The sequence below is a fragment of the Heteronotia binoei genome, chromosome 15, assembly GCF_032191835.1.
Source record: "Heteronotia binoei isolate CCM8104 ecotype False Entrance Well chromosome 15, APGP_CSIRO_Hbin_v1, whole genome shotgun sequence".
Classification (NCBI taxonomy): domain Eukaryota; kingdom Metazoa; phylum Chordata; class Lepidosauria; order Squamata; family Gekkonidae; genus Heteronotia; species Heteronotia binoei.
The window spans coordinates 8,475,451-8,546,356 of record NC_083237.1 but is presented as its reverse complement, the minus strand read 5'-3'; the positions used below and the strand labels follow the sequence as shown (position 1 = coordinate 8,546,356).

Here is a 70,906-nt window from a genome sequence, read left to right as displayed (position 1 = left end):
TAAATTTTTAAAAAATGCAAACCGTTTATGGTTGTTTCCACTGATCCATTGCTATTCCAGTAAAATAATGCCGATGTGCTCTATGTTGCTGCAGCCCAGCCGCTATCACTTGCACAAACTGACTAAATAGAAAGGTCTGGTTAACTTTGGCAAAAGCACACAAAACAGGCACAGTCTGTAACCCAGAAGATGTTCATAACCCAAGCCAAATTCCAATGTATCCTGGTAAAGTGAACCCATGTTTACTCTTGCAGCAGTGTGAGTTTTGCAATAGCCAAACAGCTAGAGTTTGGAAGTGCATGTTCACAAGACATATGGAGTTTTAGTTTTAAATATGCTGTTGGCGTTTTAGGTTATTTTACCACCCCGGAAATGTTTCTAAATATGGTGAGCCATGTGCTCTCTGGTGAAAACATACCAGCGAGTATCACTATTCACCTCAGTGCTCCCGCCGAACAATTTCCTTTGCACAAAAATGACAGGACATTTTACACTCCAATACAATATCTTTCCAATAATGAAATCAATAGTTTTGGGGGGTTTGGTTTGTGTCACAGGCAGTGTTCCCTGTAAGCTGCAGAGTCTGATGAGCAAAAATTCTACTTTGTGAGCTACTGGCATTAAAGTTGTGAGCGACTGCATCAATTATTGTGCTCTGGGGTCAATTTTACTGAGCTAAGACAAAAATGTGTGAGCTGGAGGCTAAAAATCTGTGAGCTAGCTCACGCTAACCCAGCTTAGAGGGAACACTTGTGACAGGTGCTTTGCTAGTTTACAGATCTGGATGACATTTTCACCAATATGCATGGCAATGTCCTAAGAAGACAACATTTTGTACCATTACTGATCTAGGAATTCTACCCCTAATATTTACAATGATCCCTTTCAATATGTTACCAAGTAAAATATTTGTCTACAGCATCAATGGCTGAGATTCCTGGCTGAGGTCTATGTGATGTTCATGTACGTGCATGGATTTAGAATTTATTCGAGAAGCAAATGCACCCCCTCAACTGAACTTCTAGATAACCTGGGGGTGGGATGACAAAGCTGTGGTTTAATTATTTCACTCAGAATGTAACTTTTGTTGGGGGAAAAAGTTTCTCTTAACCTAATTGTCTTGTTACTTTAAATAGATACGTTTGCAGGCATTATTTGGTTTGTTTCCTCCTCTTTCCGACAGTCAACTAGGGTTGCCAAAAGCCTGTTAAAAACATCCTGTTCCTCTAACAGAGGTTTAATAGGACGTGGTTTGCCAGGTGACGTGATTGACCTGCATGTAATGGAAAACTTAGCCATCACCACAGAATAAGCCTCTATGGGAATGTCACAGCATTTTTTTTCGCCCCCAAAGTCGGAATGAAGAGACTGACACGTTATTTTGGTAAAACGGGCTGCTTTATTAAACATAACAACTTGTACGGCAAGGGCACCTAGACTGGACAAGCCCCGGGGTCATAACATGACCCTTCCTTGTCCAGGCATGGGCGAGCCACCCTGCCCCCGGCATGAGCCACCGATTTGGCTCATGTCAGGCCGGGCAGGCCAGGTCATGCTACCCCACCTTGGCATCATCACCCAGGAAGAGCCAATCCAGTGGGGAGGCAAGACACGATCGGCATTATGCAACATTGAGCCGTGGAGCCCATCTGCCGCTCCTGCCGATTGCCTGCACTCAACTGGTGCTGTGCCCCGGGTGCTCACCTGTGCTTCTACAACCCCTTGCCCATTCTGCCAACAGCTAAACAAATAATACCCTCTATTCCCTTGCTATCAAACAGTACCAGGTAGGTGAAAAACGCCTCACCACAAGCCAATCAGGTGAGAGTGAAAAAATTCCTACCTGGCCCCTAATAAGGCGACCTGTCAAGCCTGTACTGCTACAGGGTGGGAGGGTGGGCCGAGAGCTAAAATGCATTGCGCAATGCAGGGACGGGGTCAGGACTCTTATAGTCCCGACTCTCCACCCCCAGCCAAGTCCTGGATGCCCGGGAAACGAGCGCAGCCTCCTGCGACAACGAGGCGGCAAACGTGGCCCCCCAGCCTATGGCCGCTATTGCGGCGCGGCCGGGGATGGGCTGAATTCTCTCTGTCTGTTGGCAGCCCGATACCTAGATTTTTGTCTTGCTAGGAATCTTTGCTGTTAGATTGTTGTTTGCCTCTAGACTGAAATATCATATCTTGTAATCATTGTAATCTACTTACTGATGGGTTGAAAAGATTTTTTTTTAATCATACATGTAATCCACCTTGGGTTCCAATGAGAAGTCAGGCTATAAATGTAATTTTATCATTAATAACTCGCACTAAAGGTAAAAGGTAAAGGTAGTCCCCTGTGCAAGCACCAGTCGTTTTTGACTCTGAGGTGACGTTGCCACAGCAGACTTTTTACAGGGCGGTTTGCCATTGCCTTCCCCAGTCATCTACACTTTCCCCCCAGCAAGCTGGGTACTCATTTTACCGACCTCGGAAGGATGGAAGGCTGAGTCAACCTCGAGCCAACTACCTGAACCAGCTTTTGCTGGGATCGAACTCAGGTCGTGAGAAGAGGGCTCCAACTGCAGTACTGCAGCTTTACCACTCTGCGCCATGGGGTTCTTTAATAACTCACACTAGCAACATTTAAAACAAAAAATCTTCACCTAAGCCCACAACAGGAACAAATGAGGGCATATCCTTTCACTGAGATGACAAAATGAGTGCCAAAATTGACGGAAGTTCTGCTAAAATGACATAATTCTCCTATAGAAAGCATTTAACCGGGTTTTTTTTTAAAGTATGCTGCCAAAGCTCTATCAACATGTCCTGGCCTTGGTGTTTGCCATAAATGAGATCAATGAGAATCCCAAGATTCTGCCCAATGTCACTCTTGGGCTCCACATCTATGACAGCTACCATGATGTCCAAATGACCTGTCGCACCACTCTGGACCTGCTGTTTAAACTGCACAGATATATTCCAAACTATGAATGTGGCGCCCATAATAACCTAATGGCAGTCATTGGAGGACTTAGCTTTGATATCTCCTTCCAGGTGGGCCACATCTTGGCTCTCTACAAGATTCCACAGGTAGGATACGTGCACAGTGGTATGAGCAATTTCCCAAATGTACTATTTCTTTTTTTCTTTCTGGGAGTTACTTTGTGATTCAGAAGGGGAAATAACTATGGATGGAAAAAAATAAGTCTTGTGTGAGTCACAGCAGGGTCTCTGTTATCTGACAGGGAGTGGTACCAGGGTAGACTCTACTCCTATTCTACCAACATGACTGAACATTCTTCCAGTCAAAATTGTGTTCCTCCTAATTAACTGGCTCTTTCTCTAATTCGTCACTTCTGTTTGCAGAAGGCTTCTTATGGGGGAGGGGGCTTCTTGGAGGAAGATCGAATCCACCCCAGGATAGCACACTGTGTATTTGGGCAGATTTCTTCCTCGAAACAGTTGGCCAGAAGAGATTTCCATAAGTTCAACAAGAAGCTTCTTTTACTTTAACATACAAAATGCACAAGAAAAAAAGCACGCTGAATGATAAAGCATATGCACACAGCCACTTTCCCAACTCATTTCTAAAATGCCTGCATATTTTGTCCCAGATTGCTTATGGATCATTTGCCCCAGAGGGGAGGGGTTCAACAGAATTCCTTCCCTTTTACTGTATGGTCCCCAATGAATCCCATCAGTATATGGGGATCATCCACTTACTGCAGCATTTCAGATGGACATGGGTTGGACTCTTTGCTACAGATGATGAGAGTGGAGAACATTTCTTACGGAATCTAGAGTCGTTGCTTCCCAAACATGGAATCTGTTTGGAATTTGCAGGAAGAATCCCAAACCAAGCACGTTGGAGTGATTTGAATGACATTAACAAACTAATCTTCAGTATATATCTACATTTTGCAGATGGCAAAGCCAGCGTGTATATTATCTATGGAGAATCCAGGACTATTTTAGCCCTGATCACTTTTATGTTTGTAATCAGTCCTGCATATGAGGAAGAGACTTCATTGAGAAAGGTGTGGATTATGACGGCCCAGATCGACTTTGCACTAACAGGACTTCAAAAGAGTTGGGGTTTCCAATTCTTTCATGGTGCCATTTCTTTCATGATTCACTCACAGGGGATTTCAGGCTTCCAAAATTTTCTTCAAGATATCAGACCTTATGGGGTTCATGGAGATGGTTTTATCAAGGTCTTCTGGGAACAAGCCTTTGATTGTTTGTATTCAGACCCCCAGGGTGAGGTAGAAGATGAGGAAATATGTACTGGGAATGAAAAGCTGGAGAGTCTTCCTGGGTCTCTTTTTGAAATGAACATGAGTGGCCACAGCTATAGCATCTACAATGCAGTCTATACCATTGCTCATGCTATTCATGCCATGGAGTCTCTCAAATCAAAACACAGAAAAATTATGAATAGTAAAAAAACAGAACTTCAAGATTTAAAGCCTTGGCAGGTAATGTTTCCACAATGCAATGACTTCATAAGCACAAACAAGTTATATACAGAGAAGTTGTTTAACTTTGCATTAACTGACCAAATTATGTTGTACATGTTATTAATTGGTAATCTATTGTAGATCTTATCATAAAGACTCTGATAATCATCTCTTCATTTTGTTTTTTCCTTTGTTCTTTCTAGCAGCTCCATACTTTCCTTCAAGGCATTTCTTTTAACAACTCAGCTGGAGAAACAGTGTCTTTGGATCGAAAGAGAAAAATGGGAGCAGGCTTTGACATTATAAACCTGATAACATTCCCAAACAAGTCTTTCGTTAGAGTGAAAATTGGAAGGGCGAATCCAAACATTATTGGAGAAAATGGGTTCAGCATTCAAGAGGATATGATTGTGTGGCAAATGACTTTCAATGAGGTATTCATTCTAAAGCATATCAGGCACAATTCCAGCAAACTATTGTTTTACAGAATGTTCTGTTGACTTCCATGTCAGTTATTCATTTTTCAAACTTGTACCTAGGGTTGCCAGCCTTCAGGTGAGGCCTGGAGATCCCCTGATTTTACAACTGATCTCCAGCAGGCAGAAATCAGCTTCCCTGGAGAAAATGATGGACTCTATGGCAAGGGTGGCCAATGGTAGCTCTCCAGATTTTTTTGCCTACAACTCCCTTCAGCCTCAGCCATTGGCCATGCTGGCTGGAGCTGATGGGAGTTGTAGGCAAAAAAACATCTGGAGAGGTTCCGTTGGCCACCCCTGCTCTATGGCATTGTACCATGCTGAGGTCCCTCCCATCCCCAAACTTTACCCTCTCCTGGATCCACCCCCAAAGTCTCCAGGTATTTTCCAATGCAGACCTGGCAACCCTACTCGTCCCTCAGCTGATGAACTATAAAATATCTAATTCCCCCCTTCTGAAGCTTATTTCATGTTTCTTGCTAGGGGCTGCCCCTTTCAATGTGCAATGATTACTGTCAGCCTGGTTATCAGAAGAAAAAGAGGGAAGGGGAAAAATTTTGCTGCTACAATTGTATTCCTTGCCCAAAAGAGAAGATTTCAGACCAGAAGGGTAGGTGGTTAACATTGCCAATCTAAACTGCGTTATACGCTTCTAAACATATTCACTTCAGTGGACATAGAAAAGGGTAACTTTGCTTATGATGGAACTGTTAGTGCAACACATTTCCCAGCATTCAGGGTACCTTCTGATGGCAATTTTTCGAATCCTTAAAGTAACTTAGGGCGTTTTCACACAGGGCTTACCCCGGAGCGACGTCCCTCTTCACCGCGCAGTGTCTGCACGGATTTCGCACCAACTGCTCCGCAGAACCCAGAAGAGCCGCGTAGTGCCGTGGCTTTTGCGTCGCAAATGTAAACCGCCAAAAACCAACTTTACATTTGCGACGCAAAAGCCGCAGCTCTTCACGGCTCTTCTGGGTTCTGCGGAGCAGTTGGTGCAAAATCCGCGCAGACGCTGCGCGGTGAAGAGGGACGTCGCTCCGGGGTAAGCCCTGTGCGAAAACGCCGTCAGTGTTCTCTGTTAGCCTTTCAAATGTTTAGAAGGATTTCTACACAGGCCCAGAAACTGAGGAAATTATTCCCTCAAACCAAATGCTTTCCATTCCAGTGTAATCAGCTATAGGTATCCAAGGGAAGTGATGGAAATTTAAGTGATGGAAAATCAATCATTGTTCAAGAAAATATGAACCAAATTTTTACTGACAATAGAGTAGAGCAGGGATGGCCAATGGTAGCTCTGCACATGTTTTTTGCCTACGACTCCCATCAGCCCCAGCAATTGACCATGCTGGCCGGGGCTGATGGGAGTTGTAGGCAAAAAACATCTGAAGAGCTACCGTTGGCCACCCCTGGAGTAGGGAAACAAAGAATTCTAAGACATCCGTGACTAAAAACACATGAAAACCTTAAGCTCTATTAGGCTGAATCACATCATTTATTATCATATGAAGAGCCTTCTGGATCAAAACAATGGTCTATATAGTCCAACAGCTTGTTTTACATAGCAGCCGAGCAGCATAGAGGACAAGGCCTTTCTCAGATGCTACATCTTAGCATTAATATTCAGCAGTTTGCTGCCTCTTAAAATGCAGGCTTCCTTTACTCATAATGGCTATTAGCCATTGATGGATCTCTCCTGGCAACCCTACCCACAGATCTGTCTAGGCCCCTTTAAAAGCTGTCCTTTCCATCTTCTACATGCCTTTGCCTCAGCACCCACCTGAGCAGAGAGAAATTAGGAGGACTAAAAAGAAGGAACTCTACTGTACACGGGGCCAGCCAAAGGCTGTCTGGTACCCTAGGAGAGACTAACTTCTGGTGCCCACCCCCATACTGATAACATCACCAAGTCACATAGGGGGCACCCAATTTGGTGCTCCCAGAAGTCCGGCACTCTAGGCGATCACCTAGTTTGCCTAACGGCAGGGCCAGCCCTGCTTGTACAGATTACAGTATGAGATACAGAAGAACACTTTCCCTATGAAGAAAGGTTAAAACGGGCTCTTTAGCTTGGAGAAACGTCAACTGCAGGGTGACATGATAGAGGTTTACAAAATAATGCATGGGACAGAGAAGGTAGAGAAAGAAGTCCTTTTCTCCCTTTCTCATACTACAAGAATTCGTGAGCATTCAATGAAATTGTGTTAAAATGGATAAAAGGAAGTACTTCTTCACCCAAAGGGTGATTAACATGTGGAATTCACTACCACAGGAGGTGGTGGCGGCTACAAGCATAAACAGCTTCAAGAGGGGGTTAGATAAAAATATGGAGCAGAGGTCCATCAGTGGCTATTAGCCACAGTGTGTATATATTTGTGTGTGCATGTATATATATATATAATTTTTTTGGCCACTGTGTGACACAGAGTGTTGGACTGGATGGGCCATTGGCCTGATCCAACATGGCTTCTCTTATGTTCTTATGTGACACAGAATGTTGGACTGGATGGCCCATTGGCCTGATCCAACATGGCTTCTCTTATGTTCTTATGTGACACAGAGTGTTGGACTGGATGGCCCATTGGCCTGATCCAACATGGCTTCTCTTATGTTCTTATTGACACAGAGTGTTGGACTGGATGGGCCTTTGGCCTGATCCAACATGGCTTCTCTTATATTCTTATGTGACACAGAGTGTTGGACTGGATGGGCCATTGGCCTGATCCAACATGGCTTCTCTTATGTTAACTGGTGGGCTGTAATGCTAATCTCAAAGGTGAGGTAAAACACAAAATTTCATATTCTGACTATGGCAAATAAGAACTTCAGTGGTATCACAACATCTTTAGCATCACAATATTTTTGGAGCTGTTCTAAGTCCCTTAAAGGCCAGGATTAGAATGATATGTATAAGCCAGCACATTTTTTTTATTATTCATTTATGGGAAGAAATCATCTTGTTGCCTTTCCAGAATTGCTCAGATAAGACAAATGTATTTGGATTGTTGTTATTTGTATCAATGTTTAATCTTTTGTTTTTATTTTATATACTCATGTCTTTAATAATCTGTTTTGCTGCTGTTTGTTCTGTGCCTCTGGTCATAAAGTAAACTGAAACTGTATTTGGAGTTAAAATGTTCTATACACGTACGGGAATTAATAATTATATGGAAATTTAATAATATCAAATGCCTTTTCTAATAACTTTCAAACACGTATTTATTTATTGTATGGCTGAGTTACATACAAGAAGAAAATAATAATATAAAATATGTAACCAAGTTGATATAATGGGTATGCAGACTGATTGGGCAATCCCCCTAAATACTAATATCTACTTCAAGCACATAAATAATAGTAGTTAAAAGTGGTCCTTTCCCACAGAGATCTCTTTTCAAATGTGAATATTTTAATCATCTTAAAATCTCACTTGAATTAGCACTGTGTTCTTTCGTTTTTGTTTCAGACTCGGATGACTGTATGAGTTGCCCAAAAGATCAGTATCCAAGCAATGACCAAGATCAATGTATCCTCAAGAAGATAAGTTATTTGTCCTATGAAGAGCCTTTAGGAGTTAGTTTAGGGTCCATTACGGTTTCTTATTCCCTGATCACAGTCTTGGTTCTGGGAATTTTTATTAAGCACAGAGATACCCCCATAGTGAAAGCGAACAACTGGGACATCACTTATGCCCTTCTTGTTTCCCTTCTACTCTGTTTCATCTGTTCTTTCTTATTTCTCGGATACCCTATGAAGATGACCTGCTTTCTTCGACAGTCCGCTTTTGGAATCATCTTTGTAGTGGCTGTTTCCTGTGTGTTGGCCAAAACAGTCACTGTGGTTGTAGCTTTCACGGCCACCAAACCTGGATGCAGGATGAGAAAGTGGGTAGGGAAAAGGCTGACCAATTCCATCATCCTTTCCTGTTCCCTTCTTCAAGGAGTCATTTGTATAGTGTGGCTAGGAACATCTCCACCTTTCCCACAGTTGGACATGCAGTCACTGAATGAAGAGATAGTGGCAGAATGCAATGAAGGTTCTGTCACCATGTTTTATATTACTTTGGGCTATATGGGATTTCTGTCTATCATCAGTTTAACAGTAGCTTTCCTAGCCAGGAATTTACCTGACAGTTTTAATGAGGCCAAGTTCATCACCTTCAGCATGGTGATATTTTGTAGTGTTTGGTTGTCTTTTGTTCCAACCTACCTGAGCACCAAAGGGAAGTATATGGTAGCTGTAGAGATCTTCTCTATCTTGGCTTCAAGTGCAGCATTACTGGGTTGTATTTTTTTCCCAAAATGTTATATTATTGTGCTGAGACCAGAGCTGAACAGAAAGGAGCAGCTAATAAAGAGAAAGAATTAAAGAGTCTCGCCACAGTACTACGTAACTTTAAATACATTATATATGATTAATTAAACATAAAAATGGAAGATAAAATATGTGATGAGGTAATCCCCCCAGCTATGTATTCTCCTAAATGTAGTTTGTAACGTTTAAAGGGCAATCCCAAATAGCTCTGATCAGAAGTAATGTTAATAAATGGGACTGATTCCTAGGAAAAGGTTTCTTGTATTGCAGATGAATTTATGCTTAATCCTTCATAATAACTGTACTCATTTAATCCAGGGATCATATTTTTGTCTACATTTCAGTATTTCTCTCTCATGTATTTCACATTTACTGATAACCTATAGGAATGAGGTTGAATCTGGTGCATTTGTTAAAGAGAATTATGGCTCTTAAAATATGCTTGTAATTGTCATGGAGGCATCATGAGTATTGCTTTGGACATTTTCCACAATATTACTGTGAATGCATTATGTTTTATCTATTTAAAATATTTTATGCCACCTTTCCACCCAGTTTAGGGCTTCCAAGGAGACAAACAATCAAAACATTTTAAAAATATTTAAAATTTGGAAAGAATTGTATATATAGAAATGTTAAGTAAAACACAAACACATAACCACATGGACAGACAACACAAGGACAAACATATGTCCTCCTTTACCACCAAATGGCTTCCAGTTCTGGGTTTGGCATCTTTAAAATAATTACTAATAAAACAGGAATAGGCTAAAAAGGTAAAGTTTGTCTCTTGTGCAAGCACCTGTTGATTCCGACTCTGGGGTGACGTCGCATCACAACATTTTAACAGAAGACTTTTTTACGGGGTGGTTTGCCATTGCCTTCCCCAGTCATCTACACTTCCCCCTCAGCAAGCTTGGTACTCATTTTACCGGCCTCAGAAGGATGGAAGGCTGAGTCAACCTTGAGCCAGCTAGAACCCAGCTTCCACCAGGATCGAACTCAGGTCATGAGCAGAGAGTTTGGACTGCAGTACTGCAACTTTACCACTCTGCACCACTGGGCTTCTGAGTTTAGTGAGGTTTCTGTCCCCTCTGACTCCTCCCCTTTTCATAGGAGTCTTTCACACAAGGATGAGATTTTGTAGGTTCAGTGTTGCTAGTTCAGCTGCACATTAAGCACAATAGTAACAGGGTTTCAACATGGCAGATTTTGCCAGAGTTTAACTGTATTAGTCCTTTTGAAATTGCTATACCCCCACCCCCAGCCATAGCTCTGGCAGAGGTTGTCCTTGAAAGGGCAGCTGCTGTGAGAGTCCTCTCAGCCCCATCCACCTCACAGGGTGTCTGTTGTGGGGGAGGGAGATAAAGGAGATTGTGAGCCGCTCTGAGACTCTTGACTGGGGGGGGGGATATAAATCCAATGTCTTCTTCTTCCCTAGGCCAAGAGCCCCGTGGCGCAGAGTGTTAAAGCTGTAGTACTGCAGTCCTAAGCTCTGCTAATGATCTGAGTTCGATCCCTGGCAGAAGCTGGGTTTTCAGGTAGCCGGCTAGAGGTTGACTCAGCCTTCCATCCTTCCGAGGTTGGTAAAATGAGTACTCAGCTTGCTGGGGGGGGGGGGGGGAGTGTAGATGACTGGGGAAGGCAATGGCAAACCACCCCATAAAAAGTCTGCCGTGAAAACGTTGTGAAAGCAACGTCACCCCAGAGTCAGAAACGACTGGTGCTTGAACAGGGGACCTTTCCTTTCCTCTCACTCCTAGGCCAACAGGGGTTTTGTATTTTTTTTTTTAAACTACAGCAATTGAGAAGCAGAGGTGATTAGTTATTGTGTTGGTGGACTCTCATCCGTGTACTCACCCTGCTTAGCTTCTGAGAGCTGATAACACTGAGCAATACCACAACACCTTGCCTCCCAATAATGTGTTTGCCTCTGTTTTTTGTGCACAGTTTTACTGGGACTAAGAGAAGCTCCTGTGCATTGTTCATGGTTTGCCTTTACCTGCCTGCATGGAATGACCCCAGAATTCCTTGGAGGTCTCTAATGCAAATGCTAGCCAATGCCCACCCTGAGTTTCCTGCCTTGATAACATCACTGGGTCACCACAAGTCAGTTGTGATTTGATAGCACTTTCCACCACTACCACCACCAAGACTCGCATGATCTCATCAGAGCTCAGAATCTACTCCGAATCAGCCCTGGTTAGTGTTTGGATGGGAGACCAGCAAAGGAGTCCCGGGTTGCTCACAGGGTTTTAAGGCAATAGCAAGCCAAATCTTGCCTTGAAAAATTATTATGTGGTCTCCATAATAGGACTGTGAGCTGATGGCAAGAAAGAGGGGAGTGGGGGGGGGGGGTAATGTTTTTGGAATGCCACAATATTGGGGGGGGGAATTGTTACGTCATGGATTTTGGAAGCAACTAAACTCCCTCACCTTCCCCATAATTAAAAACAATATAGGGCATGGTCTTCTTTTCAGCACTGACAAGTTGCTTTCAGTAACTGCGGACAGGTGGGATACAAGTGTTTAAATAAATAAACAAGGATATGTTCCTAAGTGTTGGAAGTGAAGGACTGTACAATGTCCCTGTGTACAGAACACTGGAGTAATTCATGGGGGCAGTAGACATAGCAAGGCTGTGTACTGCAAGAGAGCCAATATGGTGTGGTGGTTCAGGGAATAAATCCATAGAGCCCATACTCCAAAGCCGTCATTTGCTCCAAGGGAACAGATCTCTGTATCGCCCTTCCTCAGCACACAACCAGCCCCCCAACAGGTAAATACATTGCAGCCCAGTGCCTGTCTACCACTAAGAAGATGTGCAAGCAAGTTAGTTTAATGGAATTCAATTGGGTTGAAGAAACATGCTTAGAATTTGACTTCACATAAATCAATATAGTTAGAAATTGCTCACAATGGGCGTTTTCGCACTGACCTTCAAGTGGTGCGACCACCCTCCTCACGCCGGCGGATCTGCAGGGATTTCGCACCAGAAGCGCCGGCGCACCCAAAAGAGCCGGCGACTTCCGTCGCGAAACCAGCTCAAACGTTTTCCTGCTTCTTGGCGGTTTCCGTTTGAGCTGGTTTCACGACAGAAGTCGACGGCTCTTTTGGGTGCGCCGGCGCTTCTGGTGCAAAATCCCTGCAGATCCGCCGGCGTGAGGAGGGTGGTCGCACCACTTGAAGGTCAGTGCGAAAACGCCCAATGAAAACCTGAAAGTGACTTCTTGCTTCACATTCCACTAAGTTTAGAGAGATCTGGTCCCCCTTTTTGTGACTCGTTGGCTACTAACAGGTGGCCAGCTCAGGGTGGCATCAAGCCGACCCGGAAGGGAGACGACCAGAAAAGGAGTGCCTGGTAACATCCAGAGGACACATGGCCCATCCCCTGTGGAGGAGTGTCCACAGCACTTGTGCGCCCATCAGCCACTCCCTGGGCACTTCCCACCTGTCCAGAAGGCCAGGGCAGCACCTCAGAGCCGCCTCAGAATTTAGGTACCACTTTGGAAGTGCAAGCAAGTTAGTTTAATGGAATTCAATTGGGTTGAAGAAACATGCTTAGAATTTGACTTCACATAAATCAATATAGTTAGAAATTGCTCACAATGAAAACCTGAAAGTGACTTCTTGTTTCACATTCCACTGTGTAGAGAGATCTGCCACTTTCTGAGGCGGCTCCCATCCGGCCAAGGACAAGGTAGGTACGGGATGGGGATGGCAGCCAGATGTGTACGTGTAGACATGTTTTTTGAGATCTTCCTGCCTGCCGTCTCCAGGACAGCTTAAACCACCCATCAGTAAGCAGCCATTGGTATTTTTTAAAGAAATAGAATTACACAAGAGGCGTAATGTCACTTCTGGTGAATACCCAGAAGTGATGTCTCATTGCCATCATGATGACATGTATTGCACATATCCTAGAGGGTCACCATGACATCATACTAGCATTTTGATGTCAGTTCTGGTATTTGCCAGAAGCACGGTTATGCACTATGTCCTTCTGTTGCTATGCCCTCCCACCCCTGTTTGCCAGTGAGCAGCCTGCAAACCTAACTCAAGTAACAAGTGAGACTAGAGATCCACTCTGGGAAAAATCTTGCTTTCCAAACTCTACAGTGGCAATTATCTCCGTCCACAATTATTAAATCTCTGCAATTCGTTCCCTTGACTAAAAAAACTAATAAACAAGTCAGAAGATGGTAACAAAAACTTCCTTCATCACAAAGACTTTATGGAATAGAATAGGCAAGGGTTCTGTCAGTGCGAGCTGCCTTGTGATAGCAGACTTGAATTCAGAAAATTTGCAATTGCTGCTGTCATTCAAGATCTGCATTTGCATTGTATTGGTGATGTAGCTTAGACACTAAATTAAGAGGTGTGTTGACCGAGTAGAGGTAGCCTGATAAAATTAGGCTGAAGATGTAGACAGACACAGGAGATGTTAGATCCCTAGTCATGATGCTTGCAGAGGTTGGGCTGGTTGCAGTGCTGTTGCACTTACTCCCAACAGCATGTGAAACAGAAACTAGAAGTTGCCCCATGGTGGACTCTCTCCCTATTCTACATGAATGGCACCAGCCAGGGGATATCCTAATCGGTGGGATTGCTTCTCTGACCATTTCCCACATCCATGAAATAACTTTTGATTGTCATCCTTCACAGGAGTTGTTCAAGGTACCACAGTAAGGAATCACCATTTTTCTCTTGCTTCTTTTGAAACACAGTGGTCTTTTTAACATGCTTCAGGCTAGCCAAAGAATGTACAAGCTGTCTTTTGTTACAGATCTTACTTTCCTAAATCATGTCTCCTTTTCTGATTATGAGGGGGTTTTTTCCCCTGGGTTTGGAGAGTGGAGAGCATAAAGAGATATTTTCAGAGGAGAATATGTCACACCACATTGTTAAGAACATAAGAGAAGCCATGTTGGATCAGGCCAACGGCCTATCAAGTCCAACACTCTGTGTCACACAGTGGCAAAAAATTTTATATACACACATACACTGTGGCTAATAGCCACTGATGGACCTGTGCTCCATATTTTTATCTAAACCCTTCTTGAAGGTGGCTATACTTGTGGCCGCCACCACCTCCTTGTTATGTGGTTAGAAGCAGGCCGGAGCAGCAGGGGGCAGAAGGGGCAGCTACCCCGGGTGCCAGAGTAAGGGGGTGCCACAGCACCCCTTTCCCCTCCAAAAATAGGTAGGTTTTCATGGTGGGAGGGTAGCGGGGGGGGGTGAAATTTTTTAACTTTGCCCCCTCTCCAAAAATAGAGACATCCATCCCTGTGTGCAAATTCTATACAGAGCAAATGTATGAGGTTGTGAAAAACTGGACAAAAATGAAGGTAACAAAAACTTCAGATTCAAGCGCATGACAGATTGTGAAGCATGAGAAAATCTGTGAAAGACAATCTGTGGTAGTACCTCATGGTACATCCTAGGTAGCTACTTATGAAGTACTGATAATGTTAGAATAAGGTGTTTAAGTGTTGCTCTTATTGTAGCCTGCTATGAAGTTTTCAAGCTTGATCAATGGAGATTTTGTGGAATACTTCCTTTTAAAAGATCTTTACCCACGCATTTCCTGAGATAGGGCTTGAAATGCTGAATATTCTCAGCTGAAGGCCATGAAACTCAAAGTGGGAGCAAATCTTTATTCTGATATATAGCTGCCTCCATAGTGTAGCAAAGCAAGCAAAGAAGTTTGAACACTAATAAACACATTGCAGCTAAGTTTTTCAATGGCAAAAGCACAGTCCCCTAGACCCACAAAACAATTCTCCTGCTAAGGACATTGAACTCTCCTTTTAGAGTGCTGCCAAAGTTCTACCAACATGTTCTGGCCTTGGAGTTTGCAGTCAATGAGATCAATAAAAATTCCAAGATCTTGCCCAATGACACTCTTGGGTTCCACATCTGTGACAGCTGCTATGAGGCGAGGATGACTTATCGTACTACTCTGGATCTGTTGTTCAAATTGCATAGATACTTTCCAAACTATGAATGTGACATGCATAAAAATGTAATGGCCATCATCGGGGGACTTGACTCTGATATTTCCTTCTATATGGCAAACATCCTACGTCTTTACAAGGTACCACAGGTAGGTTCTGTGCATGGAAATTATTTCACAAGCTGTGCTCTTTTCCTTAGAATTAAGAACATAAGTCCTACACAAACAGACCAGTGGTCCAATTAGCTCAACATCCTGTTTCACACATGGGCCAGGCTGTTGCCCTGAAAGACCAACAAACTGGGCATAGTGTTATCCAAAGAGGCAGTCTCCTACTTAGTTGGGGGGATAGCTTTAAGGAGACAGACTGAGGGGGTAACTGGGATACTCCACCAATGTTTACAAGGATTTTTGCCTTAAGAGAACTGTCAAATAAACCAAACAGATGTTCAACTGGAAAGGGGTTTTTTTTATTGAAAAGGGAAAGAATAAAGCAAAATGCATACAATAAACACACACACAAGAGCTAACTAAGAGAAACACGGTGTGGGGGGGAGAGTGATTTTTAGAGAAGGGTGATAAATACAAATCTTGAAGAGGTCCACAGAAGCAGCAAAACAGTCAATGTTTCAAGAGTGAAGAGAGCTCATCAAAATGAGGGTATATTTGGAGAATTCACTGCTGGGAAGCAAGATGTTCCAGATATAGGGCAAAATGTACCCTCAGGAAGGTGAAGAGATATTGTCCAACAGTAAAAAGTGGTCCAGAATTCAGAGCAGGGATGATGAGAAAGACTCTTACACACCAGCAGCATGCAGAGGCCTGAGGACAGGAAAAGTGCAAAGGTGCCAACGGCCCTCTTCCGTAAAATGGATGCCCCTAGGTGTACGCCAGTATGGAGACAGAGGAAGGTGATCATTCCAGCTCCCTTCATGCCTCCTCATGTCTCTCCTGATGGGAATGTTAGTGAGCCGCAATCCCACAGCAGAGTTCCTCTGTGGAGGCAGGGGTTCTCAAGAAGGACTGAGTATTATAATGTACTTTTTTGAAGATTTTTCTATGACTTGTTCCCAGAAATTGCAGCATATTCCAATCATTTGGGAAAATTTGGTAAGACATTGGTAATATGAAGAAGGATAAAGTTTGAGTCCAGTGGCACCTTTAAGACCAGCAAAGTATTATTCAAAGCATGAGTTTTCATGTGCAAGCACACTCCTCAGATACACTGAAATGGAAGCTTACTGAAATACATATAGGTAGAGGGTGAGCAGCAAATTAGCATATAACACAATGAAGATGCTCCCCTTAAGCTGTAAGAATCTAAGGAAGGACTTGAATTTTACACCATCCTCTTATCTTTTGGACATTACTCAAGCAAGGCACATATGGGCTTTTTCAAGAGCCCTTTTTAACACCTTTCCTTTTGCCATTTTAAGTGGTAGATTTTCCAACTTGCCTATCCAACAGCACTGTTGCCTTTGTTTGAGTAATGCAGTTGAGACGGTCACAAATATACTTTTACATTGTAAACCTCTATCAGGATGAGAGATGTTAAATACTTATCCCATTACTTTCGAAATTCAAATCCTTGCAAGACTATATCGACCTCAGACCTGAAATATTACAGACATTCTTGTTAAGGGATAGTCAGAAACGGGTAATGTGTGATAGCAAAATTCTGTGTATTAGCTCTAAGAAAAAGGAATTGTGTGATTAAGGGAATGTAATTGATTTAGAACTTATTTTTAAATACTTTTAAAAACCTGCTTTCTACTTGCTTCAAACCGGCTGGTCCTTGGACCGTAATAAAGGATTGGTTGACTGACTGATATTTAAACAGATGCAAACAGGAATAATGAGCTACGTTTATATGATCAACAGGTGTTTGGATCAAATTAAAGGGAGGGGGGAAACAGTGACCAATTTCGCACTCAGCTTACCCCGTGGTCACGTTCCTCTTCTCTGCGCAGCGTCACATTTCCCACTATCGGCACCAAAGTTACAGGAAACGCCGCAGCTTTCGTGCAGCAAACAGAAACCACTAAAAATCAGTTTCCATCTGCTGCATCAAAGCCGCAACACTTCCTGTAACTCCAGCGCAGATAGTGGGAAATCCGACGGATGTTGCACAGAGAAGAGGAATGTGACCGTGGGGTAAACTGAGTGCGAAATTGGTCAGTGAAGCAAATAAACAAGTCAAAACTGGAGACTGACATGATGTGTAAATGTATCTCTCCCAATTGTGGAATGTTAAGAGTAATCAGCTGAGACCCTGTTGTTACGCTCCATCCATCCCTCTCAAGCTATCCCTTAACAAGAATGTCTGCAATAACATTCTTTGAGGCAGGGTGATTGCCCATACAGTGTCATGTCTCCTCCATCACCAGACCAGAAAATGGACGTTCATCTATTCTCATATCTTTATAAAATCTTTGTTTTTCTCTTTAGTTCCCATATGGCTCATTTGCACCCAAGGAGAAGGATGCGACGCTATTGACTTCCTTTTTTCATAGGGTTCCCAATGAATCCCATCAGTATATGGGGATTATCTGGTTGCTTCAGCATTTTGGATGGACGTGGGTTGGGGTCTTTGCTGCAGACGATGATCGTGGAGACCATTTTCTACGGGTCCTGGAGCCATTGCTCTCCAAGAATAGAATCTGTTTGGCCTTCACTCAAAACATCTTAGATCGGGAATATGCAAATTCTTTTGATGTTTTCTTCGATATACTATCAAATTTATATGTACCTTTTATTGATAGCAAAATCAATGCATTTATCCTGTATGGAGAATCTTTGACTAGTACGGCACTTAACACATTTCTGTTGGTAGGTGATCTTAGATATAAGGAAAACATCTCGTTTAGGAAGGTGTGGATCATGACAGCCCAGGGTGATTTTGTTTTGTCAGGCATTCAAAAGCAATGGGATTTTGAATTCTTCCATGGTGCCATTGTCTTCAAAATTCCCTCAAATGAGCTTCCAGGATTCTCCAAAGTTCTTCAGGATATAAAACCTTCTGGAGAACATAAAGATGGGTTCCTCAAGGATTTCTGGGAGCAAGCATTTGACTGCACATTTTCAAATGCCTCGGAGTCCATGGATGTTCATGATGCATGTACTGGACAAGAGAGGTTGGAGAGCCTACCGGGGCCTCTTTTTGAAATGCACATGACCAGCCAAAGCTACACTATCTATAATGCTGTCTATGCCATAGGGCATTCTTTGCAACAGATATACTCATCCAGATCCAGCCAGAGATTAAGCAAGGATTTTAAACATGTCCAGCCATGGCAGGTAATGCTTCCACTGACTGATTCTTTCCCTGTCCTGTTAGGATGAAGGTGGGGTTGTTATGCACATGTATCCCAATAGGATCACATTCCATTGCTTCTTTGACTGAACAGCTCTTTTGAGTTCATTTCTGTGCATGTGGGAGAGAAGAAGTTACTCAGCCAGTTTGGCGCAGTGGTTAAGTGCACAGACTCAAATCTGGGAGAACTGGGTTTGATTCCCCATTCACCCACATGCAGCCACTGGAGTAACCTTGGGTCAGTCTGAGTTTTGAAAGTTTTGAGAACTCTCAACAGCAGTTCTTGAAAGAGCTCTCTTAGCCCCACCGTCCTCACAAGGCGTTTGTTCTGGGGAGAGGAAGGGAAAGGAGATTGTAAACTGCTCCAAGACTCCAAGTGAAGGGCTGGGTATAAATCCAATTTCCTCCTCCTCCTTCCTCCTCCTCCTCCTGTCAGGACAAGCGTCCTCACTTTTCTGCTCCACCTTTCCCTCCTCTTTGGTTTACTGCCACTTCTACATCCATACCTTTTACTGCTTCATGTTTCTTCCTAGCAGTTCGGCAAATGGTCCCTGCATCTCAGGCATGTGGGAATGTTCGTAAATGTCAAAAATTGATTTTACAACCCCAGCAGCCACAAGGTTGTAAAGGAACCAAATAATAAAATAAGCCAAAGGAAGGAAAGCACCCACATTTATGGTGATAGATAAAGCAATGGCTAAAAAGGTAAAGGTAGTCCCCTGTGCAAGCACCAGTCATTTCCGACTCTGGAGTGACATCACATCACCATGTTTTCACAGCAGACTTGTTACGGGGTAGTTTGCCATTGCCTTCCCCAATCATCTACACTTTCCCCCCAGCAAGCTGGGCACTCATTTTACCGACCTCGGAAGGATGGAAGACTGAGTCAACCTTGAGCCAGCTACCTGAACCAGCTTCCGCTGGGATTGAACTCAGGTCATGAGCAGAGAGCTCAGACCCCAGTACTGCGGTACTGCCACACTGCAAATAAGGGGAAAGATGGATTATTTTTAATGTCCTGACCCGGGAGGGGGGGAGAGGAATCAAAGGCAGGGGAGCACCAGAGACCTCATTGATAAGATGCCAGTTGGTGGGGACCATGGAGATTTTACATCCATTTCAGGATAGATTTTTAAAAAGAACCCTCCCAGCTGGGATGGTGGAAGAGTTGAAAGATTCAGCTCATTCACTGCAAGCTGAGAAAGTCTGAGGAATCAACAACTAACAGGAGAGCTGAGTGAGGTCAGCAAGGATCATTCTCTATTTTTAATGACAAGTTCAAATCTATTTAATTCTTGTTGTGGGTTCTTTTCTTAGCTTCTCTAACATTTCTTTCTTTCTTCCAGTGTGTATTCCCATGCCTTTTTGAGTTTTTGGGTGTTTTCTTGTTAATTAAAGATAACCTTCCTTCTTTTGGGGGGGAAAATATATTTTATGTTATAATTATGTACGCAGTTATAGATATGAAATAAAAGGGAAAACCTTACCAGGTTGATTCCATGCCTTTTGCCATATTTTGTGAAATTGCAAATAGTGAAATCTTAATTCTTTTGCAGAGTAGATAATTTGTTATTTAAATGAAAGGCTTTAAACTTTGTCAGTGAACAATTTCCTGCTAGGAATTATTTTCACCTTCCATACCTTAGTCTGGCAGCAGTTATTATATATAAAGTAAGCACCTTTATCTCTTTTTAGTTGTTGTTTTTTGTTACTGGAAAAAAAAAATCCAAAGATGGAATTATTGCAAAATAAAGACCTTTTGGCAATATAATTTCATATCTGTGTCTCTTCTCTCCATCAACTAGGTCCACCCATTCCTTCAAGGAGTTTCATTTAATAACTCAGCAGGTGAAACAATATCCTTTAATAATGATAGAGGAATGGAAGCGAGATTGGACATAATGAACTTGGTCACTTTCCCAAATAAATCCTTCCGGATGGTGAACATTGGAAGAGTGAATCTCAATGCTGTTGAAGAGGAAAAATTTATTATTTACGATGACAGAATTGATTGGCCAAGACGTTTTAAAAGGGTAAGGAGAATTATGAGGTACAAGTCAGGAAAACTTGTGAACAATATGAAATCATCTCCATGCCTTCATTAAAATGTGGAGGCTTCGTGAGAAATCCAGCAAACGTTTGGACTATGGAGTGAGGGCTGTGTAATACATTTCATTTCCTTGTTTACAGCATTTTCCTCACAAAATAGAGATGCTGCAGAAATAATGTTGTCAAACATATAGTAGCAGGTCACTGAACCTTGACCGTTTTCTGAAATTCCAATCCAACTGCTGTCTTTGAACTCTTCATCTTTTTGGATAGGGGCTACCCCTGTCTCGGTGTAATGATCACTGTAAGCCTGGCTACCGGAAGGAAAAGAAGAAAGGGGAGAAGTTTTGCTGTTACAATTGTACTCTATGCCCAGAAGGGAAGATCACAAACCAAAAGGGTAGGTGATGTGTGGCCAGCTTCTGTGCATTAGACTCTGATGATCCAGTTAACTTTTTCATTGTTCTAGCATTCCCCAAGAGATGGGCTAAACTTGGCTTTGTTATGAAATCAAATAGCTGATTTGCACCCCTCAAACTGTCTGCTCAAATGAGCTGCCTGCATTTGTACAATGCCACTGTGGCTTCTAGCCTGGCCACCACTAACTTGGCCTTGTTCATCCAAAACTACATATTGTGACTGGAAATCACTTCCTCCCACAACACGCCACTGAAGAAGCTTAAGGTGCTTAATGCTGAAATCACTTCCTCCCACAACACGCCACTGAAGAAGCTTAAGGTGCTTAATACTGGCCACCCAGAATTATGGAAAGGGAAAGAAACTCTATCTGATCCAACTAGGGTTGCCAGGTCCAACTCAGGAAAATACCTGGGAATGCTGGGGTTGGAGACTGGAGCCTTTTCCATTCCCTAAAAATAAATAATTAATAATAGAGCAGTGCAGTTCCCCTGAATATAGTCTTCATTTCCTCATCCTCTTTTTTGTCTTCAAAGGGTTCCCCAGCAGGCTTTATTAAGGGCTATACAAACAGACTTACAAAACAGTAAAAATAAACACAGTTTGCAAGCCCACACTTTTGTCAGCTTGCTGGGACAATGCTATCAATTGCTTTACTCCAAGGAGTTGCTGAATGTAACTATCTGCTGTATATCAACCAATTTCTTCAGACTAACACAGGAAAATAGAGTTTCTTTCTCGCCCTCCCTTTGCTGAATCAAGTCAAGATGCCCTATGCCTCATTTGAAATGAAAGGGCTCACACAATGGCATCCCAGATTTAATAAGCAATCATAACATTCTTTATAACATTGTTCTAAATCATGTTTATTAATGATGAAAAGAAGCAGGAAATAGATTATATAAAATGTCTTATTGATCTTATAGCAAAGATGATAATGATAGTTGGACTTTAGTCACATGTGAATTGAACCTGAAATAGAACACATATCCTCTTGTCTCCTCAGATATGGAAGACTGTATCAAGTGCTCAGAGGATCAGTATCCAAGCACAGAACGTGATCGGTGTATACCCAAGAGTTTAAACTTTCTGTCTTATCAAGAACCTTTAGGAATCAGTTTGACTGCCATTGCTCTTTCTTTTTTACTGACCACATCTTTGATTCTAGCAATTTTTATTAAGCACAAAGATACCCCCTTAGTTAAGGCCAACAACCGTGATATCACCTACTATCTCCTCATTTCCCTCTTGCTTTGCTTCCTCTGTTCTTTGCTCTTTATTGGACATCCCAGGAAGATGACCTGTTTCATCCAACAATCCGCCTTCAGTATCATTTTCTCAGTGGCTGTTTCTTGTGTATTGGCCAAAACTATCACGGTGGTTGTAGCTTTCATGACTGCCATCCCAGGATCCAACATGAGGAAGTGGGTGGGGAAAAGACTGGCCAACACTATTGTCCTCTCCTGTTTCCATATAGAAGCAGCCATTTGTCTAGTGTGGCTAGTAACCTCCCCTCCATTCCCAGATATTGACACACAATCCCTGACTAGGGAGATCATAGTCCAGTGCAATGAAGGATCCATCATTCTATTTTATATTTCCTTGGGCTATATGGGAATTCTGTCCATCATAAGCTTGACTGTGGCTTTCCTAGCCAGAAATTTGCCAGACAGCTTCAATGAAGCCAAGTTCATCACCTTCAGTATGTTGGTGTTCTGCAGTGTTTGGTTGTCATTCATTCCAACCTATCTGAGCACCAAAGGGAAATACATGGTAGCTGTGGAAGTCTTCTCGATCTTGGCATCCAGTGCTGGGTTATTGACTTGTATCTTTTTCCCAAAATGCCATATTATTCTTCTGAGACCTGAGCTGAATAACAAGCATCAGATAATCAGGAGGAATATTTAATAAAACCATTCTATGTTTTATGTATGCTTATATACAAAAAATATCAATAAACCTAATTAAAGAGCCATCTTGGACTATCAGAGGTGTCAGTGCCGTCTATTCTTCTCACACATATTAGAGAAACATAACCACTATATGCAGGGGGGGTTGGTAGAAAAAGCCCAGCAGAACTCATCTGCATATTAGGCCACACCCCCTGATGCCAAGCTAGCTGGAACTGCGTTTCTGTGCATTCCTGCTCAATAAAAGCCCTGACTATATGGCTGATTCATATAAATTATTCTTTGGATTGCATGATTGCTGATTATCTTTATTTAGAATGCAAAATGTTAATGACACTCCTCCATTTTAATTGTGTTGCTTCTGGATCAGTTTTTTATTAAATTAACCACATACCACAATGGGGTTTAGCAAACTGTGCAAGCCATAAATGTCCTCTGATATTTATTTGCCGTATTTCCTTTGCAGTCCCATTTATAATTCCTGATAAAGGAGCATCTTTTGCACGGAATGACTGAATCAAGAATAGCTCATTTCTGTTTCTTTTTCTTTTGTCAATTAACATTTTATTTTTTTTGGTATAAACAATTTTATTAGTAACATATGGTAGTAGAACTATATCTACAACTTATAAAAAGCTTAAGATAGAAAAAAAACATCATTCTACCCCACATCTTACTTTTCTCCCACCCCTCCCCCCAATGCTTGACCCCCGCCAGTGTTATTTTTTTAAAAAAAAACAGATATTAAAGGTACCTTTAACTATCAAGAAAAAACAAAAATTAATAAAGAAAAAGATCCCCCCTTCAAAAGTTATATTCTTATCTTAAAAATCTTAATCATCAAAAATTGTCCAATGCCCTTTTATCTTCCACTCTTTTTCTACATATCTTCTGAATTTCTTCCACTCCCGATTAAAAAGTTCTAAATCGCAGTCTCTTAGTTTTCTTGTTAATTTGTCCATTTCACTCCATGACATAACTTTTATAGTCCAATCCCATTTTTCTGGTATTTTTTCTTGCTTCCACAACTGTGCATACAATGTCCTAGCAGCTGAGAGCAAGTACCATATTAAAGTTCTATCTTCTTTTGGAAATTTTTCCATTTGTAATCCCAGCAGAGAAGTCTCTGCTTCTTTGTTAAATTCATATCCCAGGATCTTAGATATCTCTTGTTGAATCATCTGCCAAAACATTTTAGCTCTTTCACAAGTCCACCACATATGGTAGAAAGAACCTTCATGCTTTTTACATTTCCAGCACCTATCTGGCATCTTATTGTTCATTTTTGCTAATTTTTTTGGAGTCATATACCATCTATACATCATCTTAAAACAGTTCTCTTTAATACTATGACATGTTGCGAGTTTCATAGAGTTTTTCCACAAAATTCCCAAGATTCCATCTTTATTTCTTTATTTACATTAATTGCCCATTTTATCATTTGAGATTTCACTACTTCATCTTCTGTAGTCCATTGTAAAAGTAATTTGTACACTTTTGAAATTAATTTCTCGTTATCTCCAAGCAGAACTCTTTCCATTTCTGTTTGCTCTTTCCTTATTCCTTCAGCTTTGATATCATTCTCCATCAAGCTTTTTATTTGTTGCATTTGAAACCAATCATATTTATGATTCAATTCTTCTGCCGTTTTCAGTTCTATTTTCCAACTTTGTATTTTTAGTAGTTGGTTGTATGATAGTTGTTTTTCCTTTACTGTTTTGGCCGTTAACTTTATCACTTCAGCCGGCACTATCCACAAAGGTCTTCTCTCATTGCCATATTTCTTGTACTTTATCCACACATTTAGTAAGCTGCTCCTTATATAGTGGTGAGAGAAAAGACCGTCCATCTTCTTTTTCCCATAATACAAGTAGGCATGCCAGCCGAATTTTTTTCCATGGCCTTCTAACACTAGAAGTTTTTTATTTAATAGCATTATCCATTCTTTCAACCATACTAGACAAATTGCTTCATGATACAGTTTCAAATCTGGTAATTGAAACCCACCTCTCTCTTTTGCATCTATCAGGACTTTCATTTTAATTCTAGGTTTCCTCCCGGCCCACACAAATTCCGAAATTTTTCTTCTCCATTTATCAAATTGTTTAACATCTTTCACAATGGGGATGGTTTGAAACAAATACATAATCCTTGGTAAGATATTCATTTTTACTGCAGCTATTCTGCCCAACAATGACAAATTGAGCTTGTTCCATTTTAGCATATCTTCTTCTATTTTACGCCAGAGCTTTTCATAGTTGTTCCTAAACAGATCAATATTTTTCATTGTTATCTCTACCCCTAGGTATTTTACCTTAGAGGTAACTTCACAACCCGTTAGTCTTTGTAGTTCTTGTTGTCTATTTTTCTGCATATTCTTACATAAGATTTTTGATTTTTCTTTGTTTATGTACAGTCCCGCCAACTCCCCAAACTCTTGTATTCTCGTTAGCAACAACGGTGTAGCTTGTAAGGGGTTTTCATTTATAAACATTATATCATCCGCAAATGCTCTATATTTATAGGTATACCCTTTTATTTGTAGTCCTTCTAAATCTTTTTCATCTTGGATCTGCATCAGTAAAATTTCAAGAGTCATTATGAACAACAATGGCGAAAGCGGGCAGCCTTGTCTAGTACCTTTACTAATTTTCATTTCGTCTGTAAGATCTGCATTGATGCACAACCTTGCCCTTTGTTCAAAATATATTGCCTTTATCATTCTTATAAAACTTTCTCCAAGCTCCATTTTTTCCATCACTGCAAACATGAAGTCCCAATTTAAATTGTCAAATGCTTTTTCTGCATCCGCAAAAAATAGTGCTACTTCCTTTTCTGGATGTCTTTCATAGTATTCTACAATATTTACAACAGTTCTAATATTATCTCTTATTTGTCTTTTGGGAAGAAAACCAGCTTGGTCCTCCTTTATAAAATTTATCAGATATTGCTTAAGTCGTTCCGCCAGAATTCTTGTAAATATTTTATAATCATTGTTCAAAAGTGAAATTGGTCTATAATTTTTCACATTTGTGACGTCTCTTTCTTCTTTAGGTATCAAAGAAATAACAGCTTCCTTCCATGTATTTGGTACCTTCCCTTTAGCTCTTATTACATTCATCAGCTTCTGTAATTTTGGTATTAATTCATCTTTAAAAGTTTTAAAATATTTAGCTGTATAGCCGTCTGGCCCGGGAGCTTTATCATTCTTCATCACATTGATTGCTGCTTCAATTTCTATTTTTTCAATTGGGGTCAATTAACATTTTATTGATCATTTGTAAAAAGCTCTGATACAGAACAAACCTTTGAGTGATTTTGCATGTTATCAGCAACAGTAGGGGGAAAAAAGCAAGAAAAGTATAGCACACATAAAGGCATACAGGAAAAGCATTTGAACTTAGACATTAATCATGTAAGTGACCTAATAAAAAACTAAAAAAAATTACCATAGGCACAAGTCATTGACTATTTTAGGGCATTCCTGTTGTCTTGCTAAGTACTCTAGGATAGGGAGTCATATGGGAGTGAAATTAAAGGACAAATTTAGTTTTTCGGGAGATTTGACGTTGTCAGTAAATTTCGCCAAGATGTAATCCCATGGTTGCTTGTGCCACAAGACGTAGATTTCCAGGTTCTTGCATACAGAAGAAATGAGACCCTAGCTGTTAATATACTTGAGCCAAACATTGAGGACCAGCTATTCAAGAAAAGATCCTTCAGAGTTGATGAGAAGAATAGCTCATTTCTGTGGTTGCACAATCACTATTACAAATCTGTATTAGTATCATTTTATACTTTTACTAAGGAAGACCCTCAGCATATTCCTGAGTGATTGTTGCATCTTATAAATTGTGGAATACCTTATGCACGCACATGCTGTTGAATCACAACTGACTTATGATCTCAACAAGATCTTACAAGGTAAGTGAGGTGATGTGCCATTGCCTTCTTCTACAGAGTCTTCCAGGGAGTCCACAATCCAACTACTAACCCTGCTTAGCTTCCCGGATCTGACAAATTAGGCTATACTATAGTTTCCCATGTCTCAATGCAAGGATACAAATACTACATATATATTTGCATACACCCCCCCCCCCCAATATGGTTGCATACAGAAGAAATGAGACCCTAGCTGTTAATATGTTTGAGCCAAACATTGAGGACCAGCTATTCAAGAAAAGATTCTCCAGAGCTGATGAGAAGAATAGCTCATTTCTGTGGTTGCACAATCACTATTACAAATATGGTAAAATAACTGGCAGTGTGCAGTTGAGCCCTTATAGACCTCCTTAATTGTCTAGCTACCTTAGGCTACTCTTTGCAGCAGACAAGGTGTTCTTAAAGCACCTGGTGTACAGCCCTATATTCTGTTACCTCATGGTGGGAAAGGTACCTCCACTGTCATGTAGAAGCAAAGATTAATGGGGCTCTTGGTAATGCGGGCAAGCCTCTGGGGATTCCACCTCAGGGAAGCTCATTCCTGGAATCCCAATAGGTTGGGGGTCTTTGAATCACAGAACTGACCTTGGAGGTCCCTTCCAGCTCTATGATTCTAACTCCTGGATCAAAGGTCAAAGCTCAATAAAAGGGACTGCTACTGGGTCATCCGATATGGATTTTTTGATCAAACCAATCGTAAAAACTTTTTCCTGGGAGTAAGCCCCTTTGAACTGATCAGTAGAGGTTCCGAGCAGGTATTCTGTTCATGACTGCTTTCTATGATCTTGATCAAGTTACCAGTGTTCGTGCAGAAAAGATGTTTAGAACTGGGCTCACTGAACCCCAAGGAAAAAAATATTTGGTGATTGCCTAGAGCGTCAGGATTAGTGGAGTGACAAAAAAATCAGTGCTGAGTGGAAAGTTACCAGATTATTGGCATGTCTACTGTTGCTAACATACTGGAGGGGGGGGGGGGAATGTCCTGTCCCTTTATCTGAAATTTAATGCTATGACTTCTCACTCTTCTATGTATTGAGCACCAGGAGACAGAGACAAAACAGTGCTCGGCCCCCTTCTAGTCTACTTCCCATCCCAACGGTGACAAGTAGGGGGACCAAGAGAAATTGCCCGCGTCCGACACTGGTGTTATGCAACGCCAGGTCTATAAACAATAAGATCGAGACCATTAAGGACTTCCTGCTTCGGCAGGATGCAGACCTGGCTTGCGTGACCGAGACCTGGGTTCAAGAGGGAGAGACAATGGCACTCTCCCAGATGACCCCCCCGGGCTACTCGGTCTTCCACCAGTCGCGGATTAGCGGGCGGGGGGGCGGGGTGGCGATATTCATACGGGAGGCTTACTCCTTCAGGGCCCTCCCGGCCCCAAAGATCGATGGTGTTGAATGTGTCGGCCTTGCGTTGGATGTCGGGGAGAGGTTGGCGATCTGGCTGGTGTACCGTCCGCCTAACGCACCGGCCAGCGCCTTACCATCCCTGATGGAGGCGGTGTCCGGCTGGGCGTTGGAGTGCCCGGGGCTTCTGGTCCTGGGTGACTTCAATGTCCACGCCGATGACGCGGCTTCCACTCAGGCGATGGACCTAGTGTCTTCCATGGCGACACTAGGACTCTCCCAATTTGTTACGACTCCCACGCATCAGGCGGGGCACACATTAGATCTGATCTTTGCGGCCGGGATTAAAGTGAACGAAATCGCAACGGAGGCGATACCATGGTCGGATCACTTAGCCCTCAAGGCTCGTATGGAGACGCTACCACAACCCTGTAAGGGCGGAGAGCCTATTTTGGCTCGCCCGCGGAGCCTGATGGACCCGGAACGGTTCCAAACGGCTCTTCGGGATCCTTGGCCCCCTTGTGATTCCCTTGACGCCCTGGTTGATGCCTGGCAAGACCGGCTATCTGGGGCAATCAACGAGATCGCACCCCGACGTCCTCTGCGCCCTCGTTCAAGGCTGGCTCCTTGGTATACCCTGGAGCTACGCCGGTTGAAACAAGGACTCCGACGACTAGAGAGGCAGTGGCGGCGCACTCGTGGCGAAGCGGCGAGAACATCCTACAGAACGCTTATGAGGTCGTATGAGATGGCAGTCAAGGCCGCAAAGAAGAAGTACTTTGCGGCCAAGATTGCGTCTGCAAATTCGCGCCCGGCACAATTATTCAAAATAATTGGACACTTAACTACTCTGCCCCAAGGCAGACCAAACGTAAGAGAATTAGAAATAGGCTGTGAGGCTTTTGCGAAATTTTTTGCAGACAAAATCACGTCGCTCCGCCAGGACCTGCCCATCACCTTAGATACAGTACATGAGCCCGAGGCCCCTTGCCTGTCTTCTGATTTAACTCTGGATCATTTCGACCCGCTCAGCCTGGAGGAAGTTGACGGAATCCTCTCCTCTGCGCGCCCTACAACTTGCGATCTGGACCCATGCCCCTCCTGGCTAATTAAATCTTGCCTGAGGGAGCTTGAATGTCCTTTACGGGACATCATAAATAGATCCCTCTCAGAGGGGCGTTTTCCATCATCCCTGAAAGAGGCTTTGGTCCGACCCCTCCTGAAAAAAACTACAGCAGATCCGGCCGAATTGGCAAACTACCGACCGGTCTCTAATTTACCGTTTTTAGGTAAAATAATTGAGAGGGCAGTGGCGTCGCAGTTGCAGAGCTTTCTGGATGACGCTTCCATCCTAGACCCTTGCCAGTCCGGCTTTCGCCCGGGCTATGGGACGGAGACAGTACTGGTCGCCCTGGTAGACGATCTCCAACGGCATCTGGATCGGGGCGGTGTGGCGGTGCTGATGTTGTTAGACCTGTCGGCCGCGTTCGACACGGTCGACCATCGGCTACTGACCCGCCGCCTCGCCGATATAGGGGTGAGGGGGTCTGCCTTACAATGGCTCTCCTCCTTCCTCGAGGATCGGGGACAAAGGGTGGCAATTGGTGGCGAGCGGTCCCGGAGGCGCACACTGGACTGTGGAGTGCCTCAGGGGGCAGTTCTCTCACCAATATTATTCAATATCTACATGCGCCCTCTTGCCCAGATTGCCAGGAGATACGGACTTGGGTGCCATCAATATGCAGATGACACCCAACTCTATCTGCTAATGGACGGCCGGCCTGACTGCGTCCCTGAGAATCTAGACCGGGCCCTGCAGGATATGGCAATGTGGTTGAGGAGGAGCGGGCTGAAATTGAACCCAGCGAAGACAGAAGTCCTTTGTCTGGGTCGGGGCGCCCGGGAAGGGGAAACACCTCTTCCGGTCTTCGACGGGGCGCCGCTGAAAGCGGCGCACCGGGTTAGGAGTCTGGGAGTTTTACTGGAGCCTTCATTATCAATGGAGGCCCAGATTGCAGCCACTGCCAAGTCAGCCTTCTTCCACCTGAGGCGGGCAAGGCAGTTGGCTCCCTTCCTAGAGCGCCAAGATCTGGCAACGGTACTTCACGCAACGGTCACCTCGAGACTGGATTACTGTAATGCCCTCTACATGGGGCTGCCTCTGTACCGAACCCGGAAGCTGCAGCTGGTGCAGAACGCAGCGGCCAGGCTACTGTTGGGGCTCCCTAAATGGGAGCACATACAGCCTGGGCTGCGCGAGCTGCACTGGCTGCCAGTTATATACCGGGTTCGTTACAAAGTGCTGGTCATTACCTTTAAAGCCCTATATGGTCGAGGACCTGTCTACCTCAGGGACCGTCTCTCCCTATATGAACCCCAGAGAGCACTGAGGTCAGCTGGAAAAAACTTGCTGACTATCCCCGGACCAAGAGAGGTGAAGTTGCAATGCACCCGCAATCGGGCCTTCTCCTCTGTGGCCCCGAGCTTATGGAACCAACTTCCAGAGGAAATGCGGGCCCTGCGGGATCTTGAACAATTCCGCAGGGCCTGCAAGACTTTCCTCTTCCGACTGGCTTTCGATGATGTAGAAAATTAAGTACTAATGATACCGCCATCATAATAAAGAACAAATAGCAATAGCATTAGCACTTTTATAACTGTAATTAATTTTAAATCTATTAGAATTTTAATGTTGAATGTAACCTTGTTTTTATACAATGGAATGTTACTGTTACTGTTAGCCGCCCTGAGCCTGCCCCGGCGGGGAGGGCGGGATATAAATAAAAATTATCTATCTATCTATCTATCTATCTACCTGGGCTTCCTCTGGTTCACATTCCAGTTGTTTAATAATATTGCACTAAGGAGTAGAGGAGGTCTGTGAATATAGTTTTGTTTTTTCCCTGAATTGCAGCTGATGATGACCAGAGACAAATTTAGCAAAGATAATGATCTCTTTCTGGAATGATTGAAATCACTATAATTTTTACAGGTGGCTAAAACTCCACAGCTTTTCAGAGGGGGATAGAAATCAATGAATAAGCAAACCGCATTGCTTATATAACCACCCAGGCCTCAGATTCAGTGGGAGCTCACAGGAGTGCAGCTCCTGAACCTTTCTGAGAGTTCAACCTCCTCCTTCTGCGAGTTCCACCTCCTTTTCCATTGAATAGTATTGCAGCTGCGTAACAAGCCCTGGATGAGCTCTGCCACCTATTTTTCTACAAAATGACTGCTGTGAACACCTCCTATTCTTTTGAGAAATGAAAGGCAGGACTCTGTCACCTTGATCTCTTATATGTCACTTGGACAATCCACATTTGCAAACTGAGTTTTCAAAATCTTTTCTGTCATTCAGCAGCTCAGTTGGCTCATATGAAGATGCATACTGGCATTCTCAGTTGCCATTCCAGACAGTCTGTTTAAATGGGACTGGTGCTTCAGATGGGCTCAGGAACATCTATACCCACAGATCACCTTCACCACTCATTGGTGTTGCTGGTTGTGACATGGCTGCTTGGGTTGCGTCCTGTGGCATGCAAAATAGATATGTGTCTCTTGAAAGGTTTCCTACCTGGCCTGCATGAGAGTTCTCAGTCAGGGAACCTCATTATAGGTGGAATTGTCTCTCAGATTCCCAGCTGGTTTTCTGAATTTTCTTTCAACGAATTTCATTTCCAGGACATTCTTGACACAACAATGTAAGAAAACATTTTCCTGTGTCTTCCAGCGAGCTAGACCAATCAAAATGAGAGGAGATACATGTGGAATTAAGGTTTTTCTTTCCCTGCACTCCCAACTATTTGTCATTTTTTGTTGCGTCTTTTCTAGTTACTAAACAGATCTCTTTTCTCTTAATGAAATCTCTGTTTTCAAATACCAGGTGGTGGTGGTGAGAAACCATTTTATGATGGCCAAATGTATTACGGGGAGCAAGAAATTATATAGAAATGATTCAGAAAGCCTCAATTTATTTATTTATTTATTATTTTGCATTTATACCCCACCCTCCCCAGTTGGGCTCAGGGCAGCTGGGTTAATTTAATTCCATGGGTTAATTAGGGTTGATTCTATTGCGTGCATAAAGTGCCATCAAGTTGCAACTGACTTATGACCATCCCATAGGGTTTTCAAGGCAAATGATGAAGCAGAGGTGGTTTGACTTTGCCTCTGCAGAGTCTTCCTCAGTGATCTCCCATCCAAGTACCAACTATGCTTAGCTTAGACTGGCAGAGACTGACCAAGAAAGAGATCTTGGGGTCGTGGTAGATAACTCACTGAAAATGTCAAGGCAGTGTGCGATTGCAATAAAAAAGGCCAACGCCATGCTGGGAATTATTAGGAAGGGAATTGAAAACAAATCAGCCAGTATCATAATGCCCCTGTATAAATCGATGGTGCAATGTCATTTGGAATACTGTGTGCAATTCTGGTCACCGCACCTCAAAAAGGATATTATAGCACTGGAAAAAGTGCAGAAAAGGACAACTAGAATGATTACAGGTTTGGAACACTTTCCCTATGAAGAAAGGTTAAAACGTTTGGGGCTCTTTAGCTTGGAGAAACGTCGACTGCGGGGTGACATGATAGAGGTTTACAAGATTATGCATGGGATGGAGAAGGTAGAGAAAGAAGTACTTTTCTCCCTTTCTCACAATGCAAGAACTCGTGGGCATTCAATGAAATTGCTGAGCAGTCAGGTTAAAATGGATAAAAGGAAGTACTTCTTCACCCAAAGGGTGATTAACATGTGGAATTCACTGCCACAGGAGGTGGTGGCGGCCACAAGCATAGCCAGCTTCAAGAGGGGGTTAGATAAAAATATGGAGCAGTGGTCCATCAGTGGCTATTAGCCACAGTGTGTATATGTGTGTGTGTGTATGTGTGTGTGTGTGTATAATTTTTTTGGCCACTGTGTGACACAGAGTGTTGGACTGGATGGGCCATTGGCCTGATCCAACATGGCTTCTCTTATGTTCTTATGTTCTGAGATCTAATGACACTGGGCCATAGTATACCACTCCACATCCCTGCTGTTCTTATTTCAAATATTAAAGAAGGTTTTACAATCCATGCAGTATGCTATAGTCACTGTAAGCCTATCCTGCTCCTGTTTGAAAGTCAAATGATTCAGAGAGCCAGTTCAGTGGCAGGAACCCCACAAACACTTGTTTCTGACTAGGAGCTGGGAGACCAAGGTGATCTCCACAAGTTCTTGCAGAGCAGTAGCTTGTTCCTTTGCAAAACACTGCAAAAGAATTAAAAAGCAAACTTCCCTGATGCGATACCAAAATTTACAAGACCATTTGTATTTAAACATTAACTTTAGGTGCCTTGAAAATATACCATTGGTATTATTATGAAATGGATATCAGATGAATCTAGAGCCTATTTAGAGTGACTGTGTCTAACTCTTAGTTGTCATGAACACTACTTGGGACAAAGAAGAAGTATTCACAGCAAGAGATAGAGGGAGGGAGGGAGAGAGAGGGAGAGAGAGAGAGTGTGTTAAACATGAAACAAAATAAATTGCTACACCTGTAAAAAAATTTAAACGATTCAGATTTCTTCTAGATATGAAAAATGAACTCTGTTTACAGCATGACAACAAAGAACTACCAACATGTCTTGGCTCTGGAATCTGCAGTTAAGGAGATCAATGAGAATGTCAAGATATTGCCAAATGTCTCCCTTGGGTTCCATATCTATGAGAGTTATTATGATGAATGGATGACCTATCAAGCTACTTTGAACTTGCTCTTCAGATCCCATAGATTTGTCCCCAACTATAAATGTGACACCAAAAAGAGTCTAATAGCTGTCATTGGGGGACTTAGCCCTGAGATCTCCTTCCGTATGGCAGATATTCTAGAGCTCCACAAAGTTCCACAGGTGTGTTCTATACCTAGGAGTATAATCGTTTCACAAAAAGATTGCTTTATTTCCGGTATAGGTTTAGTGCTTGATAAGGACAGAACTGCATAAAAGAACTAAGCTGAAACTTCAAAGGAACACTAATTCCAAGTGACTTAATGTATCAGGATATTGTTAGATGTTTATAGCCCTTCCAAGAATCTGGAGGTGAGGGCTGAACTTGCACGTCATGGGGGCTCAATTCAATGCCCCTATCCTTCATTATTTCTAAATGGAGGGAAGGCATTAAAAGGTGTGTAGTCCCTTTAAATGTGATGGCCAGAACTCCCTTTGGAGTTCAATTGTGCTTGTCACACCCTTGCTCCTGGCTCCACTCCCAAAAACTCCTGGCTCCATACCCAAAGTCCCCAGGTATTTCATGAATCAGACCTGGCAACCCTAGGTCAATTTGACCTTAGTTACATTTCTGTGGGGTTGATGGTTTCAATGAGGGGTATTTTTGGACTCGATTCCAAATTTCATCCATTTACGGTCACCTCGAGACTGGATTACTGTAATGCCCTCTACATGGGGCTGCCTTTGTACCGAACCCGGAAACTGCAGCTGGTGCAGAACGCGGCAGCTAGATTGCTGTTGGGGCTCCCAAAGTGGGAGCACATACAGCTGGGGCTGTGTGAACTGCACTGGCTGCCAGTTGTATACTGGATTCATTACAAAGTGCTGGTTATTACCTTTAAAGCCCTATATGGCCGAGGACCTGCCTACCTTAGGAACCGTCTCTCCCCATATGAACCCCAGAGAGCACTGAGGTCAGCCGGGAAAAACCTGCTGACTATTCCTGGGCCGAAAGAGGTGAAACTACAAAGCACCCGCGACAAGGCTTTCTCTACTATGGCTCCACGCCTTTGGAACCAACTTCCAGAGGAAATGCGGGCCCTGCAGGATCTTGAACAGTTCCGCAGGGCCTGCAAGACTATCCTCTTTCGACTGGCCTTCACTAACCAAGAGGGAAACTGCTAAGGAATTTGCCTTTGTAAAATAGCACCAGCATATTTTTTATCAATTTTAGAATTTTAATTAAACTGTTAATGTAGTCTTTGTTTAATCTTGTATAACCAATGTATGGAATTGTGTTGTTAGCCGCCCTGAGCCTGCTTTGGCGGGGAGGGCGGGATATAAATAAAAATTGTTGTTGTTGTGCTTGTCTTTGTCCTACATTACTGAAGGAAGTTAATAGTCTCAGAACATTCAGAAAGAAGCAGCTTCAATTCTCATAGAACATGCAAGTATTCGTTGGCTGGACAGGCATGCACGTAATCAGATTTCTGTTAATCTGGTATCTTTTCTTTTAGTTCACATACGGGTTGTTTGCCCAAGAGAAGAAGGAGATGAGGCAACCCCATTCCTTTTACCACATGGTTCTAAATGAAGTCCAGCAGATCAGGAGGTTACTTAAACATTTCCAGTGGACTTGGGTTGGGCTTTTTGTTATTGATAATGACAGTGGAGAACACTTTTTGCATAGTCTGGAGTCAGTACTTAACCCCAATGGAATCTGTCTAGCTTTCATAGAAAGAATAGCATCCCATCACCAGAAAAATGAAATGGATTACTTCAGTTCTCTGTTCTTCACAGCATACACATGTTTCAAACATAGCAAAGCAAGTGCAATCATCCTTTATGGTAGACCTACTACCATTAACTGGCTGATGATATTAATATCCATAGGAGGGGCTGGAGATGAGGAAAATCCCTCACTTAGAAAAGTGTGGATTCTGGTGGGCCAAGTTGATTTCCTAGTAACATCCCTCCAGAGGAATGAGAATTTTGAATTCTACCAAGGTGCCATTTTCTTCACACCTCATTCAGAGAATCTTGTAGGTTTCCAGAAGTTTCTTCAAAATGTGAAACCTTATAGGAAACAAGGAGATGGCTTTCTGAAGTACTTCTGGGAACAAGCATTTGGCTGTTCATTTCCAAAATCCGAGGACCCAGAGAATAGCGATGCGACATGTACTGGGGAAGAGAGGCTGGAGAGCCTTCCTGGACCAATATTTGAAATGAGCATGACTGGCCAGAGCTATAGCATCTATAATGCTGTCTATGCTGTGGCACATGCCTTGCATTCCATGTCTGCTTCCACATCCAAGTGCAGACCAAGAATGGATACCAAGGGGGATGAATTTCAAGATCTTCAGCCTTGGCAGGTAGTACTTTCTCAATCAATTGTTATTACTGTTATGAAGTTACGTTTTGGTTGAGATAATTTCAAACTTCCTCTGCCATGAATAATAGTGAAAAGATGTAGCATATATTTATGGCTTGAAATAATCTCCTTTCAGATATGTCACTCATGCACACTTGAAACTCACCAGCTGGACCATAGGCAATATTCCCTCTAAGCTGTGGAATCTTGTGAGCAAACGTTCTACTCCATGACCTACTGGCATTAAAACTGTGAGCCAGCAATTTGACTACTGCATCAATTAATTTGTGCTGGGGCCATTTTCCCTGAGCTGGGACAAAAAAAGTGTGACCCAGAGGCTAAAAAACTGTGAGCTAGCTCACACTAACTCAGCTTAGAGGAAACCCTGATCATAGGATAGCTTCAGTGCTCCTGACACCTACAACCACAATTTAGAATTATGTGATGAAAGAAGGTGGCTGTCTGGTATTGTTCTCCTTTTGGGCAAATAACCCATATGTAATCTATGGTGGCTAAAGGAAACCTGCATATACAGAGCCAATAAGGGGAAAGTCCTTCCCAGCCCTACGTTGGCCCTCTAGAGTAACTGGAAGGATGCTGAATTAGATGGTCCACTAATCTGATCCTTCAGGGTTCTTCTTATTTTCATGTGTTTCTGTCTAGTGTGAATAGAGCAATGCTTTAAGAACATAAGAAGCCAATGGCCCATCCAATTCCAACACTCTGTGTCACACAGTGACCAATAAAACCAGGTACCATCAGGAGGTCCATCAGTGGTGCCAGGACATTAGAAGCTCTTCCACTGTTGCCCCCCTCCCAAGCACCCAGAATACAGAGCATCACTGCCCCAGACAGAGAGTTCCATCAATTATGCTGTGGCTAATAGCCACTGATGGACTCTGCTCCATATGCTTCTCCAATCCCCTCTTGAAGCTTTCTATGCTGGCAGCCGTCACCACCTCCTTTGATTATAGTCAAGATGCATAAGCTCTTTTTGGCAACTAACCTCCTCCCCTTCTCCACCTTTATGTAATGGTTGTAGAAGTCTGTTTCGGCGTATCTGAAGAAGTGTGCCTGCACAAGGGAGCTTGCACCAAGAATTAAACTTGTTGGTTTTAAAAGTGCCACAGGACTCAAACTTTGTTCTGTTGCTTCAGACCCACACAGTTGCCCAACTGAATGCATTTTACATTGTTACTGTGATATATTTTTTCCGTCATTCTTTTCTTTCTTCAAAAAAAAAAAAGCTCCATCCATTCCTTCAAGGAATTGTGTTTAATAATTCAGCAGGCGAAACAGTACATTTTAATGGTTACAAGGAAATGCCAGCTAGATTTGATGTAATGAATCTGGTCACCTTCTCAAACAATTCCTTCTTGAAAGTGAAAGTGGGAAGTCTGAATCCCAGTGCTCCTGAAGGGCAGAAATTCATCATTCATGAGGACCAAATTGTGTGGCCTCACACTTTCAACCAGGTATGGATTCTAGTGCATTTTAAGGGGTGAGTCCTCTTTCTGCATTGATGGTTCATAAGAAGAGATTCTGACATTCTTTTATAGATAGGCTCTATGCTAAAGTCACTGTGGCCTTTTGTGCAGAAATGCACAACTGAACAGAGATGCAGCTTCATTAAAGTGTTTAACAGCAATGTTGGAAATGAATTGCAGATAAAATAGAAATTTCTGCCTTACAGAATGTCCTGTCTGATTTGTCTTTTTTTTCTGTATCTAATTCTGCTGGTCTTTTGGCCATAATAAACGATTGATTGATTTGTTAAAGAAGTCACTTTTTCTCCTGGCTTTCTGCAAATTATGCAAACCTGAATGTCTCAATAGGGCTTTTTTTTACAGCTAATAGTGGTATATTGTAGTGAAATGTTTCAGAAACATGCTTTAGTAAAATGACCATGACAGTGGACCATACCACTTTGTATAATATGCACTGTCTGTTCCTGTAACTACAGTTCTACTATATACTTTCTGTATTGGCCAATGTGTCAAATTAACACTTCTGCATTGTTTCAGCTTGGTTTCAGATCTATTCTGAGATTTTGATTGTTTTCAGAGTTCTGTAATCCAAACCCTGTTGCATTATTTACTGGACACCTCACCCTGTTGGTTGTATTGACTTAAACTGTGGGATCTTGAATCTCAGTGAGAAAAGGCAAAGAATAAATACAAATCACAACCTTTATTTATTTTTATTTTATTTATTTATTTATCTGGGATTTATATCCCGCCCTTCCCACCGAGTGGCTCAGGGCGGCTTACAACATATATAAAACTAACATAAAAGTATAAAATTACACTTTAAATTAACATTTCACAATATATAATTAAAATCAAACATTTGTTATAACTATACATCATTAAAACAGCCAGCAGTCGTGGAGCTACACCTTTGTCATGGACTACAACTGACCACCAGTTGGCTTTCCTGTTTGGGAAAGATGATGAATTAGTACTTATTTTTTTTCCTCATTCCAACCTATTTTCAATCAAACACAGAAAATATAATACATGACATAATCTAAAAGATACCAGCTAGCTGTTTTAGGCTTTGTTCTATTTCAACAGCTCATTATTGAATTAAATAATTTGGCACATGAATATAATTGTTATGTTTTTGAACAGGTGACCCCTAATTCTGTTTGTAATGACCATTGCCAGCCTGGTTATCATAAGGAAAAGAAGGAAGGGGAGAAATTTTGCTGTTATAATTGTGTTCCATGCCAAGAAGGGAAGATTGCAAACCAGATGGGTAAGTGATGCAAGTCAGAAAATTCAGATAATCATTTTGCAAAGAGCATCTCATGTCCATGGCACTCGTGCATCTCTTAGTGTATGTGATTGCAGCCATTGAATTGTATTTTGGATAGGCATCTTTTTTTTCCTATTACAAATTGCCTGTAAATATGATTAAGTGTCCTTAAAAGTAAGTCCATTATCGGTTGCAATAGAATTGCTTGAAGATAGGTTACTGCACGTAACGCCACCTTTCCCTTGATGTGCAACTTTGCTGTATTAACCAACATATATACTCAATAGTTTTGACATCAAATGGAGAAATTCAACATCAAACGGGACTGCCTCCTCCAGTATGTCCCTGGAAGGGCGTTATGCTCCATTGGTCGAAATCTGGTGGTGATCGTGGCCTGAAAGAAGTCCAGCTGTCCTCAACAAGGGCCAGGACTTTTTCAGTCCTGGCCCCGACTTGGTGGAACGCTCTGCCAGAAGACATCAGGGTCCTGCAGGATCTTTTACAGTTCCGCAGGGCCTGTAAGGCAGAGATGTTCTGTCAAGTCTTTGTATAATGACAGTGACAAATGCCATGCTGGCACCTTTTTCTCTCGCCACCCCTTCTGGGGGGATCCCCCCATCCCTGATGTGATGTAATGACTGAATAAGAGCACTTTAAAGATGCCATCAGGGTTTGTAATCTTTTTAAATCTTTTAATGTAGATGATAGATAGATAGATAGATAGATAGATAGATAGATAGATAGATAGATAGATAGATAGATAGATAGACAGACAGACAGACAGACAGACAGACAGACAGACAGACAGACAGACAGACAGACAGACAGACAGACAGACAGACAGACAGACAGACAGACAGACAGACAGACAGACAGACAGACAGACAGATAGATAGATAGATAGATAGATAGATAGATAGATAGATAGATAGATAGATAGATAGATAGATAGATAGATAGATAGATAGATAGATAGATAGATATCAGAGGGGAGGGAGATCACCTGTGAATTTAAACTGAGATGGGACCTGCTTTTCTCTGTCTCTCTCTCTTCAGATATAGATGACTGTATGACATGTCCAGAAGATCAATATCCAAGCATGGGCCAGGATCAATGTATACACAAGATTATAAGCTTTCTGTCTTATGAAGAACCTTTGGGGATCAGTTTGACTGCTTTTGTGCTTTCTTTCTCCCTCATCACAACTTTGGTTCTGGGAATTTTTATTAGGCACAAAGATACCCCCATAGTCAGAGCCAACAACTGGGATATCACCTACACTCTTCTTGTTTCCCTTACCCTCTGCTTCCTCTGTCCCTTGCTGTTCCTTGGACAACCAAACAAGGTGACCTGCTTCCTCCGGCAATCCATTTTCAGCATCATCTTTTCAGTGGCTGTTTCTTGTGTCTTGGCCAAAACCATCACTGTGGAGATAGCTTTCATGGCCACCAAACCCGGGTCCTACATGAGAAAATGGGTGGGGAAAAGGATGGCTACCACCTGTGTGCTTTTCTGTTCCCTTGTTCAAGCAGCCCTTTGTACAGTGTGGCTAGGAACCTCACCACCCTTTCCAGATTTTGATATGCAAACAATGGCTAAAGAGATCATAGCAGAATGTAACGAAGGGTCAGTTATCATGTTTTATGTTGTCCTGGGCTACATGGGATTTCTGTCCTTCATCAGCTTGACTGTAGCTTTCCTAGGTAGGAAGTTGCCAGACAGTTTCAATGAGTCCAAGTTCATCACCTTCAGCATGCTGGTGTTTTGCAGTGTTTGGTTAGCCTTTGTTCCAGCTTATCTGAGCAGCAAAGGGAAGTATATGGTATCTGTGGAGATCTTCTCAATCTTAGCCTCCAGTTCTGGTTTGCTGATTTGTATATTTTCCTCAAAATGCTACATTATTCTGCTGAGGCCTGATCTGAACCGAAAAGAGCAGTTAATATTGAAAAAGAATTGAAATGCAGCATTGGTTATATTTACTTCTTTTATACCATGCCTTTCTGCACAATAGTGACCCACTTATTTTATATTGGTCTCCTTTTCTCCAGTTTTCCTTCACAGCCTTTCAGGTAGTTTAGGGTGATTATATGGGACTGGTCCAAGATTCAAGTCCAATAGCACCAAAGAGACCAGCAAGATTTTCAGGGCTTAAGTTTTTAAGAGTCAAAGGGCGTTTTCATACTGACCTTACTGCTGAGCGACGTCCCTCTTCACCTCGCAGCATCTGTGCGGATTTCGCACCAATTGCTCCGCAGAACCCGGAAGAGCCGCAAAGTCCCACGGCTTTTGCGTTGCAAATGGTTTTCGCCAAAAACCAACTTTACATTTGCGACGCAAAAGCCGCGGGACTTTGCAGCTCTTCCGGGTTCTGCGGAGCAATTGGTGCAAAATCCGCGCAGACACTGTGCGGTGAAGAGGGACGTTGCTCGGCAGTAAGGTCAGTGCGAAAATGCCCAAAGCTTCCTTCTCCAGCTAGTCAAAACTCTACCATCTTCTGCTAGGGTTTGATTGAGACCCAATCCAGGAAGGAACTATATCTACACATACCAGAGCAGGTATCTGACTGGGTCCTGGGCATGGGCTGCTGTGACGGTAATAGAAGGCTTAAGAGAAAAACGAAGGACGCATAGAGCCTGAGTCAGATGATCTGAGGGTGGGGGCCGGAGTGCTCGGAACTCTCAGTAGGTGTGATTGACAGTTAACAGCTGAGAGTCGTCAGTGACTAACAGTCTGAAGGAGACTGCTGAGGAGAGCAGTTGGCTTTGAGAAGGAACTGAGACAGGAGCTGAGGGGAGACTTCGAGTGAAGTAAAGCTCACTGCTAGCTCTGTAGAGACAGCCAAGGAGCTATGTGTGACAGAAGGAGAGTCACAGTGAAAGACCTGAGAGGTCACAGAACCATATACACTTCTCTTAAGAACTAAAGAGGAGAATGAGGGGAAAGATGTGGGTCTAGAGGAGTCTGAAGGGCTGGGAGTAGAGACACCAGTCGACTCAAGAGACTTGGCACATTACGCCCAAGAGGCCAACCTAAAACAGTGCTGGAGAGTGAGGAATATATGAACTGTGAACCTTGAGAGACACAAGTAAAATCTGTACAAAAAAGCCTGAACTAGTTAGAAACTGTTATCTATTGGAGATACAATTTAGCCCATGTAAATATCTCCATTCCCCAGTTGAAGACTGTGTGTGTAAATAAATTTCTGTGGTTTACTTTTAAGTTCTCTGGTGCCTGTATATTGGGAAAACCATCAAAGCTGCTGTAGTCCCCTACATATTGAGGGTCCATCCCTCTGAAAACAACAAAAACCCCGAAGAGACTAAGATTAAGAAATCCATATTATACCCACCCCTGGTGTTCAGTAGTTGTGAGGTAAAATTTAAAAAGGAAGACTGAGGCTGAAATAGGGGCTGAGGTCGCCATACGCTGCTAATAGAAGCGAACAAGATAGACAGCAAGATGAGCTGTTATAGCTGCATTCCTAGCTGTTCACCAATGTGCTACTCCACACAGACCTGCTGTCTCCATTTGTTCTTCTAGGTGGGGGGAGAATGGGGTTGCAGACTCTCAGTTGGGCTGTGAAGGTGGAGTTTGGTGAGGGGAGGGCAGGAATGCTATAGGGATGGTAAGCCGTAGAGTGAACCTTCTGAAGCTTCTGTTTTGTTCTTTATGGTATTCAATTTCTCTAGTCTGGAGATCTAGACTCCACATAGAAGTTGGTGGCTTTAGGGGAGATTGTGGACCTGGTTTTCTGGGTCTGAGCCTATGAGAGGGAGGGATAGCTGTCCCAGGGACTCACTAGTGAAAATGTCTTCTAGAGCAGAGACTTCGGGATTAGGCCCCACAGATAAGGCTTTTGGCCTACTCTGAGCTAGGATTACCAGGATGAAAGGCCAAACTTCTTGGTGGAATAGAGAAGCAGGCCTGGCATGCTGGCATCACACCAACTTGGCCAAAACTGAAATTGACATAGGGGACCCTCTAGCATTTTGCAAAAAAAGAGGGAATTCTGGCAAAATCTAGAACATCCCCAACATCCCTTATGTGACTTATAGTGTTTCCTAAAAGTGACATAACTAATGCAAAGCTGGTATTTCTTCATTTCCCCCTCATTTCCTCTCTCATGTGCATGAAGTATTGGCCTCTGAATCACCCCCAAGGTGGCCCCTAGCAGCAACTATACATTCTCTTAGGAGTCTCCACCAAGTCTAAGTCTGGCCCAAGTGTATCTGTGCCACTTTTTGTCTTACCCTCCCTCGCTGAACCATGTCAACTTTAGCCCATGATACCCCATTGGGAATGAAAGACTAGCACAGTGGTATCCTTCAAAACACTCTTCAAAAACACTCTTCTGAGTCCTCTTCTGTCCAGAGGATCAGTATCTGAGCACAGAGAATGATTGATGTATGCCCAAGAGTTTAATTTTTTTTGTCTTATCAAGAACCTTTTGGGATGAAATTGACTGCCATTGCTCTTTCTTTTTCACTGACCGCATCTTCGATTCTAGCAATTTTTGTTAAGCACAAAATGTTATATCATTGTTCTGAGAACTGAGCTGAATAACAGGAATCAGATAATCAGGAAGAAGATTTAATAAAAACCATAATGTGACACAGAGTATTGGACTGGATGGGCCATTTGGCTGATCCAACATGGCTTCTCTTATGTTCTTATTGTATTATATGTTTTATGTATAGTATATACAAAAAAATCAATGATCCTAATAAAAGACCCATCTTGGGCTATCAGAGGTGTCAGTGGTATCCATTCTTCCCACGCATCTTTAGGAAACACAACCATTATAAGGCTAATTCATATAAGTTATTCACTGGATTGCATGATTGCTGAGTATATATATACCACAATGGAGTTTATCGAACTGTGCAAAGCATAAATGTTCACTGACACTTAGTTGCCATATTTCCTCTGTATTTATAATTTTGGAATAAAGGGGCATCTTTTCCACTCAATTAATTAAGAATAACTCATTTCTGTGGTTCCACAGTCACTTTTACAAATCTTTATTATCAGTTAATCATTTTACTTAGGAAGACCTCAGCCTCTTCCTGAGGGACTGTTGCATTGGTGAGATATCTCCATATGCACCCACATGCTGTTGAACCACAATTGACTTCTCATGCCTCCAACAAGGTCTTGCAAGACAAGTGAGATGATGTGTCATTGCTTTCTTCTGCAGAGTCATCCTTGTAGCCCCCAATCCAACTACTGACCCTGCTTAGCTTCTGGGATCTGAGAATATCATGCTATACCATAGTATTCCATGGCCCAATGCTGTGATAAAATGGTATATATATTTGAGACATCAGGAAATGTGTGAGAGCCAGTATGGTGCAGTTGTTAAGTGTGTGGACTCTAATCTGGGAGAACCAGGTTTGATTATACACTCCCCATATGCACCTGCTGATGTCACCTTGAGTCAATCACAAGCTCTCACAGAGCTGTTCCTCTCAAGAGCAGTTTCTGTCGGAGCTCTCTCAGCTCCACCTACCCCACAGGGTGTCTGTTGTGTGTTGTGGGGAGGGGAAGGGAAAGGAGATTGTAAACTGCTCTGAGATTCCTTTGAGTAGCAAAGGGTAGGGCATAAATACAATCTCCTCCTCCTCCTCCTCCTCTTCTTCTTCTTCTTCTTCTTCTTCCTACCAGTGTGCAACTGAAACTTTTTAGGCCTCCATAATTGTTTAGCTACCTTGTACTCATCTTTGCAGCAGATCAGGTGTTCCTCAAGTTCCTAGTTTATACCCATATATTCTATTACTTTGTGCAATTTTCCTGTATTTTCCTGATGACCAGAAACAAATTTAGCAAAGATAATGATCTCTTCTTGGAATGATTGTAATCACTGTAATTTTTACAGGTGGCCAAAGCTCCATGGCTTTTCAGAAGGGGATAGAAATCAATGAATAAGCCAGTTATTTTGCTTATAATAACACTTATTCTTTTGAGAAATGAAAGATGATGAAAGAGACTGGCAGGGATCTGTCACTTTAATCTCTCACACGTTCCTTGGACAATCCACATTTGCAAGCCGCATTTTCAGAATCATCTCTTGCATTCAGAATCTCAATTGACTCATATCAAGATGCATATTGGCATTCTCAGTTGCCATCCCAGACAGTCTGTTTAAATGGGACTGGTGCTTCAGATGGGCTCAGGAACATCTATACCCACAGATCACCTTCACCACTCATTGGTGTTGCTGGTAGTGACATGGCTGCTTGGGTTGCGTCCTGTGGCATGCAAAATAGATATGTGTCTCTTGAAAGGTTTCCTACCTGGCCTGCATGAGAGTTCTCAGTCAGGGAACCTCATTATAGGTGGAATTGTCTCTCAGATTCCCAGCTGGTTTTCTGAATTTTCTTTCAACGAATTTCATTGCCTGGACATTCTCGACAGAACAATGTAAGACAAGGTTTCCCTGCATCTTCCAGTGAGCTAGACCAATCAAAATAAGACAAAATACATGTAGAATGAAGGTTTTTCTTTTCTTTCCCTGCATTCCCAACTATGTGTCTTTTTTGTTGTGCCTTTTCTAGTTACTGAACAGATCTCTCTTCTTTTAATCTCTGTTTTCAAATACAGGTGGCAGTGATGGGAAAGGTTTTTAAAATGGTCAAATGTATTATGGAGAGCAAGAAATTATATAGGATGGTTGGGAAAGCTTCAGTTTAATTCTATGGGTCATCATGGCCTTAGGGTTGTTTCTATATTGTGCGTAAAATGCCATCAAGTTCCAGTTGACTTATGGTCACCTCCTAGGGTTTTCAAGGCAAGTGATGAGGCAGAGGTGGTTTGCCTTTGCCTGCCTCTGGAGAGTCTTCCTTGGGGGTCTCCCATCCAACTACTGACCATGCTTAGCTTCTGAGATCTGATGGCACTGGACTACCGTATACCATTCCACTTCTCTGCTGCTATTATTACAAATATTAATGTCATTGATAGCCTATCCTGCTCCAATTTGAAAGCCAAATTATTCTTCTTTTGGTTAAAAACATATACTCGACATAACAAAGTGGAGAGGGGCTGTGATTGACAAAGCATCTGCTTTGCAGAGGCGATGTGAAAGACCTCAGCCTGAGACCTTAGAGAACCACTGCCTTTCTCAGTAGACAATAGTGATTTTGATGGACCAAGGGTCTGATCCAGTGTAAGGAAGCTTCATGTGTTTATGTGAACTGCTTCCACTGTTGAAATGTTCTCTGTGTATCTTAGTGTAAAGGGGATGCCCATTATTCCAACACCTTATTGTGTGGTCCTTTCTCCTTTAAACTGAGTTGGACTGCTCTTACATTCCACTTTAACTTGGAGAATTTGCACAATTAAATAATCCCATAATTTGAGAACATGAAGGTTCTCAAATCTCACCTTTCTTCAGTATTCCTGCATTTGTTTTCTTTATTCATATATCTAATTCTCAACATGGCCCCATCTACGAATACCTAAAATCAGAATCCTGGGTTGTCCTCAGAAAAAGCAAATCTGATAAAAAGCCTCATAATGGCTGAGGGGAAAATCTTTAAAAACTAACAAAGAAGCACAAGAAGATGAGAGATTAGCGCCCCCTCCCGTGATAAAAGTAACATCTGTATATGTAAATAACAGATTTCCTCAGTAGCTGCTGTTAGGCAACCACAATAATATCCAAGGTTTGGTTTGAGAAGCTAGAGGATATGGGAAGTTGTTCTTTTCTGGGTTGTCTTGGCAACTGAGGAAGAATTCATTGGAGACAGGCCCAATAACAAGCGCCAGGTGACTTGCTGCCATTCATCTTTCCATAACTCACCTAGGCCTGGCTGCTTACTCCAGTTCAGTGGTAGTGACCCCACCAACACTTGTTTCCGACTAGGAGCTGGGAGACCAAGGTGAGATGATCTCCACAAGTTCTTGCAGAGCTGTAATTTGTTCCTCTGAAAAACAGTGCAAAGGAATTAAAAAGCAAACTTCCTTGATACAATTATACCAACATTTGCAAGACCATTTGTATTTGCACATTAACTTTTAAGTGCCTTGAAAGCACCATTGGTATTACTGTGAAACAGAGATCACATGAATTTAGAGCCCATTTAGAGTGACAGCATCTAACTCTTAGTTCACTGCCACAGGAGGTGGTGGCAGCGTCAAGCATAGACAGCTTCAAGAGAGGATTGGATAAACATCTGGAGCAGAGGTCCATCAGTGGCTATTAACCACAGTGTATTGTTGGAACTCTCTGTTGTGGGCATTGATGCTCTGTATTCTTGGCGCTTGGAGGGGCCACAGTGGGAGGGTTTCTAGTGTCCTGGCCCCATTGATGGACCACCTGATGGAGCCTGTTTTTTTTTTTTTGGCCACTGTGTGAGACAGATTGTTGGACTGGATGGGCCATTGGCCTGATCCAACATGGCTTCTCTTATGTTCTTAGCTGTTATAAACACTACTTGGGAAAAAGAGGACGTATCTACAGCAAGGGAAATATATATTTTATATTGAGAAAGTTAAACATGAAACAAATAGATTGCTACTGTGGTAAAAGCATTTAAACAACTCAGATTTCTTCTGGATATGAAAAATGAACTCTGTTTACAGCATGACAACAAAGAACTACCAACATGTCTTGGCTCTGGAATCTGCAGTTAAGGAGATCAATGAGAATGTCAAGATGTTGCCAAATGTCTCCCTTGGGTTCCATATCTATGAGAGTTATTCTGATGAATGGATGACCTATCAGGCTACTTTGAACTTGCTCTGCAGATCCCATAGATTTGTCCCCAACTATAGATGTGACACCAAGAAGAGTCTAATAGCTGTCATTGGGGGACTTAGTCCTGAGGTCTCTCTCCGTATGGCAGATATTCTAGAGCTCCACAAAGTTCCACAGGTGAGTTCTATACCTAGAGGTATAATAGTTTTACAAAAGATTGCTTTATTTCTGCTATATGGTTTGAGCCTGACAAAGTCAGAACATCAGGCAAAAAAAGTAAAGTCCTGCCAGGTGCATAGAGTCTTGATGTATCAGGATATTGTTAGGGATGCCTCATTTTGGGCAGGAGCTCACAGGAGCAGAGCTCTGGAACCTCTAAATTGTATCATGCTCTTTCTTTCTTACCTGCCCCCCTCCAAAAAACTACTTGCTTCTAGACTCCACCGTTCAGCGCCCCCCACCCCCCCACCCCTGTGAAAATTTTGCTGAACTCTAAGATTTGACAAACTTTCTGATGTTTTTCCCACAAAAAAAATGGGGAAATAACCAAAACATATAAAGCAGACAGATGGAAATCTTCATCATGCCACTGAGGCCACATAAGAGGAAGTAATTGAAAAATTATGAATGAGAATAAGGTGATTTCAGGGGTGTGGTCTAATATGCAAATGACGTCTTGCTGAGCTTTTTCTACAAAAAAAGCCATGGTTGTATATATTGTAGGAGCAAGTAAAAGTCCTGAATTTGTGCTCTGTCAAAGGTTTCCTTATGTTTTATTAGTCACATGGAAAAGCTCAAATTGCTGTATTGAAATTTTGCAAACGTTGTCATTCTATATCCCTTCAAGACAAGCCAGAACCAGTCTGCAGGCCTGCTTTGAATCATGCATTTTCCACATTGAAGGAGCCATTCAGCCTTGGATTCTAGATGACCCCCAGCCAACTGTCCACTGAGCTGATTGTTTCCCTTCATTGTGCTAAATCAAAACTTAAGTTGAACAGTATTGCAAATTTGGGAAATGGTGTCTTTCTCTCCCCTTGCAAGACATTTTTTTTTTGTTTCTTACCTGTTGTTCCACATTGAACTATTGTTAAGTTTTAGTACTGTGACAGTTTTACAGACTCCTAACTGTGTTTTATGTTTTTAAAAATGGTGGGGTCAATTTGACCCCAGTTATATTTCTGCTTTCTTGATGTTTTCAATGAAGGGTATTTTTTCAAATTCCAAATTTTACTCTCCATTGTACTGCATTACTAAAGAGAAAGTTATTGTTGAGGCCTGAATTTTTTTCCTTAGTAGTTAATGCCATGACTGAGTTTCTATTACTTTTTGTTGTAATGGGTTCCATTACTTTTTGTAGTATTATGGGGTGACTTACTCCGATGCTGAGGTAATATTGTCAGGGCAGTTCCTTGGGAGAGGTAGCAAATTATTTTTCCCAAGAATTGCTCTCCTCCCTTCATGGTCTCAGAATATTCAGGTAGAAGTGGCTTCAGCTCTCATAGAACATGCACATATCTGTTGGCTGAGCAGGCATGCATGTAGTCTGATTTCTGTTCACTTGGTGTCTTATCTTTTAGCTCACATATGGGTCATTTGCCCAAGAGGAGAAGGAGATTAGGCAACCCCGTTCCTTTTACCACATGGAACTAAATGAAGTCCAACAGATCGTGAGGTTACTTAAACATTTCCAGTGGACTTGGGTTGGGCTTTTCATTGTGGATGATGACAGCGGAGAACACTTCTTGTATAGTCTAGAGCCATTACTTAACCCCAATGGGATCTGTCTAGCCTTCGTCAAAAGAATAGTATCCCATCATCAGGAAGAGGATATGGATTACTTCAGTTATTTGTTCTTCACAGCACACCTGCATTTCAAACATACCCAAGCAAGTGCATTCATCCTTTATGGAAGACCTACTACCATTAACTGGCTGATGACATTAATATCCTTAGGAGGGACTGGAGATGAAGAAAATCCCTCACTTAGAAAAGTGTGGATTCTGGTGGGCCAAGTTGATTTTTCATTAACATCCCTCCAGAGGAAGTGGAATTTTGAATTCTACCAAGGTGCCATTTTCTTCACACCTCATTCAGAGAATCTTGAAGGTTTCCAGAAGTTTCTTCAAAATGTGAAACCTTATAAGAAACAAGGAGATGGCTTTCTGAAGTACTTCTGGGAACAAGCATTTGGCTGTTCATTTCCAAAATCCGAGGACCCAGAGAATAGCGATGCGACATGTACTGGGGAAGAGAGACTGGAGAGCCTTCCTGGGCCAATTTTTGAAATGAGCGTGACTGGCCAGAGCTATAGCATCTATAATGCTGTCTATGCTGTGGCACATGCCTTGCATTCCATGTCTGCTTCCACATCCAAGCACAGACGAATGGATAGTAAAGGAGATGAATTGCAGGATCTTCAGCCTTGGCTGGTAGTACTTCTCAATAAACTATTATTATTGTTATGAAGTTATGTTTTGGTTGAGATCATTTCAAACTTCTCTTAACATGAATAACTGTGAAAGGATGTTGCGTGCATTTATGGCTTGAAATAGTCTCAGATATGACAATTTTGTACACTAGGAACTCAAAAGATGGATTGCAGGGTAGCTTCAGTGCTCCTGACATCTATGGTCTCCATTTGTGATGAAAGCAGGTGGCTGTCTGGTATTAATCTCCATTTGGGCAGATAACCCTTATGAAACTCATGGTGACTAAAAGAAGCCTGCATATACAGAGGTAGTAAAGGGAAAGTCCTCCTCAACCTATATGCCCTATGTTCATCCTCCAAAATAACTGCAAAGTTGCAAGACTAGATGGTTCACTGGTCTGATCCTTCAGGACTCTTCTTATCTTCTAGTGTTTTTATCTAGTGTGAACAAGCCAATGCTATGATTACAGTCAAGATGCATGAGCCCTTTCTGGCAGTTAAACTCCTCCTCCACCCCCCATTCTCTACCTATATGTAATGGTTGTGGAAATCTTGTTGATGTATCTGAAGAAGTGTGCATGAATATGGAAGCTTATTTCCAGAATTAAACTTTGTTGGACATAAATGTGCCACTGGACTCAAACATTGTTCTGTTACTTCAGACCAACACAGCTGTTGGTATTTTGCATTGTTATTGTAATATATTTTTCTGTCATTCTTTCCTTTCTTAAAAAAAAAATAGCTCCATCCATTCCTTCAAGGAATTGCGTTTAATAATTCAGCAGGTGAAACAGTATATTTTAATGATAACAAGGAAATGGCAGCTCGATTTGATGTAATGAATCTGGTCACCTTCTCAAACAATTCCTTCTTGAAAGTGAAAGTGGGAAGTCTGAATCCCAGTGCTCCCGAAGGAGAGAAATTCATCATTCATGAAGATCAAATTGTGTGGCCCCACAGTTTCAACCAGGTATAGGTTCTAGTGCATGTCGAAGGGTGGGTCCAGTTCCTGCATTGACGGTTCACTAGAAGAGATTCTGACATTCTTTTATAGATAGGCTGTGTGGAGCAATGGTGCTGTCAGGGGTGTGGCCTAATATGCAAATAAGTTCGTTAGGCTTTTTCTCCCCCCCCCCCCCAAAAAAAGCCCTGGAATTAAATACTGTGGCACATCTATATAATTTTCATGTTTATGAACAGGTGCTCCCTACATCTATATGTAACGGACACTGTCAGCCTGGTTATCATAAGAAAAAGAAGGAAGGGGAGAAGTTTTGCTGCTACGATTGCGTTCCGTGCCAAGAAGCAAAGATTGCAAACCAGGAGGGTAAGTGACACAAACCAGAATAGAGCATCCTTCAGGACTCTTCTTATCTTCTAGTGTTTTTATCTAGTGTGAACAGGCCAATGCTATGATTACAGTCAAGATGCATGAACCCTTTCTGGCAGTTAAACCCCTCCTCCACCCCCCATTCTCTACCTATATGAGATGCAAAGAGCATCTCAGAGTCATGACCTTGCGCTTGTAACCACTTTGATGACCAAACCAAGTTTTGATTCTGCCAAACCATTTGGAAAATACATTGCTTTGCTTTCCTTAAATGTTTTATTAATTACAAAGTACAGCAAAATACAAGTGGCAGCATACACATATATACTCTTTGATCTGTCTGATGGTTCCAGGATTTTCCTGAGAAATCCAAAGACACCAGAGACTTTGAGTCATTTTTGGCAGGGTGATCTGGATCTGGAAAGTGAGGTTGTCTTTAGATTTGATAGAGTGTCATCTCTAACCTGACAATTCTATTATCATTTTCATCCAAGCTGAAATAATGTAATAGAAATGTTAAACTGAACTTTTCAAAACTGTGATTTCTGTTAAAAAAAATAAGCCCCAGACGTTTAAAGGTGGGAAGACAGAGGCTATATTGATTGGTAATATAGCTGATCAATGAGTTGGGTTATGGACAGAGCTGGTTTGGGATGTTCCTCCATAAAGCTCAGTTAACTACTTGGACATAAATTCTGCCTCTTGGTTCTCCAATATACCAGAAATTCCTTCTATCAGTCAATCCATCTTGAATCACGAACAAAATGGATTGACTGATAGTGTTATCTAAATATTTTAATGAATAATAAATGAAGAAATTAACCCATCTGTGGGCACTGCAGTATTGCTTTAAATGTATTTCATCATCAAAATGCACAACACTATGAATACAAGATAGGTACTTGCCCCTAGTACTCAAGAGTAAGTAAAATTGAAAGCTGCAGCATTTATTTGTGAGCAAACAAGCAGAGAAAGGAATCAGAATTGGAGCATTACAACTGAAATGTCCTATAGGACTCATCACAAAGAACTTTTCTATTGGTGTTCCTAGACAAAGGGGTGCTATATTTCCCTTTGTACTAGAACCAGATTTTCTGTGTGTGAGATGTCTCGCTCTGGCTGTGTTCAGACAACAGATTTAGCACAATCTGGCCCCACTTCTAATTAATCTAGGTTTGTTTGAAATTGAGAGTTTTGATCAGTTATGCCACTGTAACCTGCTTCAGCAAGTGCATAGCTGATCAATCAGATTACTGCTGCGTAGGAACCGCAGAATGTGAGCAGTCAGGTAGCTTTTTTCATCATTTGTCTTCTGAGCATGCACATAAGCACTTATGGGAAGTCGTACGTCAAACTCCTGGCAGGACGGTGGCAGTGGGTGGCCAATGGGATTGCTGAAGAAGGCTGCTGGGATATGTAGTTCAATGAGAGGAAACTGTTTTTGAAACTGTGCCTTGGAGATTTTCTTAAGAAAACACAATTTTGAGAAGCTCCCAGGAGAGACAGAGAGAGAGATGTAAATAATAAACACACAAGTGGTGATTGATGACCCAGAGGTGATTATGCACACATCCCTACATGCAGGGCTTTTTTGTAGCAGGAACTTCTTTGCATATTAGGCCACACACCCTGATGTAGCCAATCCTCCTGGAGCTTACAGTAGGCCCTCTACTAAGATCCCTGTAAGCTCTTGGAGGATTGGCTACATCAGGAGAGTTCCTGCTACAAAAGAATTCCTGCTATTAAAAAGCCCTGCCAGTTGGAAAGGACATTGTAAGTGAATTGAAAGTACATTATTTAGTGTATGTGATCACAGCCATAGAATAGTACTTACAATAAACATCTTGTTTTTACTATAAATTGCATGTGAATGTGAATAAGCGTCCATGAAAGTAAGTTCTATATCTGTTGCAATCTTATTGCTTGAAGAGAGTTCACTGCACATGCTGTCCGTCCCCGGACCAAAAGAAGCCAGGTTATGTGTGACAAGATCTAGGGTTTTTTCGGTGGCAGCACCAAAACTTTGGAACACCCTTCCGGAGGTCATAAGGGCCCTGCGGGATCTATCTGTATTCCGCAGGGCCTGTAAGACCGAATTGTTTAAGCAGGCCTTCGATGCTTAACTGAAAGAGGGCTGCCACCGGACATCACATAGAATGCTGGTGATCGCTGTTCGAAAACTCAAAGCCGCCTATATTGCACTGATGCAGCACCACAGAATGGTTTTTTAAAAATTGAAATATGTAAATTATGGTTTTATATGTTTTATTGGTTTAATTGTATTGATGTGATGTTGTGAGCCACCCTGAGTCGGCTTGCAGAAAGGGGGGGATATAAGTCGAACGTAATAAATAAATAAATAATGCCCCCATCCTTCCCTGTATGTACAACTTTGCTATATCGACCAATGTGTATACTCAATAGTTCCAACACCAAACATAGCTATTAGAACCAGAGAAAAATCACTTGTAAATTGAAACTGAGAAGGTACCCACTCCTCTTTCTTTTTTCAGATATGGAAGACTGTGTCACATGTCCAGAAGATCAATATCCAAGCACGGACCAGGATCGATGCATGCAGAAGAATATAAACTTTCTATCTTATGAAGAACCTTTAGGCATCAGTTTAACTGCTGTTGCTGCTTCTTTCTCCCTGATCACACTTTGGGTTCTAGGAGTTTTTATTAGATACAAAGATACCCCCATAGTCAGAGCCAACAACTGGGAAATCACCTACATGCTTCTAGTTTCCCTTATGCTCTGCTTCCTCTGTTCCTTGCTGTTCCTTGGACAGCCAAACAAGGTGACCTGCTTCCTCCGACAATCCACTTTCGGCATCATCTTTTCAGTGGCTGTTTCTTGTGTCTTGGCCAAAACTGCCATTGTGGTGGTAGCTTTCATGGCCACCAAACCCGGGTCCTATATGAAGAAATGGGTGGGGAAAAGGATGACTACCACCTGTGTGCTTTCCTGTTCTCTTGTTCAAGCAGCCCTTTGTACCGTGTGGCTAGGAACCTCACCACCCTTCCCAGATTTCGATATGCAAGCAATGACTAAAGCGATCATAGCAGAATGTAATGAAGGCTCAGTTGTCATGTTTTATGTTGTCCTGGGCTACATGGGATTTCTGTCCTTCATCAGCTTGACTGCAGCTTTCCTAGCCAGGAAGTTGCCAGACAGTTTTAATGAGTCCAAGTTCATCACCTTCAGCATGCTGGTGTTTTGCAGTGTTTGGTTATCCTTTGTTCCAGCTTATCTGAGCAGCAAAGGGAAGTATATGGTAGCTGTGGAGATCTTCTCAATCTTAGCCTCCAGTGCTGGGTTGCTGGTTTGTATCTTTTCCCCAAAATGTTACATTATTCTGCTGAGGCGTGACCTGAACAGCAGAGAGCAGTTAATATTAAGGAAAAAATGAAGTGAATATCATTCCTATGAAATGCATCTATTTTTTGTGTTGTACATCACTGAGGAAACGAGACCTAATCTTTATGCCAGCTCGGAGTGTCATAAAGCAGAGGAGCTGTGAAGTAACAGCTGGTTCTTCAATGGTTGTTCAAACTAGGGCTGTGGTCACACACACCAAATAATGCATTTCCAATTCACTTTCTAATTGGATTTTACTGTGTGAACTGGCAGAATCCACTTGGAAAGTGGATTGAAAGTGCATTTAGTGTGTGTGATTGCACCCTAGGAGTGTCATGAATTTTATTTCAAACATGTTCAACAATTGGCATACTGTGTTCAAATGCTGTGATCAGATGTCAGTCAATCACATGCTCTGCTCCTTCATACTTCATAACTCAAATGCCTGCTAGGTAGCTCTGTATCAGATGTGTATGGACAGAGGCTGCTGATCCAATCAGGCTGGCAGCCATCGACTTTGGTAAGGAGTGATTAGATGAATGTTGAAGGGTAGATTTAAAAAAGTAAACAAATGCTGCATCTGACGACAGATTATCACCATTAGGGGTACATTGATCTCCAATTCTAATATATTTGTTACCTCTGTTCCCCCAGTTGAACCCAAACAGATAATAACCATAAACCAAGCTTGTCATTCTTGTTATCTTTTAAAAAAAAAAAAAATCTTCCCCATTTTGCATGCTAATTTACTACTCATCCTCTCTAGATATAACTGCTTTTCCTAATCCCATTTCCTTGTTCAGTTAAGTGTTCTTGCACACAAAAGCTCGCAACTTGAATAAAACTTTGCCAGTCTTAACGGTGTCACTCGACTCTTAACTTTGTTCAGATCGCAAGAGAGAACAGTTTATTCAACTGTTTATTCTACAAGCTGAATTTGCTAACACATTTTTTTAAAGGGAAGTCCGTTAGTCTTTTTGAATGCATCACTGGAGTAAAAAAAAAAAGAAAAGGCATGCTTTGAAGGGCAAATGCCATTCAAAGTGCAAGTTTAAGATGGCAAATGCTCTGCTTGCAATGCTGGAAAAACTAAATGTGTGTGATCAAAGTGGCAGAGGCCTCCTGACAGCTTCTTTCGCACAGCTCTGCTCAATAATTTCAGAATGCTTATTTTTTTTCCGATATCGTTCTGAAGAGCCACTGAAATTTCTTCTGGGTGAACAAATTGCAACGATTATGATAATTCCAGAGAAAGATAATTGCCTCTACAAAGGACTCAAATTGGCCAGCATGGATTGGGTAATTTTGCTCAGATCGGAGAGTCTTGACTGCTCCCATAATGGGATGACAAGCATGTTCCGTGAGAAGTGAACACTGATAGGGAAGCTAAATTATAAAACAAAAACACTAGCCTGATTGGGAACTCCATATTCTGCTTTACTAGCAGTATTTTTTTTTGTAGCAGGAAACTCCTTTGCATATTAGGCCACACCCCCTAATGTAGCCAGTCCTCCAAGAGCTTACAGTAGGCTCTGTACTAAGAGCCCTGTAAGCTCTTGGAGGATTGGCTACATCAGAGGTGTGTAGCCTAATATGCAATGGAGTTCCTGCTACAGAAAAAGCCCTGTGTATTGAGAACAACTATGTCTGTCAAAAGTTCTCGGTCCAGTCCTGGCCCAAGAATCTTTTTTAAAGAGCTGCAGAACACAAACTTACAAAAAAAAACCCCAAAAACCTGGAGCATGACTCCTTACACACCACTCTAGTAGTCTGCCACAGTCCTTTAGACTGTCCCAAAGATTAAAAGCTGAAGGACAAGCTTCCAACCTTCCCAGTTTGGTGTAGTGGTTAAGTGTGCGGACTCTTATCTGGGAGAACCGGGTTTGATTCCCCACTCCTCCACTTGCACCTGCTAGCATGGCCTTGGGCCAGCCATAGCTCTGGCAGATGTTGTCCTTGAAAGGGCAGCTGCTGTGAGAGCCCTCTCCAGCCCCACCCACCTCACAGGGTGTCTTTTGTGGGGGAGGGAGATAAAGGAGATTGTGAGCCGCTCTGAGACTCTTCGGAGTGGAGGGCGGGATATAAATCTAATATCTTCTTCTTCTTCTTCCCAAGACTAAACAAGAAAGTCAGGTCTGCAAGGTAGGCTTGCAGAATGAGTTTCTCACAAAAGCAATTACTCTGGTAGGTGGTCAGCCAATCTAGGCTCTGGATTTAGACTGATGTCAGTTGAAGGCAAACCCCCCCCACACACACAATAAGTTAAATATATATACATTATTAGGTTACAAGAGTATTTAACAAATGACTAGAACTGTGAGGATAAAACAAGAAAGCTAAGATTTCAAGAACTCAGTAAAGCAGTACTACATTGGTTCCAAATATCAGGTGTTACCGTTCTCTGCTGAAGGTTCTCGACAAATCCAAAGCGTCTGTCTTCAGAGTCCATACAGGCCAGCATGCTGTTTGGCCTGAACAAGCAACATTCAAAATGGCTGCCATGAGCAAAACAGTGACTGCATGTCCAAATCTCAGACAGTCACCATCAGGCTAAAAAGATAGACTAGAATGCTACTTCTTATGGGTAAGGAACCCTCATGGTCTCAGACCTGAAAGACCAATAGGAACCCTAGGTGGTGATGTATAGCCAATCCATTCGGCCAATGGTTAAGCGAATGATCTAAATGGTGGTCTGACCTGGAGTGAGGGAGAAATGTAATGATCTGCAGCTAGTTCAAGTCATAGATCTTAACTGAATTGAATATAGTTAATTGGGAAATGGTACAAGGCAGTCACTTCTTTCTGCCACTGGGCGTTATCTGCAGTTTCACGAGGTCAGCTTGTTCTTTGCTTAGCAATGCCTCTTTTTAACTTTGAAAACCAAAAGTAGGCCACGTCTCAGCCTGAACCAAACTTTGAAACAGACAATAATTTTTTTAGGGAACCTTTTTCTCTCCGCCCCCCCCCCCCTCCCAAAAAATCCTACGCTTGCTTAGAAATAAATATCAATCACGCTGCTTCTTAGTAAGTGTGTTTAGGACTGAATAATTACACACAAATGCAACACACATACACCCAGTCTCCAGCCTTTCTACAACACCCGAAAGTGTCTCACATCTGTACTGAAAGGAAGACCACTCCCTGCCTAGGTCTGCTTTATTATTCTGTGGATAGAAATCAACATTTCTTGCTATGATAAATCAGAGATGCTTCCAGCATTCCCCACAGCTCAATCTGTCCTTGTATTTTGGAGTTCTAGAATACAACAGGTATGTAAGAGATGATTTACTCAGCAGAAACTGTCATGAAATACAGCAACCAGAATATGAGGGAGGGACAGAGCAGGGCCATGGATGGGAGATGGGGGGAAGCAGATGCTTACTGTCATGAACATATGAAGCTGCCTTATACTGAATCAGACCCCTGGTCCATCAAAGTCAGTATTGTCTTCTCAGACTGGCAGCGGCTCTCCAGGGTCTCAAGCTGAGGATTTTCACACCTATTTGCCTGGGCCCTTTTTTGGAGATGCCAGGGATTGAACCTGGGACCTTCTGCTTCCCAAGCAGATGCTCTACCACTGAGCCACCGTTCCTCCCCATGTGTCACACAGTCACTGTTGCCATGTGATGACATCACTTCCAGCATGATCTGGAAACCCCAACTCTACGCTATTTCATTTCATTTTCATTTTATTTGATTTATATCCTGCCCTACCCCACCGAAGCGGGCTCAGAGCGGGCTCTAGAACTTGGTCCAAATCACCATGAAAACCAAAGAGTTTTTGGGGTGAATGCTAGAACATTGGCCTGGCATGGCACCAAAACTTCTGGGTGACATTGGAAGTGATGTCATTGCATAGTGGCAATGGTTACACAACCCTTTTTGGCCAGCATGTTTCTCTCTGCCAGCCAATTGAGCATTGATGGGCAATGCCATAAACTGTATGCATAAGTGGACATCTAGAAAGCTAGTTTAAAGAGATTATTAGACTGAAAATACATGGATAAGGTTGGGCATTTGCCATAAAGTGTATGCATAAATGGACATCTAGAAAGCTAGTTTAAAGAGATTATTAGATTGAAAATACATGGATAAGGTTGGGCATTTGAGATTTGGGGAAATTATCCTACAAAGGGCCAGTCACAGGACAGGTGATAACTGGCCACATCTTTCTTCTCCAGGATTAGTGTTTTAAGCAGTGGATAGACATTTAGTTGCTGTTTTAATGACAGTGGAAAGGAATCCCAAGTCAGTAACTGATTGATGATGACTGTCACAGGCTCATTGATGTGATCCTTACATGAGTTCCGTAACCAGGACAGGAAAAGATACTGAGTACAAGTGGTGATTTTACAGATCCTGGGATCCTGTTGGTGTCCATTGAGAGAACTGGGTGGAAAAGCTTTTGAAATGAACCAGGTAGTGTAATGGGCATTTCTAGTGTTATAGTACAGACCTTGGGTTGGTTCTGACCAGCCTTTGAGCTGATGAAAATGGAAGGAGTAGTCCCATTTGATTGCCCACAAAGGCTACAATGGAGATTTAGGGACCTGCATAAACATACCATGCATGGACACAGCCTGTACCAGGGAAGTTGATTGGGCAAGATTGAGTGGAAAAGCTTGCTGGATTCATATAATTAACTAGCTGTTATACACTAAGCCATGCCTAAGTGACTTTCTGCAAGCAAAATGTTATTGTATCTTGCTTCAAACATGCAATGCTGCTAATATTGATGATGAAAAGCATGTACCTAGAAGTCCTCAAGAATCATGGAAGTGCGTACTTTGAATGCTCAGGTCTGCCTATTGCCCAGTCTCCAAATACCTTATGTGGGGAAATGACAGCCAACCCCACAGATGGCTTGTGTAAAATATTGCCCTTTTGGAAGAAAATGCACAGTCTGCTCATAATCAGGTCAATCATAGAGAAGTGAATTACAGAGTTAGGGAGGGAAGATGACATTTTTTTTCCTTTTATAGCCATTAGACAATTTTGCACAACTGTTTTTTCCTCGTATTTCAATTTTTCCATTTTTATAAAAGTGTTAAGGAAAGCTGCTTGCACCCATATAAAGTTGAGTTTGGTCCATACAGAAAGAAAAAGGGGAGAAATGCCTGCCTTCATCTCAATTATATTAGCAAGCAATCTGCAAATCACAAGATCTGCTAGCACACAGCTATGCACAAGAAAAGCACAGTGATAAAAGACGACTCTGAAGCCATTTTGGCAGTTCTCTAAATTTATCTAAGACCAAGCCACTCTCGAGGTGAGGAGCTGGACTCTTGTCTTTTTAATGGAATGCAGTGTCCCAGCTCCTTAACTGATCAGAACATTAGTTCTGGAACAGGAAATACTTGGCAGTATTCCTACTGCTCCAGTTTAGACCAAATTCATTCATTAATATAAAGTCCTCTAATATCAATTTTTAATTAGTTATGTTCAAACCCTTGCCAGTTCAGCTCATGTCCTGTTCATTGTTTCCAAGCAAGAAACCAATTTGTTTGACATGTTCAAATATAAGCAAGCGAATATGTGATTTACACATAGGGTGCTTTCTTTTAAATTAAATGGTTTTCTTTTTCTCATCTAATATTAAAAAATTAATTAAAAGGATTGTAGAGTTTGTTACCACAACCAAAAATGAGACTCTCTTATTGTTATGCAAACCTAACAGTGTTTTGCATTAAAAAATTAAGAAAAACACTGAAACACATAAAAATACTACAGAAGGATCATCAATCATTTTACAATTACAGAGTTTGTTCTACATTCTTCCATCATATGATTTTGACACATACTGGTTGGTTTCTCTGGAACATATGAATTGACAGATGGCTAAGTAAACTGATTCCTATAGGTGATCCACTTTCTCTGTTCAATAGATAACACATGAGAACTACAATCACTGCATTCTTTAATTCTTTCTAATTATGAGCAGTTCCCTGTTGTTCAGTTCAGGTCTTAAGACAATAATGTAACATTTAGGGGAAAAGATACAAACCAGTAACCCCATACTGGAGGCCAAGATAGAAAAGATCTCCACAGCCACCATGTATTTCCCTTTGGTGCTCAGATAGGTTGGAATAAAAGACACCCAAACACTACAAAAGATCAACATACTGAAGGTGATAAACTTGGCTTCATTAAAACTATCTGGCAACTTCCTGGCCAGGAAAGCCACAGTCAAGGTACTGAGGGACAGAAGACCCATGTAACCTAACACACTATAAAACATGAAAACCGAGCCTACATTACATCCAGCTACAATCTCTTCAGTAAATGAATGTGGGTCCAAATCTGGAAATGGGGGAGAGGTTCCTAGCCATGAAGTACAAATGTTTGTCTGTATAAGAGAACAGGAAAGGATGATGGTGTTGGCCACTCGTTTTCCTATCCACTTCCTCATCCTGGATCCAGGTTGGGTGGCCATGAAAGCTACAACCACAATGACAGTTTTGGCCAATACACAAGAAACAGCCAGTGAGAAGACAATCCCAAAAGCAGATTGTTGGAGCAAGCAGGTCACCTTCCCAGGTTGTCCAATAAACAGCAAAGAACAGAGGAAGCAGAGGAGAAGGGAGATGAGTAGGGTGTAGGTGATATCCCGGTTGTTGGCTTTGACTATGGGAGTGTCCTTGTGCTTGATGAAAGTTCCCTGAACCACAACTGTGATTACAGTACAAGAAACTGCCACAGAGGCTAAACTGATCCCCAGTGGTTCTCCATAAGACAGAAAGCTTATTGTCTTGGGAATACACTGAACTTGGGCTTTGTTTGGATATTGATCTTCTGAGCACATGATGCAGTCTTCCATGTCTGAGGAGAAAGGAAGAAGAGCACTCCGAGAGTGAAATAGTTTTTGCACCTTCAACATGGGAGCAATGTTGGAAACATTCTTCATTATGAATTCCAGAAGCTGATTACATAGAAATATAGAACCATAGAACTGGAAAAGACCTCATGGGTTATCAATTCTAACACCCCACACAACACATAAAATTCAAAATTTCTCCTCCATTCCCTGTTGGCCCCTGCTCTATGCTCAAAAGAAAGCTAAAAACTTCCAGAGTCCCTGGGTCAATCTGCCCTGGAGGAAAATTCCTTCCCGACCCATTAAGGCCCATTTTAAATTTTTCTCTTTCCTCTAAGATATTTTATGGCCTGCATCTGAAAGCACTGAAGAAACATGAAACTGGGGGTGATATCCTTTCTCAGGGTTTTGAACCTGTGCAACCTTTTGATAGGATTGCCAAGATACCGCCTTAAGAAGTGATTAGAAGCACACTGTGGTAAGTTAAAGTTGTGAAATGGGCATCAAGCCGGCATCTTCACTTCAGTGTGTATTGTGCTATCATTGCATTACAATAATTATTTGCAAGTGGATTGGCTTGTCCATAAATGAAAATCTTGTTGCAAATGATGGCCTATTGTTCAGCAATAGTGAGATATCTAGATGTACAGGGGATATGGGGAAATTTGATACACTAGCTCACCTACCCTTCTGGTCTGAAATCTTCCCTTTTGGACACAGAGCACAATCATAGCAGCAAAATTTCACCCCTTCTTTCTTCTTCTTGTGATAACCAGGCAGGCAGTAGTCATTGCAAACAGAGAGGGGCAGCACCTGGCAAAATGTTGAATGGAGTTGAGAGAAGAAATGATATTATTTTATGGTTCATTAGGTTATTTCTGATGTGTTCAATGGCGTGCAATCCTGTCCACTAAGCTATTCAGTCTCCATGTGTAGGCATTACGGTGAATCATTCAAAATTTCAGCATTGGATGACATCGTGATGTTGTTGACCCGCAGCTCTCTATCTCTCTAGCCCAATCTCCTAGCAGCAGTAGAGGTTCTTCTGAGCAGCTGCCTGACTGCAGTGCTTAAATTGCTGAGATCAACCAAACTGAAACTCAACCCTGACCAGACAGAAGTAATGCTGGCTGGGAAGCCAAAGATCTTGAAGAACATTGTGCTTCTCTCTTTCATTGGTGCTTTGGTTGATCCTTGTTGCCTTGGCTAAGAGCCTCAGAGTTATGCTGAACTTTACTGCTGTAAATGCAAGTTAATACAGTTGCAACACACACACACACTTGCTTCTGACTTCATCGAGCCAGGAAAATGATTCAGCATTCCTGACAAACTGGATCCATTTCACAATAGCATTGGTACTAGTCTACTCTAATTGATGGTTTTGATGAATCACACAGAAAAGCAGATTTTAAAATGCTGCTTGTTTCAGATAAACTGGGAGATTAGGAGTTAATCTTCCCTGGAGTGGGAATGTTATTTGATAGGCTGTTCTACTTGTTCTCTGTTTGGCTAGCATCAGCTGAGATAAAATATATTAGCTGTTCTGCAGGGAAAGGAGTTCAGTTGTCAGTCATCAGAGAGATGCCTTTAGGTTTTCATCTATTACAAGGCTTGTCAGAAAGATTCTTCTACAGAAAGAAGAGAAGAGACTCTTTTGCCATAACAGTATTAGAATTACTCTGAGGGAGAATTAAGATTCTAGGCCTGGAAAGCTACAAACAGCTTTACACAGACAAAAGTACCGGAAGACAAATCAGATCAAATAGAAAGGGGTTTTGCTTCTCAGGGAAAAGAAGAATAATTACTGCCAGTAAAAGGGGTTGTGTTCTGAGGAGAATGCAGGGCCTGTAGTAAAGGGAATAAGCAGTGGACACCTCAGGAGTTAGTAGAAAGTTTAATTTCTAAAGGGAGAAACCAGAATTTAAAGGGAGAAATCTAGAAACTCAAAAGAGCTATTTTCCAGAAATGTCTGAATAAGCTACAGTTTCCAACCACACTTTCTTATGTATTCTAAGTTCTCAAGTCTGTATATATTATATAAAGTTTCACCTCAACATTGCTAAATCTTGATAATTTTCTGAATTTTCCCTCAAGTTGCTTTGCTGGGTCAACAGCCTAAACAATTATCTATGTCAGCGTGGGGCAATTTAGGATATTAAGACAAAGACATGTGTGCTACGTAAAGGTGACTCAGTCAAGAGGATCAAAAGTTTTGGCAGAGAAATCTGCCTGGGGGTAGGGGAGAGACTGATCCATCATAACTGTTTGGTTATTTTAAGGAGTATCCATATTACAGCAGTTCTGCAGTTACTTTTACATGGGCATCAATCTACTTTATATTACCTTTTGTTGTTGTTTCAGCCCAGTTAACACTAACAAACATCAGTCTCCTACTTCTGATTCTTTTAATCTGCTAAAAAACATTTCCATGACTCTGCATACTAACTCACAGCCCATTTTCTCTATATTTAGGACTGCTTGCCGTTCCATACTATTGTCTGATGAAGTGTGCTTAGAGCACACAAAAGCTTACATACTGAATAAAACTTTGTTGGTCTCAAAGGTGATACTTGGCTCCTGCTTTGTTTTCAAGTATTGTTAGAGAAATCAGACATTGACTGTTTGTCGTTACGTTGCTTTTTAATTTTTGATTAACTGTATTGGTTTTATTATAAATTTCTAACCACCGAAACCAAGGCCAATTTATACAGAAAATAAAATGTTTGGCTTCTGACAGTGCAAACCTAAGCAGATATATACTGTTCTCAGCACACAGTCTTTAATGGATTTTGGATGGACTGTGGTTCACTCACGTAGAGAAGCTGAGTGTTTCTTGAGAATACACTAGTGTCCCCACCTGGTTAAAAGTTCTGTGCCATACAATCATATCCTCATGAATGATGAATCCTTTTCCATCAACTGCATTGGGATCCATGCTTCCAACCTTGACCCTATTGTAGGACTTGTTTGGAAATGTCACCATGTTATTTATATCAAATCCAGTTCTCATTTCCATGTGTTCATTAAAGGACAGTGTCTGTCCAGCTGAGTTATTAAAAGAAGTACCTTGAAGAAAATGGTGGAGCTAGTTGAAAGGGGGGGTGGGGCAAAGGATTAGTAATATAATAGAATTTATGTGATATTTTGTAACAAGATTCCATTCTTTCTTTTTTTTTAGTTAATGCCAGAAAATGAAGCCATTTTGCTTTGGTAGAATTCTGACAATTGCACAGCTGAACATTTCTCCCTCGAGGAACTATGAGCCCTCAACATTTTAAAAAAAATTAATAGGACATCAGCTGTTTTTATTACATAAATAGACTGGATGTTCCCTCATTCAGTGCTGATCAATTCATGTCAATAAAGTCATTCTATGGTTAAGCCATTACCTGCCAAGGCTGGATATCTTGAAGCTCAGTTCTTTTGCCATGCACCTTTTCTCTCTGGTTGAATCTGAAGGAACGCACAGCGTGCAAAGCATATGCTACCGCATAGATAGCATTATAGATACTGTAGCTTTGGCCAGTCATGTTCATTTCAAAAAAAGTCCTTGGAAGGTTCTCCAAATTTTCCTCCCCAGTACATATTCCATCGGTGTTGATGGATACACTGCAATCTGGATAGAAACAGTTGAATGCTTGCTCCCAGAAATCTTTGAGAAAACCGTCTTCTTTTTTCCAGCAAGGTATCACTTGCTGAAGGAATTTTTGAAACCCAAGTATCTCATCTGAATGAACAGTGAAAGAAATGGCCCCTTGGAACAACTGGAAGTCCCCTCCCAACTGAGTGCCTGTTAATATGAAATCAAGCTGGGCGGTCATAATCCACACCTTGCCAAAAGATGCATTTTCATTAGACTGAATGCCTCCTGCAAGTAGATAAGTGATCAACAGTGTGATGGCCATAGCTTCTCCGCAGAGGATAAATGTACTGGCTCTGCTGCCTGTAAAAGAGTGGTATATTTTAGAAATTAAATAATTCATTTCATCTGCTTTATTCCAGTTGAGCTGGGTTAAGATCCTTTCAGTGAAGTCTAAACAGAGTCCATTCTGAGAAAGCATGGGCTCCAGGGCCTTCACAAAATGTTCTCCACTGTCCTCAGCTGTAACAAAGAGCCCAACCCACGTCCATCCAAAATGGAGAAGCAACTGGATTATCCCCGTATGCTGATGGGTTGTGTTTGGAACCATACGATAAAAGTAAGGGAGATGTCTAGTATCACTGTCCTCAGGGGCAAATGAGCCATATGTGAGCTATAAAGAAATGTATAGATATTTTAGGGATGATTTAGGGAAAATATCTGCACTAGCATACCCATTCTTAGTACCTATTTGTAGATTTAAAGCTGTTTGAGCATACACCACGACCACCTAGTTGCACTTTTTTTTTTTTGCAGATGGCCTACATAAGTGGTTTTACAACTTTCTCCTTTTAGGATATTGTAATCTGCATTTTAGTTCCGAATATCCCTGAAATAAGGCCCCTTACCATTTGCACCTGCTGGCATGGCCTTGGGTCAGCCATAGCTTTGGCAGAGATTGTCCTTGAAAGGGCAGCTGCTGTGAGAGCCTTCTCCAGCCCCACCCACCTCACAGGGTGTCTGTTGTGGGGGAGGAAGGTAAAGGAGATTGTGAGCCGTTCTGAGACTCTTCGGAGTGGAGGGTGGGATAAAAATCCAGCATCTTCTTATGTCATTCCCCCTTCCCCCCTCCCCCCCAAAAAAGAAAAACCCCACTGATCCATAGAGAGACATGCTCTTGCCATCGTATCAGTTATAATATATGCAGAAAAGCAGAGGGATCGGAACAAAATAAAAGTTCGGTCTCAGGGGCAAAATGTGCATCAAGGTTTTAGATGTTTGAAACAGGTTGCTGTTGTTGAGAAACATCTTGACTTGTCCCCCATCAGTTTCCTTTGGTGCAAGGGAAATTATTTTGATGGATTCCAAGCCATGACCCCATAGGAGCAGCATTTTAGGAGCATCAGAGAATAACAGTGCTCTCCCAAAACAAGACAACCATGCACAGATCCTACCTGAGGGATCTTGTAGGCCCTTAAGATGTCCGCCACATGGAAGGAGACCTCAGAATCAAGTCCAGCAATGACAGCTATTACATTTTTCTGGGGGTTGCATTTGTAATTTGGAACAAATCTAAGTGATTTGAAGAGCAAGCCCAGACTGGTATGATAAGTCATCCTCGCATCATTGTAGCTGTCATAGATGTGGAAGCCAAGAGTTGCATTGGGCAAAATCTTGGGATTCTCATTGATCTCATTGACTGCAAACACCAAGGCCAGGGCGTGCTGGTAAAACTTTGTCACCATTCTGTAAAAAAAAGGTAAAGGTAGTTCCCTGTGCAAGCACCAGTCATTTTCGACTCTGGGGTGACGTTGCTTTCACGTTTTCACGACAGACTTTTTTTTACGGGATGCTTTGCCATTGCCTTCCCCAGTCATCTACACTTTCCCCCCAGCAAGCTGAGTACTCTTTTTACCAACCTCGGAAGGATGGAAGGCTGAGTCAACCTGAGCTGGCTACCTGAACCAGCTTCCGTTGGGATCGAACTCAGGTTGAGAGCAGAGGGCTCCAAATGCAGTACTGCAGCTTTACCACTCTGCACCACGGGGCTCATTTTTAAAGAGAGTTAAATGTGATCTTTATAAAATAATTCTACAACACACTAAGCCATGTTACCACAATGTTCTTTAATTCTTGCTCTTGTTTAATTATCTCAGTGTAAATATATTTTATATTGTTGTTTCTCTGCTAATATCTTCTTCTATAACTGTCTCGAAGGTGTTATTGGACTTGAATCTAGCTCTTCTACTATAAACCAACCCAGCTACCCTCTGGATATCTCAAAATGAGCAATTCCTTAAAGCATTGACTCTCAATAGTTTATACCTCAGGAATCTTTTGAAAAGTATTTCGTATATTTTGTGTGTGTGCATGTGTGTGTCCGCATTTGGAAGTCATGTCATCTTCAGAAGAAAAAAATGAAGAGATTGGATTTATATCCCACCCTTCACTACCCAAATGTGTCTCAGAGCGGCTTACAATCTCTTTCCCTTTCCCCTCCCCACAACAGACACCCTGTGAGGTAGGCAGAGCTGAGAGAGCTCTGACAGAAACTGCTCTTGAGAGGAACAGCTCTGTGAGAATTTGTGGCTGACTCAAGGTCAGCAGGTGCAAGTGGAGGAGTGGGAAATTAAACTCAGATCTCCCAGATAAGAATCCACACATTTAACCACTACACCAAGTTGTCTCTGGTGACTTGGGACCTGGAGGATTTTCAGAGAGGTAGCTGAATAGAACTTGCCCCCATCCTCCTGACTGCTGGTATTTTAAGGAAGTCTCCTTTACATCTACTAACCACAGCTGACCCTGCTAAGCTTCCAAAAACTGACAGGATCATGCTTGTCTAGGCTGTCTGGGTTGTATCTCAGAAATCTTGTTGGTCTTGAAGTTGCTACTGAACTCGGATTTAGCTTTTCTCCTGCAGAACACCATAACTACTGACCTGAAACCAGTGTTAACAAAGCTCCCAGACATACCATGTGCTCAGGAATGGCTGAGTGGCTTAAAGTTTGAGGAACCCAAATGTCTTGTGGAATGCCTGTGTTATTCCAGCAGTTAAATACATGTCTAATATGAATGTAGGCTGCATGCTTTTAAACATGTTTTATTTAAAATATGACCGACCAAATCTGAACAAACCTTTTTTCAGCCTGTTCTTTTTTCTTCTGGGTTCTCCCCATAATATTTTGCCATTTTTCATGGAGCTGGATTTTGAAATGTTTTTAACCTCCATTTATTGACTCAACTTCTGTACACCCTAAGAAATCTGTGCATATCTAACTGAATAGAAATCTGATGCATTTGACACTCAGCCCTTCCAAAATATGATTTTTCTTTTAAATTTTGAAATAAGAACGTGCCTGCATCCTGGCATAAGAAGAAGAAGAAGAAGATATTGGATTTATATCCCGCCCTCCACTCTGAAGAGTCTCAGAGCGGCTCACAATCTCCTTTACCTTCCTCCCACACAACAAACACCCTGTGAGGTGGGTGGGGCTGGAGAGGGCTCTCACAGCAGCTGCCCTTTCAAGGACAACCTCTGCCAGAGCTATGGCTGACCCAAGGCCATTCCAGCAGGTGCAAGTGGAGGAGTGGGGAATCAAACCCAGTTCTCCCAGATAAGAGTCCACACACTTAACCGCTACACCAAACTGGCTCTCCTTTAAACATAGCAGATGTTCAAGAATCAGAAAGCAAGAAACATAGCAGATGTTCAAGAAACATAGCAGATGTTCAAGAATCAGAAAGCAAGAAAGCTGTGGTGGCACAAGGACTTCTGTGTTCTTCCTTTGGCCATCCTGTCATAAAGAATGATTCTTCTTTGTGATCTTGCCAAGATAGTCAGATGATTAAAGGGAAAATGTCCTTACTCTGGTAATGTAAATAAATCCTTGGAAGGATCTGTATGGAACTTTAAGATCTGAAAAGCATGAAGGATCTGAGAAGTAATCCCACCAATAAGGATATCCCCTGGCTGATACCATTTGTGTGGAACAGAGATGGGAGAATGCCCAAGGCACCTGATGGTGTGCCCATTGCATGCGCTATGAGGCAAAAGAAGCAGCAACATCACTAGCCTCAGTATCTTCACAACAATGCTTCTCTCCAGACTCAGACTTTCCTGTGCCATTCTATAGCCTTGCATCTGCTATCAGGACAGTGGGTGACCGATGCACCCCTTGAATGCTAACTGAGGTTGTTCAGTCTCAAGCCTGATCTGAGGAAAATAACAAAGAGTGAACTCAGAATGCCCAGCCCGCTTCTGGCCCCTGCTCCTCGTACTGAGTGGCACAGGGGCCCTTTTATGATCATGTTGAGACAGACTTATTGATTGTTTACCACCACCTTCTGAAAACTGCTGGAGCTTGGCCAAGGAAGTAAATTATAATGATCTGGGCAGTTCCAGGGGGAGATAATTATCTCTGCCAAGTTTGGGTTTCGAGGGAACTCAGAACTCAACTTTTCTAGCAGGACAACAAGCAGTATGTGGGTTTCTCAGCCTCCCAGAAATGGTCTACAATGGTTGTCAAGAAAACACCCTTAACAGTGGGCCCGAGTTTATTCCCCTTCTGTTTAGAGTTCTATCTCCACTTTTTTGCATCTTCCCCAAATGAGTTCTCTCTCTGTACAATTCATTGCCAGCTGTCTACTCTACTCTGTAGTCTTGTACCAAATGGCTCTGAGCCTGAGGATTGTAGCCTAAAGTCGGAAGGAAATTCTACTGGCAGAAAGAGAGAGAGAGAGAAAGACCTGCCATGCTCTCAGGGGTGGTCTTAGTGATTCTGGGACACTGAGTTAAAGTCCTGGATGGGGACCAGAATCTTTGACATCGACTGACAGCCCCCCTCCACACAACCTCTTTGCTGAGCCAATAAAGGGGCAGCCATAGTCCCATGCATGGCAAGTGTGGGATATCACTGAAAGCTGGCTATCCAAGCTCTGGCCAGGGTTGGCACAACAAACCACCACCAACCAACTGCCTGAGTCCCAGACAGTGCAGGTTTAAGTGGCTGTCAACACAAGTCGGCAGCCTGAGCCTGAACAGTCTGAGTGAGTAGCATACTCAGGAGCCTGTTCTTTTTATCTTATCCCCACACCTCAATTGGGAGATGAAGAGTTGATATAATGATGTGATGCAGGTAATCATTTGCTAGAAAAGAAATGGAGCTACTCAGCTTAGTGTCTTATTCTCACATAAGGGGTTTCTGAGTTACTAGCTCACAAGTGCTAATGAGTGCATAGTAAACATTTCAGGGGTGTTATATACATCGATGATATTAAGATATCTTAAAATATTCATGACACAGAGGTATTTATTCATCGAATTTATATCCTGCTCCCTCTCCCTTGATCAACACTTGGAGTGGCTAAAAGTATATAAAAGACACAAATAAAAACAGTAGAAAGATATAACAAAACATCTTTAAAATATAAAATGGTTAAAAATCCATCCCTATTAAAATCCAGCCACTATTAAGATATATGTACCTATCCACTAATTTAGTCACTGCATGCTTTAAAGACAAAGATTATAGAATTTTGCTACTATTTTAAGGCTATGAGCTTCCTAGTGGGGGTTTTTTTCCCCACACTGAAAAACTGACAGACATAACTGGAAGGTGGGAACTCTTTCTGACTCTCAGTTTTTGGACCTTATGCTTTTTCTCCATGTTCATTTCGGG

General features: G+C 42.1%; 5 protein-coding genes across 5 annotated transcripts; 4 read left to right on the top strand and 1 right to left on the bottom strand.

Moving 5' to 3' along the window:
- Positions 1-2,778: 2,778 nt before the first annotated feature.
- Positions 2,779-9,283, top strand: LOC132584637 (vomeronasal type-2 receptor 26-like). The gene is made up of 3 exons (XM_060256537.1): positions 2,779-3,069; positions 5,399-5,525; positions 8,382-9,283. Exons 1-3 carry the CDS (start codon positions 2,779-2,781, stop codon positions 9,281-9,283), a joined length of 1,320 nt encoding a protein of 439 aa, XP_060112520.1.
- A 5,890-nt stretch (positions 9,284-15,173) lies between these two features.
- On the top strand, positions 15,174-22,872 carry LOC132584636 (vomeronasal type-2 receptor 26-like). The gene is made up of 4 exons (XM_060256536.1): positions 15,174-15,335; positions 17,634-18,482; positions 20,821-20,947; positions 21,971-22,872. Exons 1-4 carry the CDS (start codon positions 15,174-15,176, stop codon positions 22,870-22,872), a joined length of 2,040 nt encoding a protein of 679 aa, XP_060112519.1.
- Positions 22,873-33,769: 10,897 nt separating this feature from the next.
- Positions 33,770-40,966, top strand: LOC132584635 (vomeronasal type-2 receptor 26-like). The gene is made up of 5 exons (XM_060256535.1): positions 33,770-34,060; positions 35,395-36,249; positions 37,496-37,725; positions 38,887-39,008; positions 40,065-40,966. Exons 1-5 carry the CDS (start codon positions 33,770-33,772, stop codon positions 40,964-40,966), a joined length of 2,400 nt encoding a protein of 799 aa, XP_060112518.1.
- A 6,627-nt stretch (positions 40,967-47,593) lies between these two features.
- LOC132584633 (extracellular calcium-sensing receptor-like) lies at positions 47,594-54,883 on the top strand. The gene is made up of 5 exons (XM_060256534.1): positions 47,594-47,884; positions 49,068-49,097; positions 49,288-50,139; positions 51,339-51,465; positions 53,982-54,883. Exons 1-5 carry the CDS (start codon positions 47,594-47,596, stop codon positions 54,881-54,883), a joined length of 2,202 nt encoding a protein of 733 aa, XP_060112517.1.
- A 5,865-nt stretch (positions 54,884-60,748) lies between these two features.
- On the bottom strand, positions 60,749-66,970 carry LOC132584631 (vomeronasal type-2 receptor 26-like). Its single transcript, XM_060256531.1, has 4 exons — positions 66,680-66,970; positions 64,503-64,730; positions 62,332-62,458; positions 60,749-61,650 (listed from the first exon to the last, which is right to left on the bottom strand). The coding sequence occupies exons 1-4, from the start codon at positions 66,968-66,970 to the stop codon at positions 60,749-60,751; spliced, it is 1,548 nt and encodes a 515-aa protein (XP_060112514.1).
- Positions 66,971-70,906: the final 3,936 nt, after the last annotated feature.

Excerpts from the sequence above, each read along its gene's own strand:
- LOC132584637 (XM_060256537.1), top strand. The coding sequence starts at position 2,779 with ATGCTGCCAAAGCTCTATCAACATGTCCTGGCCTTGGTGTTTGCCATA. Across the intron at positions 3,070-5,398 it reads CTCTCTACAAGATTCCACAG|GGGCTGCCCCTTTCAATGTG; the intron begins GTAGGATACGTG and ends GTTTCTTGCTAG. Across the intron at positions 5,526-8,381 it reads GAAGATTTCAGACCAGAAGG|ACTCGGATGACTGTATGAGT; the intron begins GTAGGTGGTTAA and ends TTTTTGTTTCAG.
- LOC132584636 (XM_060256536.1), top strand. The coding sequence starts at position 15,174 with ATGACTTATCGTACTACTCTGGATCTGTTGTTCAAATTGCATAGATAC. Across the intron at positions 18,483-20,820 it reads AACATGTCCAGCCATGGCAG|GGGCTACCCCTGTCTCGGTG; the intron begins GTAATGCTTCCA and ends CTTTTTGGATAG. Across the intron at positions 20,948-21,970 it reads GAAGATCACAAACCAAAAGG|ATATGGAAGACTGTATCAAG; the intron begins GTAGGTGATGTG and ends TTGTCTCCTCAG.
- LOC132584635 (XM_060256535.1), top strand. The coding sequence starts at position 33,770 with ATGACAACAAAGAACTACCAACATGTCTTGGCTCTGGAATCTGCAGTT. Across the intron at positions 36,250-37,495 it reads AAGATCTTCAGCCTTGGCAG|CTCCATCCATTCCTTCAAGG; the intron begins GTAGTACTTTCT and ends AAAAAAAAAAAG. Across the intron at positions 37,726-38,886 it reads CCTCACACTTTCAACCAGGT|CCCTAATTCTGTTTGTAATG; the intron begins ATGGATTCTAGT and ends TGAACAGGTGAC.
- LOC132584633 (XM_060256534.1), top strand. The coding sequence starts at position 47,594 with ATGACAACAAAGAACTACCAACATGTCTTGGCTCTGGAATCTGCAGTT. Across the intron at positions 49,098-49,287 it reads TGACTTACTCCGATGCTGAG|CTCACATATGGGTCATTTGC; the intron begins GTAATATTGTCA and ends CTTATCTTTTAG. Across the intron at positions 51,466-53,981 it reads AAAGATTGCAAACCAGGAGG|ATATGGAAGACTGTGTCACA; the intron begins GTAAGTGACACA and ends TTCTTTTTTCAG.
- LOC132584631 (XM_060256531.1), bottom strand. The coding sequence starts at position 66,970 with ATGGTGACAAAGTTTTACCAGCACGCCCTGGCCTTGGTGTTTGCAGTC. Across the intron at positions 64,731-66,679 it reads GGGCCTACAAGATCCCTCAG|CTCCACCATTTTCTTCAAGG; the intron begins GTAGGATCTGTG and ends CCTTTCAACTAG. Across the intron at positions 61,651-62,331 it reads GAAGATTTCAGACCAGAAGG|ACATGGAAGACTGCATCATG; the intron begins GTAGGTGAGCTA and ends CTTTCTCCTCAG.